Below are 71,689 nucleotides of genomic sequence, written 5' to 3'. Positions count from 1 at the left end.
CATTTAATATTGAATTAAATTTAATTAAATGCTAAAACCCATGCTAATTTCATAAAAAAATGCCAAATCATCTGGGAAAAATCTGAGAATAGTGTACCAACCTGTGATGGAGTTCCTCGCCGAATCCGAGAGCCGAAGAAATCCGGAAATCCGGCCGACGCTCGATCCGCGCCGCTTTCTTTCTCTTTTTTTCCTCTTTTGTTCTTTGTTTTTCCTCGCTGCTGAGAGAGATTGATAGGGAGATAGTGAGAGCAGTAGAGAGTGTTTGAGAGAGAGGGATAGAGAGAATGAGAGAGTGCGAGAGGGAGGGAGTGAGAGATCGAGCGAGGAAGAATGACAGAGAGGGAGTGAGCGAGGAAGAATGACAGAGAGGGAGTGGGGGGGTGACAGAGAGAGTGAGAGAGTGAGAGAGAGAGATAGAGAGAGTGTGGAAAATGGAGAATGGAAAACAGAGAGTATGGAGAGAGTGTTGCGCAGAGAGGGTGAGCGCGAGAGAGATAGAGAGGGAGCGAGAGTGATTGAGATTGAGAGGGAGTAAGAGTGAATAAGATTGAGAAGGAGTTGAGAGATGGAGAGGTAGGGAGAGAGATAGAGAGTATGAAAGTGAGAGAACGTGGGAAAAGAAAACAGAGCATGCGATGCTCTGTTTCCTTTCTCACGTTTTTTTTTTTTTTTTAAAAGAAAAAAAAAGTTGCTGTGGAGAGGGATTTTGAGGGGAGATGAGAGATAGGGAGAGAGATAGAGAGTATGAAAGTGAGAGAGAGATGAGAGTGAGAGAGAGAGGGTTGTGGGAGAGAGAGGGCTGTGGGGAGTGAGGAGAGATGAGAGATAGGATACGGTGGGGAGTAGAGATGGGTGTCATGAGAGGTGAGGGAGATGAAACAGATCGTCGGAGATAGGGTGCTGAGAGAGCTGCAGAGAGTGGGGAAGAAAAAATGGGAGACGAGATCGGCCTCCAAAAAAACCGTGCTCTCCTCCTCCTTTCAAGTTAGCTTATTATTTTCCTTTATATCCCATCTGTTGCTCTTCTCCCTCATCCAAAAACAGAGTGCCGCGAAAATTCTAAAAAAAAAAAAAACCCCTTGTGCAAGAGAATTCATTTTTCTTTCTAATAGGAAAAGAGAGACATTTTTAGAATCTTTCCTTGCAAAGGTTGCCATTTTCCCTTTCTGTAATGCACATGACCACTCATCTCGGCATCCTCCCTATACATGGTGTTATATAATTCGATTGATCTCATTAATAAAGAAAGTTTCTTTTTTGTTCTTTGTAAGTTGTTGTTATTAGCAATGGATGCCCCTTTCCCACGTGATATAACCAACAGGAAGTTGCAGAATTTGCAACTTGCCAACCAAAATCAATTCAGCCATACATATTGCCGACTACCTGCGATTTCCACAAAATACAAAGACGAATTACTACTCCTCCCTTCAACAGGAACTATTGGTAGGCCCACTTCTTTTTAACCTACTTGAGCCTAATTGATAATAGCAGCTCACTTTCAATTTGCAATTCAAAACAGCTCTTCCCAATTGGTAATCACGGCCCTTGGAAAACACTTTGCAAGATTGCATCAACCCTAACCAAACTAGTGGGTCCCACATGTGTTAACCGAATACTCTTGAAATTCATTTGGTTTCCTAAATTGTGGTGGGCCCCACCCAAGTTCTTGAAGTTAATTAATTTCAGATTTCAATGATTTTCGGTTTCTGGACATTTAAGGAATACCAATGGTCTCTAGGGTTCACCAATTTCGGCCCAGAATAGCATCCAAGGAAGGGAATCGTGCGCTCTTTCTTTGTGCAATTTAAAACTTAGGTTATAGCATCTTATTGCCTGGCATATCTCAGGATTTCCGTGGACAGTAACCTCGGAGCCAACAACATGCTATAGCTTAAATATTCAAATTGTCAAAGATCGGTTGCAATTGGGATACGATTATGGATGCACTGGCCATTTTTCCAGGGAAATCTAAAGATCCTAAGATTTCTGTTTCAATGGATTAAGGAGTTAATATGTGACAGAGTTTTAAGGTTCTTTAGAGATTTTCAGATGATTTTCAATTAATTTTGGATTTTCAATGAATTTTATCAATTTTAAACATATGAGTGATTTTACAAGTGAAACTGTTGCAAACGAATTGGAAATGAGTTGAACCTTCTACAGCAGCAAGATATGATGAGATGTAGCTTACTGGAAGATTTTTACAGATTTTTACATTAAGCTCATATGTAATTTTGATTTAACAATTAATTGATCAGATTGCAAAAATAACACAGAAACTACTAGAAATAGGAATCTAAATTAAATTAAATTTCTACAGTAATAAGATATAAGTAAAAATAGCATGCTGTAAGATTTTCGTTAATTGTAGAAACCATTTACTATCAGTTTCAGATTTTTTAATTTTTAAACAAGATTATGAATTAACAATACATCCCATATGAAACAAGATTTAAATAATTTGAAAATTTTACAGCTACTAGAAATATTGAATATAAGACTACTGTAAAAATTATGGGAATTTTATCTATGATCTGATGTCTGTAAAAATTCTCCCAAAATCTGATAATTTTCAAAGAAAGTATAAAATAATATACCAAACCAATTCCAAAAATTCTCAAAACTTCATGGTAGAATGTATCAGCATTATATGATTTTTCTACGAAATTTCATTAATTTTGGAATTTGTTTAGTATATATTTTATTTTTCTTCGTCGAAAAAATATTTTTGAAGAGTTTTCTATTTTTAAAACACGATTTTCGAGAAAATTACGATTCCGGAAAACGTCCTCCAACCTTGTTCTGATGTGATGAACACAAGAAAATTTTAAAATTCCAAAAAATAGATCATCCTGAGATGGCTATTTTTTCGAATTTCGTAATTACTCAGCCAATATTTTAAATAAAATACCACTCTTCACTCAAATTCTAAAAAACCGTTGATCCAATGTCCGATCCGATCGGATAGTTATTTTACTCTATTTAAGTAGAACATCGTATTAAATTTTGGGACGAAACGGATTTGAAACACTCATGCAGATCATGATTTTTAGCTCACACATTTAATATTGAATTAAATTTAATTAAATGCTAAAACCCATGCTAATTTCATAAAAAATGCCAAATCATCTGGGAAAAATCTGAGAATAGTGTACCAACCTGTGATGGAGTTCCTCGCCGAATCCGAGAGCCGAAGAAATCCGGAAATCCGGCCGACGCTCGATCCGCGCCGCTTTCTTTCTCTTTTTTTCCTCTTTTGTTCTTTGTTTTTCCTCGCTGCTGAGAGAGATTGATAAGGAGATAGTGAGAGCAGTAGAGAGTGTTTGAGAGAGAGGGATAGAGAGAATGAGAGTGGCTGCTAGAGAATGAGAGAGTGCGAGAGGGAGGGAGTGAGAGATCGAGCGAGGAAGAATGACAGAGAGGGAGTGAGCGAGGAAGAATGACAGAGAGGGAGTGGGGGGGTGACAGAGAGAGTGAGAGAGTGAGAGAGAGAGATAGAGAGAGTGTGGAAAATGGAGAATGGAAAACAGAGAGTATGGAGAGAGTGTTGCGCAGAGAGGGTGAGCGCGAGAGAGATAGAGAGGGAGCGAGAGTGATTGAGATTGAGAGGGAGTAAGAGTGAATAAGATTGAGAAGGAGTTGAGAGATGGAGAGGTAGGGAGAGAGATAGAGAGTATGAAAGTGAGAGAACGTGGGAAAAGAAAACAGAGCATGCGATGCTCTGTTTCCTTTCTCACGTTTTTTTTTTTTTTTTAAAAGAAAAAAAAAAGTTGCTATGGAGAGGGATTTTGAGGGGAGATGAGAGATAGGGAGAGAGATAGAGAGTATGAAAGTGAGAGAGAGATGAGAGTGAGAGAGAGAGGGTTGTGGGAGAGAGAGGGCTGTGGGGAGTGAGGAGAGATGAGAGATGGGATACGGTGGGGAGTAGAGATGGGTGTCATGAGAGGTGAGGGAGATGAAACAGATCGTCAGAGATAGGGTGCTGAGAGAGCTGCAGAGAGTGGGGAAGAAAAAATGGGAGACGAGATCGGCCTCCAAAAAAACCGTGCTCTCCTCCTCCTTTCAAGTTAGCTTATTATTTTCCTTTATATCCCATCTGTTGCTCTTCTCCCTCATCCAAAAACAGAGTGCCGCGAAAATTCTAAAAAAAAAAAAAACCCTTGTGCAAGAGAATTCATTTTTCTTTCTAATAGAAAAAGAGAGACATTTTTAGAATCTTTCCTTGCAAAGGTTGCCATTTTCCCTTTCTGTAATGCACATGACCACTCATCTCGGCATCCTCCCTATACATGGTGTTATATAATTCGATTGATCTCATTAATAAAGAAAGTTTCTTTTTTGTTCTTTGTAAGTTGTTGTTATTAGCAATGGATGCCCCTTTCCCACGTGATATAACCAACAGGAAGTTGCAGAATTTGCAACTTGCCAACCAAAATCAATTCAGCCATACATATTGCCGACTACGTGCGATTTCCACAAAATACAAAGACGAATTACTACTCCTCCCTTCAACAGGAACTATTGGTAGGCCCACTTCTTTTTAACCTACTTGAGCCTAATTGATAATAGCAGCTCACTTTCAATTTGCAATTCAAAACAGCTCTTCCCAATTGGTAATCACGGCCCTTGGAAAACACTTTGCAAGATTGCATCAACCCTAACCAAACTAGTGGGTCCCACATGTGTTAACCGAATACTCTTGAAATTCATTTGGTTTCCTAAATTATGGTGGGCCCCACCTCGAGTGAACTCTTCTTGCATTGCACTTCTTGCATTCAAATCCCCTCCATTAGATGATCTCAACCATCCAATTTATGGGTCACAACATGGATGGTCATACCCCACAAATCAACCATTGGATGAGCCAATCCGCCCAATTAGTGGGCCGCAATACCAATGGGTTGGGCCCTCAAATCATTTTTCATGGGATGATCTGAGCCAATAATTTATAAAGTTATGCCTCAAAGTTATTTCCGAGAGTTATCCGAACAATTCAACTTGATGATCGCAACAAAAGTTGTTGTCAAAATGACTTCTCTGAGACCTTGACCGTTCCTTTGATGGACATCTTTATGCATTGGATCGAAGTAGGCTCAAAACTCATTTTTCATTAAAACAATGCGCGGGCCTCCCTGCTTGATCCAAATCTAAACAAATGCTCAATGCGGGCCCACCGAACGGGTCCAAGTTCAATAAATGCTCAATGCGGGCCCACCGAATGGGTCCGAATTCTCCCCTGGCTTGGATTCTTCTGCATAACCATTCTCAACACTTAGCGAAAAGAAAAATACGGAACATTGCGGAAATGATCGGAAAGATTGAGAAAGCATAAGGGACGGACATGGGAATGGGAAACACTGAAGAAGACTAATAACAAGCAAACTAACTTCTTTGTTGATTACAGCAGAGCAAAATGGGGTGTCTACAGTACGGCAGCCCACAGAGTTGAGAGATAGCTCTGGGACCTCTGGGTCATCGGTGGGGGCCGCTCCTTCAGAATCTCTGGCTCGAGTTTCTTCTGCTCATGAGGCGGAGATTGGGGATATTCGGTTTGGCGCCGTTATTCGTCCCGGTCGGGTGGCGTGTTTCAGGAACACTTTGGGAGAAGAGGCGGCTGAGAAAATTAGGAGGGAGTTCCACATTCCCGATGATTATGGGATTAGGGTTCCTTCCTTTGTAGAGGGGGTGTGTGGAGGTACCACTGAGGAAGAGGTAGCTTTCTACGTGGAGGCTTTTCGGGCGAGGGTTAGGTTCCCGCTCTTGGGCATTATAGTGGAGGCCCTCGAGTTTTACTGGGTGGCCGCCTCCCAACTGGCGCCTAATAGTTGGCGCACTCTCTTGGCCTTTATGGTCAAGGCGAGTCTTCACAAGGTTCAGCCTACCCTTCCGCTGCTCCGGCCCTGTGTTGCCCTTAGCTCATTGGTGAAGGGGGAGGACAGCTGGCTATATCTGACCCAGCGTCCTCAGGTAAAAATGGCGGCGAACTTGCCTTCCTCCATCAATAAGTGGAAGGAGGAGTATGTGTTCATCACCCCTTCGTCGGACGCCAGCTGGGACTTTCCTCGGTCTTGGAGGCGCTCCGTTGAGTGGCGAAGGAAGTCCCTCCCCGACGAATCTGACTATAGCAAGTTTGACTTGGGGAAGCTCGCCTCTGGGGAGGCTATTGACATTTTCGAGTTTAGATGGGAGAGGAGCTTGAAGAGGCTTGGTTTGGTGGGAGCGGTGGAGAGGAGGACCCGCTGTATGGGCGAGGGGACGGGGGAGAGTTTCGCCAGCCGTCGTGGTGAGCGTCTCTCCTATTTCTCCCTCTCTGTTTCTCCCCTCTTTTTTTTCTTTTTTTTTTGTTGCTTTCCTTCGTTCTGAGCGGTTGTTGTTCTCTTATTTTTTGGCAGGAGGTATGTCTTCTTCCGGTGATGCTGGAAAGGGGAAAGGAGTTGCGGTGGTGACGAAGGGTCCGATGAGTCACAAGAAGATCCCTTCTGACTTTATGGCCGCGGCCAGGCTGGGCCGGTCGCAAGCGAAACTCGCGGCATCCGTGCCTTCTAGCCCCTCTGTTCGAGCGGTCGGAGAAAAGGGGGTGGCTGGGCGTTTTCCTTCGGAGTCGGAGCCGTCCGCCAAGAGGGCTACCCCTTTTAGCGCTCGACAGGGGGATGTTGTTCACGTGGCGCGTTCTCCTGCCTTCGCGGAGGACGTGCCAAGTCGGATGCAGGGGGCGGTTATGACCAAACTTCTTCTGGAACGGGTGGTGCTTCCTCCGCAGAGCTTCCAGGCGCGAGGAGAGCTTTTTAAGCCTAACTGGAAGATAGGCGTTAAGGATAGCGTTCTTGCGAATCCCCGGGTTGGGGTGGAGCTGGGGGTGACGACCGCTCTTCCTGGTGACGAGGCTGAGCTGGAGGGCTATGATCGTAGGGCCCTTGGGGCTCAGTATTTTCAATCAACATCTTGCGTAAGTATACCGGGTGGCCGGTTCTCTGTTTGTACGTTTCTCTCTTTGCCATTTTGAGAACTTATGTTGGAAATTTTCTGATAGGTTGCTTTTGCAGTCCCAGAGCTATGCCAGGAGGATGGTGCAATGCCTGCTCAAGGATGAGGCTGAGATAAGTGCCTTTGAGGAGCGAAACCGGCAGCTAAGCGAGGACTTGGATAAAGCCCGGGCGGAGAAAGCGACCTTTGATGATATTGTCGCTCGACTTCGGGAAGACCTCCGAACAACCATAGAGGGGAGAAGTCGTGCGGCGGACAAATTGGCGGTGGCTCGTCGAACGCATGCCCGGGAACTGGCAAAGGCGCGGGAGGAATGGCGTGATTCAGTGGAGTTCCTCAGGGCTGCGGCCGCATTTAGCGTAGATGTTGAAATTGATGCTTTCGCTGAATGCCGGCGGCGTGTTCAGGAGGTTGATCCTTCCTTTCCCCTTGACAGACTGATGCATGAGGCTGAGGTCGATCCTCCGCAGGTACCAGTAGAGGCATCGGAGCTGGTTGGAGAGGAGTTGGCTGCCCTGGCGGATCCGGTGGTCCCTGAGACCTCTGAGGGGGCTCAGTGATGCCAGGATGTATTTTGGACCTTATATTTTACTTTTTCTTGCAGGGTCTGTAATAACTTTTGAATTCTCCTTCTTTTCTTCTTCTTTTCTTCTTTCTTCTTTTTTTTATATATACGACGTGGTCCGGGTTATCCGAGCCTTTTGGAATTGAATTTCAATTTGACCGTCGAGAATATTTCTAGTGCACCCCGTGGGGTGTCTTTTTTGCGGAAGGACTATCTTCCCCTCGAGTGATCAGTTCGGGGTTAATGTGTCCCGCCTGCCCTTTAAGGGGAGGTCTTGTCATCATGGGGAGTGTTTTAGGGTATTATCGGGGGGATCGGCCCCGATGCTACCTCTGTCTCACTCCCTGTCTTCTTTCGGGTCCCTCGTTTTATTATGGGCCGGAAAGTGGAGATACGTATGGCTTTAAGTAGAAACGCTATTCCATTGATTCGTTTAAGGAGAAAATACATCTTTGCTTCTAGAGACACAAAAAGAAACAAACAAACATTCGTCATGCTTTTAAAGAAAAACATGGAACTTACCCTGTCTTTTTACTGGTAAAATTCTCGGAGGTTGTCCATGCTCCAGCTTCGAGGGACTGGGGTCCCGTCGAGGCGTTCTAGTTGGTAGGCCCCGGGGCGGAGTGCTCGAACGACCCTGTACGGTCCTTCCCATTTAGGGGCGAGTTTTCCGGTGTTGCGGGGGTCGGATACCTCCGCACGCCGTAGCACCAGGTCTCCGGGCTTTACCGAGCGTTTTTTTACCCGGGCGTTGTAGTACCGTGCCACCTTTTGCTGGTAGGAGGCAGTTCGGAGAAGAGCTTGCTCTCTTTTTCCGAGCACGAGATCGAGGGTGTTCCGGAGGAGCTCGGAATTTCCCTGTTCGTCATAATTCGTGGTGCGGAAGCTGGGGAGGCCAATTTCTAGCGAAATGACCGCTTCGGCCCCGAAGGTTAAGCTGAAATGGGATTCTCCAGTCACGGTCCGCCGCGTCGCTCGATAGGCCCAGAGGACGCTAGGGAGCGCCTCTACCCAGTTTTTTCCGGCTTCTCCTAGTCGCTTCTTGAGGCTCTGAAGCAAGATCCTGTTAGTTACCTCTACCTGCTCGTTGGCCTGCGGGTGTGCTACGGAGGCGAAACGATGTTCGATACTTAGGTTATCGCAGAATCTGCTGAATTCAGCACTAGCGAACTGGGGACCATTGTCTGTTACAAGTGTCTTTGGAATGCCGAAACGGCACACCACGTCATGATAGAAGAACTTCTCCGTCGCCTTGGAATTGGGTTTTACCATGGCTTTGACCTCAACCCATTTGGTGAAGTAGTCGATGGAGACGTACAGCATTGTATGCCCCCCGGGGGCTTTTGGGAAGGGTCCGAGTAGTTCCATGCCCCACATGGCGAAAGGCAGGGGCCCTGCTATCGCGGTGTATGGTGTGGCTGGTTGGCGGGGGGTGGTCGTGTACCTTTGGCATGGGCTGCACTTCTTGACGAACTCCTTGGCGTCCCTGAGGATCGTAGGCCAGAAGTAGCCGTGCCTCACGATTTTCTGAGCGAGAGTCCTGTCGCCTCCGTGGTCTCCACAGATCCCTTCATGTACTTCTCGTAGCGCGTAGTCTGATTCGGAGGGCACCAGGCATCGAAGGTACGGCAATGTGTATGACCGTTTGTAGAGCCTGGGCCCGTGGACCACGTAGTGGGCGGCTCTTGCAGTTAGGCGCCGGGCTTCCAGCTTATCTGTGGGCAGTATACCGTCTGTCAGGTATCGCATGATGGGGTCCATCCAGTTTGGTCCAGGTGGAATCTCCAAAACTTGCACCTCGTCGATGCTGGGGTGGGGCAGTATTTCTGTGAGCATGGTGCCGAAGTCATGGGTCTCTTCGGCGGCCATTCTTGATAATGTATCTGCTCGATTGTTCATGTCTCGCGGCACCTGGAGGATCTCTACCTCTCCCATTTTTTGCAGTTTCTCTTGGACCTTCTGGAGGTATCTCTTCATCCTGAGGCCTTTGGCTTCGTATATTCCGTTCACTTGGTTGACGACGAGCTGGGAGTCGCTATGGACTTTTAACTTTCCCGCGCCGAGCTCCGCGGCTAGATTCAGTCCTGCCAGTAAGGCTTCGTATTCGGCTTCATTGTTGGAGGCTTTGAAATCTAACCTGAGGGCGTATTCCAGCGTAAATCCTTTTGGGCCGTGGAGGACCACTCCCGCCCCGTGCCCTTTTTTGCCGGCTGAGTCGTTGACTTGTAGGGTCCAATGAACGTCGTCGCTTTGCCTGGCTGAGTCTGGTGCAACGTCGTCGCCGTAATCTCCCTTGCCGTCCTCCGTTGTTGCTGGTTCCGCGGCCAGGACCGTGGATTCCACTATAAAGTCATCGAGGGCTTGGGATTTGATAGCTGGCCTCGGGCGGACCTGTATGTCGAATTCTCCCAACTCGACGGCCCAACTGACCATTCTACCCGAGGTCTCTGGTTTTTGGAGAATCTTCCTCAGGGGTTGGTCGGTCAGAAGCACAATGGAGTGGGCCTGGAAGTAGGAGCGGAGTTTTCGGGTGGCGCTGACGACTGCGAGGGCAAACTTTTCTATGTTTAGGTACCGAATTTCTGCACCGTGGAGAGTCTTACTCACGTAGTACACCGGGTGTTCCTTTTTGTTGCTTTGCTTGGCCAACACTGCGCTCACCGCCGTGGAGCTGACGGCTAGGTATAAAAATAGCTCTTCCCCCGGCTCGAGTTTGGCGAGTACGGGTGGTGCTTGAAGGTATTGCTTCAAGGAGTCGAAAGCTGCTTGGCAGGCCGGGGTCCATTCGAATTCCCGCATGTTTTTTAACTGTTTCCTGAAGGTCAGAGATGTGCTTGGAGGCTTCGAGACTTTTTACCAGCATATCGTCGACATACACCTCTATGTTCCTACCGATCTGCGCCTGTAATAGCTTATTTACGAGCCGCTCGTAGGTGGCGCCCGCGTTTTTTAAACCGAAAGGCATAACAGTATAACAGTAGACGCCCTGATCGGTGATAAACGCTGTTTTCGGGATGTCTGGATCGTGCATTTTGACTTGATTGTAGCCTGAGAACGCATCCAAGAAGGTGAGAAGGTCGTGCCCGGATGTGGCGTCGATGAGTTGGTCTATGCGCGGGATGGGGTAGGGGTCCTTTGGGCAGGCCCGGTTTAGGTCTGTGAAGTCTATACAGGCCCGCCATCCTCCGCTAGCTTTCTTGACCATGACGACGTTTGACAGCCACTCGGGATACCGGATTTCTCTGATGAACCCAGCTTGTAGTAGTTTTTCCACTTCGGCCTTTATGTGAGTTTGACGCTCTATCGTGAAGTTCCTTTTTTTTTGCCGAACGGGTTTAAGGGTTGGGTTCACGTTTAACTTGTGAACGGCCAGTTCCTTGGGTATCCCGGGCATGTCCTTAGCGGACCATGCGAACATGTCTTTGTTCGTTCTGAGGAAGTTGATCATCTCGTCTCGCAGGGGGACTTTTAGTAGGGAACTGATCCGGACTTGTCTCTCCGGCTGATCTTGGTCTATGGGGATAGAGTCTAGCTCCTCGGCAGGCTCTCCTCTGATTGTGCGGGCCCGCTGCCGGGGATCTTCGCTATCGATGGTGAAGTTTTCGGCCGGGGCATTGGTTCCTCTCAGGCTTGCTGCGTAGCACTGGCGCGCTATCATTTGCTGTCCCCGGACCTCCCCTACTCCGGTCGGAGTGGGGAATTTCATCTTGAGGTGGGGGGTGGAGACTACTGCCCCCAAATCTCTTAGAGCAGGGCGCCCAATGATGGCGTTGTAAGTGAATGGGATATCCACAACCAAGAAGGTGGTCAGGATGGTTTTTTGGAGGGGGTATGTCCCAAAGGTCACGGGTAAGTCGATCTTGCCGTCCACCCGTACGGACGCACCAGAGAACCCGTAGATGGAATACTCCGCGGGTCCCAACCTTTCCCTGCCCAGTTTCATTTCTTCGAAAGTGTCGAGGTGTAGCACGTTGACGGAGCTTCCTGTGTCGACTAGGATTTTTCCTATGTCGAAGTTGGCGACGACTAGCCTAATGACCAGTGCGTCGTCATGCGGGACTTGTAGCCTGTCAAGGTCGTTGTTGGAGAAAGTGATGATGTGGTCCTCACGGGGAGGATCTGTTCAGGCCTTTTTGGAAGGCATATCCATGGAGAATACACATTCAGCATATGCCCGCCGACCGGCGGTTGTCGGCCCTCGCGCTGCCGGCCCACCCGTGATGATATTGATTTTTCCAATGATGGTGGGTGGCTGTTCGCGGGCCTGTGGTTGATCGGGGGGCTCTTCTTTCCGGGGGCACTGGTGGCGGTGCGCGTCGTGTCTGCTGCGGGATCGGCGTCTGCTTCGGGAGCGATGCCGGCTAGGGGATCGGTGTCGGCTTGTGGATCGGCGGCGGTTGTTGGACCGGCGTCTATTGGGTGACCGATGCCTACCTCTGGGCTCGTCGAGCGGGTGCTGGAACTCGCGCGAGCTTTCGCCAGGGCTCCTGAGATATTGATTTAGGTGCCCTTCTTCGGCCAGCTTTTCGAGCTGTCGGCGAAGGTAGAAGCAATGGTCAGTTTCGTGGCCGTGGTCCCCATGGAATTCACAGAATTTTCTGGCGGACCTCTTCTTTGGGTCTGTGGCCATTTTCTTGGGGGGGTCAGGAGACCCTGATCCCTGATAGCTAGTAGAACGTGGGAGAGGGGGAACTTCAGCAGGGCGGTTCCCAGTCTCTCGAAGACGGGGATGGGGTTCCGGCCCGCCTGCCTCTCGTCGGCACGTGGCCTTATGGCCCTTCGGCCGTCGTTTTTTCTCTCATGAGGGCGGGGCTGATTCTGCTCTCAAGTGCAGGCTTCTTCTGCTCGGACGAACTTATCAGCTTTGGATTCAAGTTCCTGCAGGTCCCATGGTGGCTTGAGGGTGAGATGCAGCTTGAGATTCGGATTGGTGGTGGCGTGCTTTAGCGTTGCGACCGCTATTTGGACGTCCATGTTAGAAAGATGGGCCAATTCGGCGTTAAATTTTAACATGAAGTCTCTTAGGGTCTCATTCCTTCCCTGCCGGAGGGCTAGGAGGGCGTCCGCTGGATCATGGCGGAGGCGGTTGTTGGCGAACCTTGTGCTGAACTTCCTTCCGAATTCGTGGAAGGATGCGATGGAGTCGGGCTCCAATCTCATGTACCAGTCGTTAGCGGTTTTCTTAGCAGAGACGCAAAGGCTCTGCACATGAATCCGTCCGACGCACCTCGCAGCGTCATTACCCTTTTGAAGGTTTGAAGGAATTCGAAAGGATCCGTGCTTCCATCGTATAGACCGAAGCGGGAGAGGTCTATGCCTGCTTCTGCTGGGGTTTTTAAGACCTCCGAGGTGAATGGGGATGCCGTCTCCCTTTCCCACTCATCGAGGATGCCATGGGCGTAGGGTTTTTTCATTTCCAGTTTTACCTCTCGGATTTGCCTTTGTAGGTCGGCTATCTGATCCATGCCGTGCGGCTGTGCTGAGGTTGCTACTTCTTCCACCCGAGCCAGGGGCGGTTCCTGGAGATGGGCTGCCTGGACAGGGGGTGCGCGGCTTAGCGTGGCCTGCCTCCCGCTGTCTCGCTGGTGTCCCCTGGATACGGGGGCAAAGGACTGTTCGTGGATGGGGACGGTGTCCGGCGAGTCGGTGCTCGCTTTCGCCAGGGATGACGCTCCCCTGGCTGTTCCTCGTTGCCTTCATCATAGGCTTCTGTCTGGTCTTGTGTTGTCAGGGGCTTCTCCGGGGCCGGAGGAGGCAAGTGCTGGAGTAGTTCTCGGCGGAGTTCGTTGAACATCTCCATGGTGGGGACCATCTGCGGCGCGCTAGAGGAGGGCTGGTGTCGGCCCGAGGACGGTGAGTTGGGTTCTCGAGAGCTTGAGGTGTTGGTTTGTGCGCGTTGAGCCTGGCTTCTGGTTATTACCCCTATCTCTTGCTGTTGGGTGTGGTTTCTCATCGCCATAAGGCGTTCAGTACTCGACGAGTCCCACGGATGGCGCCAATATGATGGCGTCTGAATCCGGGTCTGCGATCGCGCGGTCGGTAGAGGGCCTCCGTAGGTCTACAATCACAAACGAAGGGGGTCAGGGGGTCCGGGTGGGGTCCCGGACGACCACTTCGACACCCAAGTCAGATCCTTCGACCAATCAATATAAAGAACAGCGAGAAGGGAAAGGGGTTTCGATCGGGGTTACCAGGGGCAGCGTGCGGAATCTTTTCTGGGTGCGTGAGTGAGTGGGTCGGAGGGGACTAGCAGGGAGAGTAGGATTGAGTTCATAGTCTCCTCTGTTGTTGCCTCGCCTCTTTTTCCGGTGTTGCGGAGTGGAGAATGGGTGAAGTCCTTTTTTAAGTGGAAAAGCCTCCTCTCTTCTTCCTTTTCCTCCCTTTTAAAGGGAGGCGCACGGCCCCTTTCATCATTATGAAGAGAAAACCTTCTTTTGCAGGATTGGGCCGTCCCCCTGCTTCGCCGGCACGCATGGCTTTTGGCGGCCATTTCCTTCCATAATTTGTGATGATTGTGTGGTCTTTGCCGTTTTTCAACGTCTTTCTTCATGATGATTGGGCTCTGGTCGTGCATGGATGACACGTGGCGATATCTGGGAACACAGCCGTATTCGTGTCCCATCACAGCCTAGTTACACATAGGTTGTAGGAACCACCTGCATTAGCTTAGGGCTAACCTGCATTTAGTTAGGGCATATAGGGTGTCCTAAAATTCACAATCCATTGGAATTTAAATAATCACACAAGAAGCTTTAATAACTAGTCTGGTCTTTTAGGTCAAGTCTAGAATAGAGGTCTAGTTGTCTTAGGCATCATAGCTTAGAATAGGTGCGAATAACTACGTTGCTTTGATTCTCGTGGAGGCGGGGATACGTAGGCGGCTTTGGATGAATACCAGACTATCCAAACAATTGGACCAAATTGTTTAGAGTGTAGGGTTTGTTTTGTTGCGTCGTTTGTGGTATCAAGTTATATTGCATGTTTTGTTGTATTTTCTTACTTTCCTGTATAAACTTTATACCTTTAGCTGTAGCATTCATGTATTTGTCCCCCAGAACTTAGACACACACTAGGCATGTCACTCATAACCTAGCAATGCTTTGGTGACACTTCTTTTATTTATTTTGCGCGTGCTTATTATTTCATCCCTGAGTCACGCATGATTAGGTAGACGTCTTCTCCGGAATATTTTGTTCCCATTTCACATGATTTTGCCCAAAATTCTTCCGAGTTAATAAAAATGGCATAAGAGACAAAGTGCTTGCACTCGGATGAATTGGGGTGCTCTTCGGACCTTCTCCATTCATAATCAGGCACGAGCCCATATATGTTTCTGGTTTTCCATTGCACAGAGGATTTGTTTTTGGGGTTCCATTGCCTATCCATGGATGGCGACTCTGAGTTATGTTAGGTACGTCTTAGTTTCGAGCCTTTGCTCCGGATCAAGATGTATCTCATTCATTTTGTATTACCACTCGTGCTATGCTGTGAGGGTGGCACCTATTTCGAGAGTTCCTTAGTAGAGCTCTCCTTCACATGTGGAGATCTTTGAGGATTGTAGGGGACTCGTTCCTCAGCACTATTTTCCTCGGGTCGGGGTCCACAGAGATCATGCAAGATAACTTCTCATGAGATTCTCTACATAAAAATGTGAAGAAAAGATAACCCTAAACATGCTTTTCTAGTTCTTAGATAACAAAAATGAAGAAAGCCTACCATTGATCTTGAATCCTTGTCTCTAGGGCTGGTAATCTAAGATATAGGCTTCGTCCAGCCCTTTATATGCTTTAGAAAATTCGAAGACCAAAGAATATAGCCTAAATCGATATATATTGAAGATGAGAAGATATCAAAGTGTGCTTTAATGGAGGACACTTGAAAGTGATGAATTGTGGCCCAAAAAGAAGTGAGATGAATTTTCTTAAAGGGGGGAGAGTGTTGAACGAATTTTTCAGCCCTTTCCTAAGGTTGAATTGATTTGCTTTATAGAAAAAGCTAGGGTTTGCAAATAATAGGTAGTGTCCTTTGTGAGGAGTCTCAGCTTAGCTAGTTTCTTATTTCTCTTCCTTATCTTTCATTCCTTTTAGTTCCCAAATCAACTTAAATTCTAATTGTGATTACTTGCAAACCAAAGCATATATTTTGCATAACGTAGATCTTTCAAGACTCTTCTAGAAGCTCTCATACAATGGAAACAACATATATGTGAAAGATTCTCGTCCAAAAAAGACTGCCTAACGTTAGAGCTCATTTATTACCTATTTACGGGCAGAATCAAGAAACGTCGTAAACTAGAAAGTTGTACATCTTTTCGAGAAGTGCGAAACAAGTAAAATTTGTAAATTTTTGGATGAGAAGGTAAAAGGTTATGGCTGTTTTACTAGCCTGACCATACTAGCCCTTTCTAATTATAACTCTTCCTTCTTTTTGTTCTTTTTTTTTCAAAACATATCAAATATGACATCACCATCCCACCTCATCCATGTTGGGCACCTAACTAAGTGGACCACCAATGTGGGGCACCCACTTATATGGCCAACCCACATGGGTGGGTCCACTTGGGCCCCTTCCTATGTGGGCTTTGCTCAATGGGCCTTCTCACATGGGTTTTAGGTTTTTTTATAAAAATTTAATAAAATTCTTTTAAATTCAATATTTTATGGATAAACCGAACCTATGTGACCTTTATGGTGCACCCTTAACATATGGTTGAGCCATCTCACTTGGGAAAAATAAATTTTTGGACCCAAACGCTCTCATTTGGCCAATACGCACCCGAAATGGGACCAAAATGCGTTCAAATCAAGTTGCCCTTAAAGGAGGAGTTAAAAATGGAAAGTCTTTGTAAGCCAAATGGTTCCCACCTTAGCAATTCCCATCTTATTTTGATGATTCCAATACACAAGTGATTTAAGATCACTAATGAGTTTGATTGTCTAAGTTGTAGATCATGATTGCTTAAAGACAAGATTGCTTGGATTGAGGCCAAGAAGCTCTCATTGGACCACATTATGAAGGCCAAAGACATTGGAAATCCAAGACGAATGAAGACATAAAGAATCGCAATTGAAGATCGAAGTTATTTTAGAATGTATATGATCCAATCTTAGTTTAGATTTTAAGAGGCATAAATTAAGTTAATCTCACACACCCTAAATGTTTAAGAGATTGTCCTTGTGGTGTTCCAACACTTTGGAACCTTCATAACAATCCCAACTTGGTGTAAAGTTGGAAGCTCAAAAATATGAATTGAAAATCTGCTTGACATAGGCTTCTTGGAACTCCGAGAGAATTCTCGGAGCTCCGAGCTCGGAACTCCGAGAAATCCTCGGAGCTCCGAGAAATGGTCCAGTAACATTTTTCCAATTTCTGTTTGTATTCTCGGAACTCCGAGTTTCTCGGAACTCTGAGAAAATTTCTCGGAACTCCGAGAAGACTATAATGAGAAGAATTATATCCATTGGTGTTTTTGCCAGAATTACCACTGTGCCACCAAACGGTCATATTTGGGTTTTTCTATATATATGGGTATTCCCAACTTCCAAATCATCAATCCTATCACTCAAAAACTTCATTTGAACATCCAAAGAGTGATTAAAGCTTGTTTATGCCTCTCATCCTCTAAGATTAGGATTTGGATCAATAGGCTCAAATTTGTACATCTTCTACAATTTGTAAACCCTTGTGAGGGATTTTTTCTTTCCTTCTTTCTTATTCAAGAACATTGTATCCGGGCGAGTGTTCGGAGAAGCGGAGCCCACTCTCCATGGTGAGGATTGCCACCAAGGTTAAAGCATTCGGAATTGTAATCGGCACCGATCTTCGCCGAAGTTAAGAAGATCAAATAGTGAAGCCATCAACGGGTTTGGTTGGTGGAGTGGAGTAGGCCTCGCGTTTTGAGGACCGAACCACTTTAAATCTCGGGTGCATTCTCTCTTATCTCTTGCCTCTCTTTTATTTGCACTTAGGATTTAACTTGTTGTGCTTGATTTTCATATTTGATCTCTTAATCTTCAAAATTGGGTTAGAAGTTTTCAAAAGGTTAAAACTTGTTAGCAACCTAATTTTACCTCCTCATTAGTTGCCGTACTCGGGACCACCCTTGGTATTTCACTTGGTATCAGAGCCTTGGCTCTTAAAAGATTTTCTTTTCTTAAAAATCTTTGGTAAATTTTTCTTTAAAATTTCAAACAAGGGAAATATCATAAGATCTTTGGCAACTTTTATTTGTGAAATGGCAAATATAAATGGAACCGGACTTCCGGAAGGCCATTCCACAACTAGACCTCCTTACTTCAATGGGTCCAACTATGGACATTGGAAAACAAGGATGCTCATCTATCTCCTTTTGATAGATGTGGAACTTTGGCATATTATTGAAAATTGATACATTTTGCCTTCCAAGCCATTTGAAGGATGGAATGTTGAAGAGAAAAGGCATGGAAATTTAAATTACAAAGCTATAAATTCGTTATTTTACGCCTTATCTACGGAGGAGTTTAATAGAGTAGCTCTTTTTTATTCTGCCAAGCTTATTTGGGATACTCTTGCCGTCACCCATGAGGGAACATCACAAGTCAAGGATTCCAAAATAAACTTGTTAAAGAGCAAATATGAAATGTTTAGAATGGGTCAAAATGAAACTATTTCCGAAATGTATACCCGATTTTCTAAAATTTCAAATGAATTAGCTAATCTTGGTAAATCTTATCCTACTGATGAGTTTGTGAGTAAGTTGCTTAGGTCACTTCCTCCATATTGGGATCCAAAGGTCACCGCCATCCAAGAATCAAAAGATCTCAAGACGCTAACTATGGAGGAGCTTGTAGGATCTCTTATCACTCATGAGATGCTCCTCTGTAGCCGTCAAGAAGAGAAGAAGCCGAAGGAGAAAGAAAGAGAAAGTCGATCTCTAGCTCTAAAGGCCTCCAAGACGGACTCATCATCCTCAAGTGAAGCGGATAGTGATGAGGAAGAAGCGTTAAGAAAATTTAAAAGCTTATGGAGAAAGAAACATAAGAAGGATAAAAAGAAGAAGAAAGAAGAAAATGAAGTAGATGGAGGAATAAAGTGTTACAATTGCAAGAAGACGGGACACAAAAGACCAGATTGTCCACTTCTCAAGTCATCTTCCTCAAAGTACATGGGAAAGAAGGATTAGAAGAAGAACAAGGCTCTTGTAGCCGGTTGGGATGCTTCTAGCACCTCGGGAAAGAGCTCAAGTGAAGGGGAAGATAATAAAGATGACATTTGCCTCATGGCACTCTCCCATGAAGTTGAGGTAAACTCTAACTCCTCTTGTAATTCATCAAGTAGTGATAGTGGAGATATATCTTATGATGAATTGTGCATAACCTTGCATTCTCAAATTTCAAAAAATAAAGTTCAAAAAAATCTATTTCAAAATTAGAAAATGAACTTAATACTTTGAAAAATGAGTCATTTTCGTCCATATTTAAATCTCAAGCACAACTTGAAAATTTTAAACTTGAGATTGAAATCCTTAAGGGTTGTTTGGATGAGAAAACTTGCCAAATTGCTAAACTCCAAAATATGGCAAGCTCTTCCAAATCTTATGAAGATGAATTTAATGATTTTTTAAATAAAATAACACATCTTCATAATGAAAATGAAAGGTTAAGATTATGTCTCCATGGATTCCTAAATGGTGACAAAATTATTGATATAATCTTGAAGAAGAATAGTCACAAACCTAATCATGTATCTTATGATAGGACTAGTCTATCTAACCCCCATGTTAGATGCCATTATTATGGAATTAATGGTCATTACCAATTCCAATGTGCATCTAAAATTAGGGATTGTGGTGGAACCAAGAAATCTTGGGTTCTCAAAGCCCCCATATGATTCTATTCATATGTGCTTAGATTAAGGGTTTAAACTTAAAATTGAATATCTTTTTATAGTTATTTAAAATCCCCTCTTGTATTGAATTTGTTTTCCAAATATGGGGAGTTCTATGTTTGTCTTTTTTCTTGAAAAAGTGGGAGCTTAAAATTTGTAAATTTCATCACCCTTGATTTTCTTTTACCCCATCTTTTTTATAGATGCCAAAGGGGGAGAGAAATCTAGTGTAAGGAAATATAGGTTGCTTTAATTGGAAAATCTCTTGTGCTCGTCATCATCAAAAAGGGGGAGATTGTAAGCCCAATGATTCCCATCTTATTTTGATGATTCCAATACACAAGTGATTTAAGATCACTAATGAGTTTGATTGTCTAAGTTGTAGATCATGATTGCTTAAAGACAAGATTGCTTGGATTGAGGCCAAGAAGCTCTCATTGGACCACATTATGAAGCCCAAAGACATTGGAGATCCAAGACGAATGAAGACTTGAAGAATCGTAATTGAAGATCAAAGTTATTTTAGAATGTATATGATCCAATCTTAGTTTAGATTTTAAGAGGCATAAATTAAGTTAATCTCACACACCCTAAATGTTTAAGAGATTGTCCTTGTGGTGTTCCAACACTTTGGAACCCTCATAACAATCCCAACTTGGTGTAAAGTTGGAAGCCCAAAAACATGAATTGAAAATCTGCTTGACATAGGCTTCTCAGAACTCTGAGAGAATTCTCGGAGCTCCAAACTCGGAACTCCGAGAAATCCTCGGAGCTCCGAGAAATGGTCCAGTAGCATTTTTCCAATTTCTGTTTGTATTCCCAGAACTCCGAGATCAATTCTCGGAATTTCGAGAATTTCTCGGAACTCCGAGAACACTATAACGGGAAGAATTATATCCGTTGGTGTTTTTGCCAGAATTACCACTATGCCACCAAACGGTCATATTTGGGTTTTTCTATATATATGGGTATTCCCAATTTCCAAATCATCAATCCTAACACTCAAAAACTTCATTTGAACATCCAAAGAGTGATTAAAGCTTGTTTATGCCCTCTGATCCTCTAAGATTAGGATTTGGATCATTAGGCTCAAATTTGTACATCTTCTACAATTTGTAAACCCTTGTGAGGGATTTTTTGTTTCTTTCTTTCTTATTCAAGAACATTGTATTCGGGTGAGTGTTCGGAGAAGCGGAGCCCACTCTCCGTGGTAAGGATTGCCACCAAGGTTAAAGCATTCGGAATTGTAATCGGCACCGATCTTCGCCGGAGTTAAGAAGATCAAATAGTGAAGCCATCAACGGGATGGAGATGAGGTCTTCGGCGGGCTGAGTCCCCTGGGCTTCGTCTCTCAGATCGAGTAGCTCAATCTGCAGCGATTCTGACGCATGTTTGCCCTTGAGTGCCATGGCATAGCACTCCCTGGACTGTGGTTGATCTCCCCTGACTTCTCCCACGCCGTTTGGCGTTATAAACTTCATTTTCTGGTGATTTGCTGAAGCGACGGCGCGGATTAGATTCTGGCCGGGTCGTCCCAAGATAGCGTTATAGACCGAAGTGGCCCTCACTACCAGGAAGTTGACCATTGAGAAGGCTTGACAGGGCGGCTCTCTGACGAGAACTAGGAGTTCAATCTGTCCTTCCACTTTCATGACCTCCCCTTAGAAACCGAACAGATTGGAGTTCGCCGGCCTTCAGCGGTCGTCTCCTATCATCATTTTCTCGAAAGCATGATAGTACAGGATATCAGCCGAACTCCCGTTGTCGACAAGGATTTTCTTCAATTCACAGTTCGCGACGAGCATTGTTAGGACCAGCGCGTCGTCGTGAGGTAGTATTAAGTTGTCGAGATCCGCATCTGAAAAAGGAGATTTCATTCTCCGTCTTCATCTTTTTGCTGCATGTGTGCACGGCATTGACTCGGCATGCGTAGGCTTTTCGAACAGCAGATGATGTGCCCCCGGCTGCCGGCCCGCCCATAATTGTGTTGATGACCCCCTTGGGCTGGGATCGGTGCGCCTCTGGCTGTGGACTGGATGGCGGGGGAGATTGATTCCGTGCATGGGGCGGCTGCGACCGTCGGGGGCTCTGGCCCTAGAGACTCTTCTCCCTGCACTCTCTTCTGTGGCCGCCATCTTTGACATACTTTTTCAAGTACCCCCGACCAATCAGCAGCTCAATTTCTTCCTTAAGCTGCCAGCACTCGTCTGTGTCGTGCTCGTGGTCCCTGTGGAACCGACAATACTTCGACTTGTCTCTCTTATTTCCCTTGGAGATCATTCTGGTCGGCCACCTTACAAATTCTTCTCCTCGGATTGCGGCCAATATGTGTCTCCGGGAGGTGTTGAGAGGAGTAAAGTTTTCCTCCCTCCTCTGGGGGGACCTCTCTTTTCTGGGGGCTTTATCATCCCTATGCTGATTGGTAGGGTTCTTTTCTTCGGAGGTTCTCCTCCGGTTTGAGTCTAAGGCCGCTAGAGTCTCTTCCACGGCTATATATTCCTCGCCCCCTGCCATCAGATCCGCCAGTGAGTGCGGGTTCTGGCGGGCAACTAATCGGCGGAAATCGTTGGATTTGGTGTGTGCGAGGAGCGCATTCATGGCGGCTGATGGATCCAAATTCGGCACTTGAAGAGCCTCTCTATTGTAACGGCTGACGAATGTTTTCAGATGTTCATTATCCTCCTCTGCAAGGCCACCAAGGATGCTGTTGTTTTCCTTGGCCTCCGACTGCTCATAAAATGGCTGACCAGGTCATCCCCAAAGTTCTCAAAGTTGCTAATGGAGTTCGGCTTGATCCTCGAGTACCAGTCTCGGGCTGCACCGGTCAGTGTGGTCGGGAATGCCCTGCAGAGGAATCCATCAGAGGCGCCGTGGAGGAGCATCATAGTCCTGAACGTCTCCAGGTGGTCCACAGGGTCGGTGGTTCCGTCATATTGTGGAACCGTCGGCATTTTGAACCCTCTGAGTTCTGGTGCGTTCATAACATTATTGGTAAACAGAGGTTTGCTTGAGTACGTCTTCGCAGCGGGCCTGCCTTGATCCTTTGCCAACTCTTCTATGCGCTGGTCTATCTCTTCTATCCTCCGTAGCATTGGATCAGCCCTCTAGTTTGTACGGCCTAGTGATTTATTTTTCTCTACTGAGGGGCTCGCAGCAGAGCCGGAATGACTTTGCGGACTCCTTTGATGATGCCGGGATTTTTCCTGCAGCGACGGTCTTCCTTGGCTTGGTGCTTTTAAGCGGAGCGAGATCGTGACCTCCGGCGGTGGTGAGCCTCTGTATGGGCATGCCTGGTTTTGGAATGATGGACTCGCCTTGTGGAGTGGTGGGGGGTCCGGTCTCAACTACGGCGCGCTGGCTCTCCCCTTTGGGTACTCGACCTATCCTGTACAGGTCGTGGGGCCTCTGGGGGATGCCGGGGAGGTGCTTGGATCAGATGTTGGTATTGATCGACAAGAGCAGTCAACTGTTGAAAGAGGGCTTGCACTTGATCCGGAGTGGGAGTGGGATTGAGATGTTCCGAATGAGCCAGGCTCTGCTCTACTGTTGCAGAGGGAGCTACTACCTGCGAGGCGATTCGGTCACTTCAAACCCCGCGAGGTACTACAGCTCGGGTAGTTCGTGCAGTTGGTACCCGAGCACTCTTCCGCCCTGCCATTTTGTATAGGGGATTCGAACAGCTTTTAGTTCGGGTCCCACGGATGGCGCCAATCTGTTAGGCCTAAAATCGGTAACAGATACGGCAGTGACGTAAGAGCTGAGCTGGAGGATCTGAGGAGCTGAAGTAAAGGAACTGAGTCCTGCACAAGAGCGCACGAGGTCAGAAGACCAACCTGGAGTCGTTGCTCCGGACGGGCCCGTCGACACTTAAGTCAGTATGAGCAGGAGTGCAGAGCCAAAAATTTAAGAGTGGTAGCTTAGAATTCATTACCCACTACTTTGAGCCTTGAAAGGCCTTTCATAGAGGGAGGCCTGGGGTAGTTGGATTACCTACCCCAGGACAGGTGTCGGTCCTTCTGTGGGTTTAGGTTTACCTACCCTCAGGTAATTACCGGATGACCCCTGGACAGATGTCGAATTCGTGGTGGACCCTTCCGGGGCCACGTGTCGACAACTCAATAGTTGTTGTTTTTCATCCCCCATCATATCCCATATCTTTCTCACAAGATTTCCTCCAATTTATTTCCAATGTCATAAATAAAACCTTTCACAAGGTTTCATATTCCAAGAACACTATCTCAAGGTGGGTTTTCTTATTAATCTCTGTTAGTACTTCTTTTACCCAATCTCAGCTCTATTTCCTGATTATGGTATCCACATACATTTGTTTGCTTTATCTACAATTTTTCCTAGCGTTTTTTTTTCTTTCAAGTTTTGGTAAGGTTTTTCATGATTTTCAGCTGAACTTTCTCTTCATCATTTTATTTCTTACATGAATTCGTCTTCGATCCGTCTTCAACGCATCTGTTCGTTTTTTTTCCTTGCAAGCATAATCAGAGGATAAATTTTTTTTTTTTTAAAAATCCAAAAATCGGATATTACTTTAACTTGGTTAGCACCCGTAGCCTTATGATGCATGCACAATACCCTATTTTTTTAGAAATATTTAGGCCCTGTTTGATTTTTAGAACCGATTGTAACTCTAAAACTGATTATTGGAATCACATATTTGTGTTTAATTTTGAGTCCAATAATCAGCTTTTGACTCAAAATCCAAAACAAACAAGGCTTACGAAAAATTTGAGATTTTATCTGAAGCCTGATGAAGTGGTTTAGATCATCCGATAACATTGAGTTGGTGATAAATAGTTAATTTGTAACAGGTTCCCACAAGTTAAATGGATCCAATAACTATAGTTGGAACTTGGAAGGAATTTGGTTCCAAAGGCCATGTTTGTTTTGGATTTTGAAAACCAATTTGGAGTCCAAAACTGATTATTGGAGACAATTTTCTTTTATAGGTAAGCTAGGATTAAATCTCCAAACTCCAAGTTGAAGAACAAAGCCGTGCCCAATTGAGCTAGAGGCTCAATCTCTATTGCACTCAAATTTACGTTTAATTTTGAGTCCAAATAATCAGTTTTGTACACAACCGATTCTCAAAATCCAAAACATATAGAGCATAAGGCCTGTGATTTCAGGAATTGAACCAAAACAAACTGGGCTTAACGGCATGCTTGGAAACTGGGAAAAAAATTTCCTGAATTTTCATGATAAATCTGTCTCCCCAGTGGAGAAGAGGCTAAAGTCGGTAGGACTTCATTCTCCCTTGCATCATAATTTTTTTCACAATTATAGAAGTATCAGTAGCGTTTCAAAGAGTACAAGTTTGTTAAAGCTCTGTTCCTTTTGGATATTGAGAAAATTGCGTTTAATTTTTTTCACAATTATAGAAGTATCAGTAGCGTTTCAAAGAGTACAAGTTGTTAAAGCTCTGTTCTTTTTTAGGACTGAAAATTGCGTTTAATTTTTAATCCAATAATCAATTTTGGACTCAATCAAAAGCGTATCCAAAACAAATAAGGGCTTAAAGTAGAAGGATTCAAACTTATTAAATGTTTGTTATCAGTTGGTGAGCACATAAACAAGAGCTACTTGATTGTACATAGCCTTCTTAAATCAGTAGGCCCATTAAATCCTGACAAGCCCTCTTCTTTTATTTTGTTGCTTCTATCCACATAATCATGAATTCATAGACATACGAAATATTGTTATTCTTTTTCCTTTTTTTTTCCAAAGGAACAACAGGCTTACGGATTTGTCTACTTACTGTGAGCAAAGAGTTCTTTCTAACCTTTATTTTTTCTTTTTCTTCTTTCTCTCAGCCACTACAGTTTCAGCTACATTTGGCTTTCATTTTACTACCAACTCCTTTGTTAAAGAAACATTTTGGTATGATATTGAGATTTATCACTGGACGGTTGCCATGGATATAGGGCTATAGGCATTATTGTTGCGGCATTACATGGAACCAATCTATCTTATTCGTCGCCCTGTGCATCGCACGGGTCGGAAACTAGTTATCCCAATGGGGAAAAGTGCCGTCCACTGGTGGGAGGGACGAATTTGCTAACTTTCATTTTCTAAGTACAAACCCACGTGAATTTCCTAGGCAAGCACAACAGTGTCATGCTACCAAAGCCTCCCCAAATACAAAGAAACCCCAACCGTACATGTGGCACCATTAAAGCATATTTGGCAGGCAACGCTTGATCCAGTGGTCCACCATCTATTGGCTCTCAAAATCCCAAAAAAGTAGTGCTTTAGGCTGGTATTCCGCCATATCATGCAAATTGGGCATTTCATTTAACATCCAATGGGGAACGTTCCAATTGGGCAATTAGGACATCCCCAATTGTCATCTGTTCTTGAATGAACGGTTGAGATTGCCTGATTAGTACAATTTTTGGGCTGTGGCCCCATCACTAGAGCAGGAAGAAGAACCCTAAACCCAATAGGCCGATATATATATATATATATATATATATATATATATATGAGAAAAGTGTAGCTACACATACGTGTAGCTAACTTAGCTACACCAACGGCTTAAAATACAGTGGGCCCCACATTGTTTGGGTGATGCAAACCATTCATTTGATGGGCCCTCATATAGATAGGGTGTGCCCAAAAAATCAGCTCTATAGGATCATCCCAACCCTACGATTTGTGGAGGCAAAAATGGACGCGTAAAAACCTTCACAAATCTGTCCATTTTTGCCTCCACAGTTTGAAGGGTGGGATGATCCTATGGAGCTGATTTTTTGGGCACACCCTATCAATGTGAGGGTCTATCAAATGAATGGTTTGGATCACCCAAACAATGTGGGCCCACTGTATTTTAAGCCGTTGGTGTAGCTAAGTTAGCTACACGTATGTGTAGCTTCACTTAACTCTATATATATATATATATATATATATATATAAAGAGAAAACGGTTCCTACACATGTGTAGAGAGTTCTCTGCACACTAGCTTAAAATACAGTGGGCCCACATTGTGTTGGGTGATCCAAGCCATCCATTTTAAAGGCCCTCACATAGATAGGGTGTCTACAAAAAATCAGATCCATAAGATCATCCCAACCCTACGATTTGTGGAGGTAAAATGGATGTCTTTAAACCTTCATAAATTAGTTCATTTTTTGCCTCCAAACTTCGAATGGTTTGGATGATCCTATGGATCTGATTTTTTGTGGACACCCTATCTATGAGAGGGCCTTAAAAATGAATGGTTTGGATCACCCAAATAATGTGGCCCCCACTGTATTTTAAGCTAGTGTGTAGATAACTTATCTACACATGTGTGTAGGAACCGTTTTCTCATATATATATATATATATATATATATATAGAGAGAGAGAGAGAGAGAGAGAGGAAACTGTTGGTGAGGTTAAGCTCACCAAACTTATGGTGAGCTAGCTTGCCCAATCACATGGAGGCCCACTTTGTTAGGATGATCCAAAGCATTCATTTGAAAGTCCCTTACATAGATGGGGGGTGTACCAAAAATCAGCTCCATAGGATCATCCTAACCCCTCCATTTGTGGAGGACAAAAATGGAGAGACACAAATCTGCCCCATTTTTGTCCTCCACAAATGGAGGGGTTAGGATGATCTTATGGAGCTGATTTTTGGTACACCCCCTATCTATGACAAGGCCTTGTAAATGAATGGTTTGGATCACTCCCCAAAATGTGGGACCCCATGTGATTGGGCAAGCTAGCTCACCATAAGTTTGGTGACCTTAAGCTCACCAACAGTTTCCTCATACAAAGTTTATGCTAAATTGTGAATAAAGGGTAGTGATTTGAAATTTATAAAAAAGGTGTTGTCAAGTGAGAGAAGAAGGCTTTTAGGACAAATATACTCCTCCTACCTCTTTTTTCTCTCCACCTTTTTGCACTTATCCCTATGCACTTATTACCTTCTCACCTACCACCTTCTTCTTCCTCAAAACTTTTCTAACGTGAAAAACTCCATGGAAGGGTTTTGAAAGTTGCCTTTTACAACAGGGTTTGGTAATCATAAGGGTTTATTTATGATAAACTTATCGAATGAGTGTTACAAAATGCAAAGAAAATGAATTTTGAGCTCAAAACTGAATTTTGTTGTTTTCCCCATTTTCAAGATAAATCCATTTTCTTTGCATTTTTTTATTATAAAACATCAAAATCAAGCTTCAATTTATGGTTGCCTGCATGACACTAAGATCATAATGTATATCCCTACTATCCTTCGAATTTTTACTCAATTTGAAAATAAAAATCTTTGAAATTATCCCTATTCTATTGGCTTCTGTCGGAAGTCCGAACAAAACTTCGGACTTCCGAATGGAAGCCAGTATACATAACCAAAATATTGGTTCCATTCGGAAGTCAGAAAGGTTTGTTCGGACTTCCGAACAAACGTTCGGACTTCCGACGGAAGACAGTCAAACATTGTAGTTCGGTAATTCTCATATGTTAGTGCATCATTTTGGTATTTTTTTCGTAATTTTAATACTTTGCTTCCATTTTTTCGTAATTTTTCATTTAAAACTTAGCACTTCAGCCATAAATCCGTAATGATTACTATTTTTTGCAAGTAATGATTACTATTTTTTGCAATTATGCTTTTGCTAGCCACCTTTGCACCCATATTACTTCTGCATATCTTTGCATCAAAGGATGGGCCACAAGCCGAGAAGTTGCCTCGGCAAAGGTGGCTAGCAAATTCCCATACAAAAAACAGGAAATGTTATCCACACTACTGTATTTTGATGAGGGCACTCCTCATTTAATTAAAAGTACGGTATAGCCCCCCATAGGATGATCCAAAGCGTCAATTAGATGGGCCACAACCTAAATTGGTTGTGTCCCAAAAATTATTTCCATAGGTTGATCCTAACCCTCCGATCTATAGAGGGTTAGGACCAACCCTCTAACATTCTAATCAGAGGGTTAGCATAAACCTACGGAAATGCTTTTTGAAGCACAACCTATTTAGGCTGTGGCCCACTAATGGACGGTTTGGATCATCCTATGGTGCGGACCATACCGTACTTTTAATAAAGTGAGGAGTGTTGGTAGTGCGGATAACATTTCCCAAAAACATCTTAAAAAATACGGCAAAAATCCGGGTGACATGCGGGTCGACCCGGCCCGTACGGGGCCGACGTGAGAACCACATTTTGTACCCCGGAACCACTAGGGAACCAAATTTTATACCTCGGATCCACTAGGGAACCACATTTTATACCCTGGAACCACTAGGGAACCACATTTTATACCTCGGAACCACTACGGAACCACATTTTATACCTCGGAACCACTACGGAACCACATTTTATACCCCAGAACCATTACGGAACCACATTTTATACCTCGGAACCACTATGGAACCACATTTTATACCTCGGAACCACTAGGGAACCACATTTTATACCCTCGAACCACTACTGAACCACATTTTATGCCTCGGAACCACTAGAGAACCACATTTTCTACCCCGGAACCACTAGTGAAACACATTTATACCTCGGAACCACTAAAGAACCACATTTTCTACTCCGGCACCACTAGGGAACCACATTTTCTACTCTAGGACCACTAGGGAACCACATTTTCTACCTCGCAACCACTAGGGAACCACATTTTATACCCCGGAACCACTAAGGAACCACATTTTATACCTCGGAACCACTACAGAAACACATTCTATACTCCGGAACCACTACGGAACCACATTTTCTACTCCGAAACCACTAGGAAACCACATTTTATAACCCGCAACCACTACAGAACCACATTTTCTACCCCGGAACCACTAGGGAACCACATTTTATACCCTGGAACCACTAGAGAACCACAATTTATACCTCGGAACCACTAGGGAACCACATTTTATACCCCGGAACCACTAGGGAACCAGATTTTCTACGCTGGAACCACTACGGAACCACATTTTATACCTCAGAACCACTAGGGAACCACATTTTCTACCCTGGAACCACTTCGGAACTACATTTTATACCCCGGAACCACTAGATTCTAACATGTAACCAAACATGATTGTATGCATAGAGAGAGATAGAGGGAGGTCAAGATAAACATTGCAACCAAACAAAGAATCTCATAAATAGGGTGAAAAAACCAAAGAACAAAAAACATGAAAACAAGAAGAGAAGATGTTAAACCCAACCGAAGCTATGTTTAGCACCCAAATAAGCAATGGAGTTTTTTTTTTAACACTACAATGGTAATAGAGCTTGGAATCATTGGCAATGGAGCTTGAAAACGTTAGCAATAGAGTTTTTTCCAAAACTACAATGGCAATGGCAAGCTTCAAAAACCTTCCATGAAGCCTTGAGGAAGAAGAAGGTGGTAGGTAAATGGCAACCTTCAAAACCCTCTCATGGAGTTTTCCACGTTAGAAATGCCTTGAGGAAGAAGGCGGTAGGTGAGAAGGTAATAGTGTATAGGGATAGGTGAAATAGTGGAGGAAAAAAGAGGTAGGAGGGGTATATTTGTCTTCAAACACATTTTCTCTCACCTCACACCACTTATTTTATAATTTTCAAATCACTACCCTTTATTAACAATTTCCATAAAACTTTGCATTTTTTTAATCATTTGCCCTATTTTTTTTTTTTATTTTTTTTTTATTTTTTGGGTAAGCTTGGGTTAGGCAAGACCCCTACCAGATATCATAACTAAATAAGATAGGAAATTCAATAGTCCAATATTACCTTCAGTTTAAAGGAAAACGACAGCAAAACCCTCAACCCCAAAAGCAACTAAAAAACAAAAAGAAATGCAAAGCTCCGAAATACAAAAAAGAACCCAACAAAGTTCTCACAGACTAAAAACTAAAAACTAAAAACTAAAAAGACGAGATTCTCGAATCAGGTAAACTGTACTTCTTTAACTTTACAAAACATCCTCTCTCACCACAAAACCCGTGCTTTCCACCTCCATATCCAAAAACTCCCTATCGGTTTTGATAACGACACCACCCATCTCACCCTGTGTCAGCTTCTTAGCACGCAAGGCCTCACCCTCCCAATCCGTTCGCATCAATACGACAACAAGAACAGAGATAGCACAAGCCACTTGGGCCGACAAGAGCCCATACCAGAGCCCTCCAAACCCAACTTTTAGGCTAAAAGCCAAACCCACGGCCACCGGAGTGCCCACACAATAAAAGCTAACGAAGTTTATCCGGGCTCCGGTGGCCGGGCGGGCAGTCCCACGCAGAACCCCACAGCCCGTTGTTTGCGGGCAATTTCCAAGCTCGCATAAACCCATGATCGGCATGACTGCAGCCGCGAGTGAAATAACCGATTTGTCCTCGGTGAAAAGAGAGGCCCATCGTTCTCTTAGAAGTGAAGTCCATGTAACGTTCAAAATACCAATCACAAAAGCGCATCCCAATGCCACCATTGCTGCCATTTTGGCCTTATGTGGTTTTCCTGCACCCAGCTCATTCCCCACCTGAAGACAGAGAGTAAATGTATAAAGATACTGAAAAAGATGGACATATTTGAGAAAAACAGAGGAAAGTAAGAACATGATAAGTGTGACATATAAGAGTGGACAGAAAATAAATTTGATGAAAGAATGAGTTGCGTGTCATTCCTTGGTAGCAAAATACAATCAGAACAGAGAAAAATACCAAGAAGAAGAAGAAAAATAGCATTATTTGGTCTGTTTTGGATAACTTTGAAAAGAAAAATATTTCTCAAATTTACTACTTTTCTTTTAAACAGAAAAAAGAAAATAAAGTTAGAACCAACATTATACAACGTTGACTTAAAGAGTCGAACTTCAATTTATGATTGAGTTTTGTTAAGGGGGACTCCTGAGGGTGCGTTGAAAATGTAAATTTAAACATTGTTTGAGAAAAAATATTCAAAAGCCATGAAAATTTATTGTAAATTAACATTTTCAATGTAAATTTACTGTAGATTTACATTTTCAATGCACCTTAAACCCTTTAAGATAATATCACACTAAATTAGCCATAATCATATCATTTCCATATATATCTTTCCAAGAAGAGATTTTCGTCAGAGATGTTTTCCTTTCCATTACAACAATTGTCAATGATATTTCCAAGCACTTTTGTCTTTTACCAAAAATGAGTGTTATTTCAACCATCATTTTCTTCATGAAAACAAACTCATTTTCAGGAAAAGACGGAGAAAGTGGTCCAAATGATGAGAAACTGGGTTGGAATATCATTTTCCTGAAAGCAATCAAACCCAAGATACAACCCAAAAAAAGGAAAAAGATCGATTGCCTGGTGAAAATGAAATACTTAGCCACAATATGATAAATGCAAGAAATCATATAACGCTCCTAACGTATATATTATTACGAAAGAAAGTAAATCTGTTCATTTCTTGATAGCAAAATATCATTTTCCATTAATATAAAGATGAATAAAAGGTGTGGAAATGTCACATCCCTCTCTTGAAAAAGACAGAAACGGGTTTAGAAATCATGGGAAAAAAGAGGGCTGGAGATACCAATAAGCAAAAAGAATGAAATCATTTACCCTGGTAGAAACACAGTTGGCCAAGGCCATGGGCATGGTGTACATGAGGCTAGTGGTTTGAATCAAAATAGCCGTTGTAGCCACGGTCAGTCTTGGATTAGGCAAATACCCAGCCATAACGGTCATAATCTCATACCACCACCACTCCAAACAAATGCTAAAACAACTCGGAAGAGCTAATTCAAACAAAGGCCAAAGTCTCCCAAAAGCTGATCTAGACCAACCCCTCCATGTGAGCTCACAAATACGAGAGAAATAGAGATACCCAACCAAAAACAAAGCCATATTAAGATTAGTAAAAACCTGAGCCATGGCCACACCCGGTACACCAAGCTTTAAAACAAACACAAGGAAGATATTTAATGGAACATGAAAGAGAACTGCGAGGGCAGAGCAATACATCATAGGCTTTGTTACTCCTTGTGAACGGAGATAGACTCGAAGAGGTTGCAGAAAGGCGTTTGTTATCAAATCAGGTAGAGAGTAAAGGCAATAAGTTGCTGCCACTGAAGTGATTTCGAGGTCTTGGCCCATAAAAATCATGATTTTTTCAAGGTTTAACCATAGAACACTGATTGGTATGCTTGCAATTAGAAGCATTACAATTGTTCTTTGTAAAGAGATAGAGATGAGGTCCCAGTTCTTGGATCCGAAGGCCTGGCTACAGACGGGTTCGAGCCCGGAAGCGAGTCCGAGTAGGACAGAGTAACCAGTAATGTTTGTGAAACCAATAGAAAGAGCTCCTCCTGCTAGTTCTAAACTTCCGAGCCTGCCTAAACAGAGTACTGAAACCATGGCTCGTGTGTAGACTACACAGTTCATCGCGGTTATAGGTAGTGCCATGCTCCACAACTCATTCAGCTCATCAAGTACCTGAAATCAAGAATACGAAACAAAATGAAATAAAAACAGAGGAAAGGAAAAGAACCCATGAAAGGTGAGTTGATTATTTTGAGAATGAGGTTTATTTTGCTTCTACCTGAGTTAGAGATGGTGACTTTCGTGGTGATTCTAGTACTTTATCAGCCATTGATGATCGAATGAGAAGAAACAGTAGAAATTCCGGAAAAGGGCTTTTGGGTTTAGTTAAAAGGAAGAAAGATCCAATTCAAAGAGCAGCTCGTAGAAGATTTCTTGGAAAGTGGTGGCAACCCATCTTGCCTTTTGCCATTCAAATATGAAATAAATGGGAGTTTCTTGGCTTGTTAATGGAAGGGAGCGTTATTGCTTGACAGAGGGAGAGGAAACGAGGGAAATTAAAGAGCCAGGGAAGAAGAGCAAGAAGGGTTTTAAGTTTTAAAGCCCATAAATTAATAAAAAAAAGGAAAGGGTTTTAGGGTTGAGAGTGAGAGAATAAAAGATCTTTACACAACTAACTATGGTTAGGATTTAACCGCAGTAGCGCTAGAGAAGCGGCGGGTGGCTACAGGCGGCTTGACTGTCGTTTCTTTTACACATGGCACGTGCGAACCAAGGGCAAGGACACACTTGTCACATGCTTAAACGCCACTATTGGCAGGACAACGTGGTATGTTATTAATTTCTTTAGATCTTCTAAAATTTCTACGTTTTCTTGAATGCGTTTTAATTGCTGGGTTACGTTGTTTTGAATGTAATGGCATGATATTAGAAAAATTTCCACATCTAGAAGCCTTTATATAGCGGTTGATTATTGATGGGTAATAAAACAGCAGCTTATTAGCTGTCGACACGTGGCCCAAGGATGGCCCACCGCATACCCCGCGTCAGCAGGGGTAGTTTGGTAATTACAGCAGAATAGGTGAGCTCGAACCTATTGCTGGCCGACACCTGTCCTGGAGTAATAACTCCTCAACTACACCCGTTTTTCCTCTATAAAAGGGCTTCCAAAGCTCATAAACAGGGTACTAACTTCTCACCCACCACTCTAAAACTCGCTTTGCATTCCTGCTCATACTGACTTGAGTGTCGAAGGGCCTGTCCGGAGTAACACTCCGGGTTGGTCATTCTGACCTCGTTTGCTCTTTGCGCAGGGCTCAGCTACTCAGCTCCCTCCCTCACCTCGGCTTCTCGGGTCCTCCAGCTCGGCTCTTACGTCACTGTCATATCTGTTACCGATTTTCGGCCTAACAGATTGGCGCCATCCGTGGGACCACGGACTAAAGGCTGTTCGAATCCCCTATATACAAAATGGCAGGACGGAAGAGTGCCCGGGTACCGACTGCGCGGGCTACTCGAGTCACGCTACCGCGCATGACTCGTAGTGAGCGAATCGCCTCACAGGTGGTGGCTCATTCTGCTACGGCCGAACTAAGTCCGGCTCGTTTAGACCACCTCAATCCTACTCCTACTCCGGATAAAGTTCAAGCTCTTTTTCAGCAGATGACCGCTCTCGTCGGTCAGTACCAGCAGCTGATCCAAGCGCCTCCCCAACCCCCTCCAGAAGCTTCACGACCTGTCCAGGAAAGGTCAAATACCCACAGGGGAGAGTCAGCGCTCCATGGCGAGGAAAACCGGACTCACCACTCCACCAGGCGAGTCCATCATTCCAGAACAAGGCACGCCCACACAGAACCTCACCACCACCGGAGATCACGGCCCCGCTCTGCACGAAAGCATCGAGCTCAAGAAGACCACGCGTCATAGGAAAAAACTCCGACCTCATCGTAGGAGTCCGAAAAGCCAGTCCGGCGGTGAGCCACTCCGTGGAGAGAAACAGGTCACTGGACCGACCAGACCGTAGAGCTGATCCGATGCTACGGAGAATGGAAGAGATGGACCACCGAATAGAAGAGCTGGCAAAGGATCAGAGCCGGCCCGCTTCTAGGGCGTTCTCAAGCAGAACGCCGTTCACCGACGACGTCATGGGTGCCCCAGCACCCAGAGGATTTAAAATGCCAAACGTCCCGCAATACGACGGGACCACTGACCCTGTGGACCACTTGGAGACGTTCAGGATAATGATGCTCCTCCACGGTGCGTCAGACGGCTTCCTCTGCAGAGCATTCCCGACGACCCTGACTGGTGCGGCAAGGGACTGGTACTCAAGGATCAAACCGAACTCCATCAGCAACTTCGATGACTTCGAGGAAGATCTGGTTCGCCACTTCATGAACAGCCGTAGGCCAAGGAAAACAACAACATCCTTGATGGCCTTGCGATAGGAGGATAATGAACCTCTGAAAGCATTCGTCAGCCGCTTCAACAGGGAGGCGCTCCAAGTGCCAAATCTGGATCCCTCGGCCGCAATGAACGTGCTCCTCGCGGGCGCTAGATCCAACGACTTTCGCCGGTCAATAGCTCGCCAAAATCCGCACTCACTAGCAGATTTAATGGCTGGAGCAGAGGAGTATATAGCAATGGAAGAGACATTGGCGGCCCTAGACTCGAATCGGAGGAGAACCTCTGAAGATAAAAATCCTACCAAGCAGCGTAGGGATGACAAGGCCGTCAGAAGAGAAAAGTCCCCCCAGAGGAGGGAGGAGAACTTTACCCCTCTCAACACCTCTAGGAGAAGCATACTGGCCGCAATCGAGGGAGAAGAATTCGTAAGATGGCCAACCAGAATGATCTCCAAGGGAAGATGAAGACAGAGAACGAGATCTCCTTTTCAGATGCGGACCTCGACAATCTGATACTGACACGACGACGCCCTGGTCTTAACCATGCTCGTCACAAACTGGGAGTTGAAGAAAATCCTGGTCGACAATGGGAGCACGGCCGATATTTTGTACTATCACGCTTTTGAGAGAATGATGATAGGTGACGACCGCTTAAGGCCAGCGAATTCAGATTTGTTCGGTTTCTCAGGAGAGGTTGTCAAGGTGGAGGGATAGATCGAACTCCCCGTCCTCGTCGGAGAGTCGCCCTGCCAAGCTTTCGCCATGGTCAACTTCCTGGTAGTGAGGGCCACTTCGGTCTATAACGCTATCTTGGGACGGCCTGGCCAGAACCTGATCCGCGCCGTCACGTCAGCGTATCACCAGAAGATGAAGTTTATCACCCCAAACGGCGTGGGAGAAGTCCGGGGGGACCAGCCACAATCCAGGGAGTGCAATGCAATGGCACTCAAGGGCAAAAACGCAGTGGAGTCGCTGCCGATTGAGTTACTCGATCTGAGGGATGAAGCTCAGGGAACTCAGCCCGCCGAAGACCTCGGAAAATACTATCAGTAGTAGGCTACTCGGCGTGAAAGTGACTTTGTAAATATATACTGAATGTGAATGAAAGAAGCTCTTTTGCAAATCTCTTCTCGCTGCTTGGAAACCTAGTTTGCTAAAAATAGGGTACTTGATGCTTGGTTCGCCACGGCTCGTCTCCGCAAAGACCGGGAGCGCACTCCTAGTCCGGAACAAGCCCGCGCAGAAAAACCAAGGCTCCTTGGAAACCCAGTTCGCTAAAACTAGGGTACTCGCTGCTTGGTTCGCCACGGCTCGTCTCCGCAAAGATCGGGAGCGCACTCTTGGTCCAAAACCAGCTCGGATGCAAAAACCAACGCCCCTTGGAAACCCAGTTCGCTAAAACTTGGGTACTCTGGAAACCCAGTTTATTAAAACTCGGGTACTTGCTATTTGGAAACCCAATTCGCTAAAACTTGGGTACTCGCTGCTTGGTTCACCACGGCTCGTCTCCGCAAAGACCGGGAGCGCACTCTTGGTCCAGAACAAGCCTGGACGCAAAAACCGACGCCGCTTGGAAACCCAGTTCGCTAAAACTCGGGTACTTATTATTTGGAAACCCAGTTTGCTAAAACTCGGGTACTCATTATTTGGAAACCCAGTTCACTAAAACTCGGGTACTCGCTGCTTGGTTCGCCACGGCTCGTCCCCACAAAGACCGGGAGCCCACTCCTGGTCCAGAACCAGTCCGGATGCAAAAACCAAAGCTCCTTGGAAACCCAGTTCACTAAAACTAGGGTACTCGACGTTTGGTTCGCCATGGCTCGTCTCCGCAAAGACGGGGAGCGCACTCCTGGTCCAGAACCAGTCCGGATGCAAAAACCAAAGCTCCTCAGAAACCCAGTTCGCTAAAACTTGGGTACTCATCAAATTGGAAACCCAGTTCACTAAAACTAGGGTACTCGACGCTTGGTTCGCCACGGCTCGTTTCCGCAAAGACCGGGAGCGCACTCCTGGTCCGGAACCAGTCCGGATGCAAAAACCAAAGCTCCTCGGAAACCCAGTTCGCTAAAACTTGGGTATTCATCAAATTGGAAACCCAGTTCACTAAAACTAGGGTACTCGACGCTTGGTTCGCCACGGCTCGTCTCCGCAAAGACCGAGAGCACACTCCTGGTCCGGAACCAGTCCGGATGCAAAAACCAAAGCTCCTTGGAAACCCAGTTCACTAAAACTAGGGTACTCGACGCTTTGTTCGCCACGGCTCGTCTCCGCAAAGACCGGGAGTGCACTCCTGGTCGGGAACCAGTCCGGATGCAAAAACCAAAGCTCCTCGGAAACCCAGTTCGCTAAAAATTGGGTACTCATCAAATTGGAAACCCAGTTCACTAAAACTAGGATACTCGACGCTTGGTTCGCCACGGCTCGTCTCCGCAAAGACTGGGAGCGTACTCCTGGTCCGGAACCAGTCCGGATGCAAAAACCAAAGCTCCTCGGAAACCCAGTTTGCTAAAACATGGGTACTCATCAAATTGGAAACCCAGTTCACTAAAACTAGGGTACTCGACGCTTGGTTCGCCACGGCTCGTCTCCGCAAAGACCAGGAGTGCACTCCTGGTCCGGAACCAGTTCGGATGCAAAAACCAAAGGTCCTCGGGAAACCCAGTTGGCTATAACTTGGGAACTCGCCGCTTGGACACCCAGTTCGCTAAAACTCGGGTACTTGCTGCTTGGTTCGCCACGGCTCATCTCCACCAAGACCGGGAGCGCACTCCTAGTCAGGAACGGGCCTGGGCAGAAAACCAAACTCTTGCAAAAACCCAAGTTCAATAAAACATGGTCATCCTAAGCCGTTCAGAACATCTCCAGCCGGACTGAATATGACGCGTCCGCTAGACGACAAAAATCAGTCCTGTCCAAGCCAGACTGGATATGACGCGTCTCGCTGGACGACAAAAATCAGTCCGGCCCAAGTCGGATTGACTCCCAGGCCGGACTGACAAATTCCGGACTGATTCTCAAGCCGGACTGACAAATTCTGGACTAGATACCTCTCGATTCAAGGACCAGCCCGGAACCAAGAAGTACCTATAACAAAGAAGAGTCGTCATCCAAGGAAGTAGGCCCTGGATCCCATGAAATACTCTCTTGCAACGGATAACCAGAGATACAAAAGTCCGTGCCTGATGACGAATGGGGAAGGTATTAAGCGCCCCCAATTCGCCCAAGTGCAAGCACCTGGTCTCTTATGCTATTTTTAATTAATTTTGAAAAGTTTTGGGCTAAAATCATGTGAAATGGGAACGAGCACCCCCGAAGAAACGTCTATCTAAGCATGCATGACTCGGGGATGGGCAAAAGAAAATAAACATCCAAATCCTAACTCACCGCATCTACTCCTAACCCATCACATCTAGGAAAGCAATAACATCCGCATGCACAACTACAGCTAAGCAAGTAATAGCAGATATGATAAGCAGAAAAGCAGTAAATATCTACAGCTAAGCATGTGAAACTAAATGCACAAGGAATAAGCAAGCTGAAAGTAAACACACAAGGAACCAAAGACAAACACACGATAAACTAAAAGATGCGAGGGAAGAAAGGAATAAGAAAATAGACGGTATGCGCAAACCCAAAATGCCAAGGAAAAGAAAATGGGACATACGATAGACTCAGGGAGCGATTCTAAAGGAATCGAGCTCAGTGATCCTGATCTGCTAAAGATCAGACAAGTCTCGCGATCGTCATAGCCTATTGTTGGGCTCAGCGAGGACAATCCCTGTGAAGGGGCCACGCTACGTCGTCGCCCGTCCAAAAACCCGATAAAATGTCGGAAAACCGATAAAACCGGAAAACCACGATCAAAATCGGAAATGAAATGAAAGGAAGGCTCCGAGTGACCTGGCAATCATCATCCTTGCCCATTTTGATTTTTTTTGTGAAAGGTTTGAAAGATTTTTTGGATGTTTGATTGATTTTTTGAAGGGTTTAAATGATTTTATTGAAAAGTTTGACTGAACATGGGATGACGATCCCAAGCTGCCTACGTACCCTGTAGAAAGGGATCAAGCCAACGTAGTTCGAATGCTTTTCGAAATACGCTTCGAGTGTTTTGAATATTTTTTTGATGTTTTTTGGATTTTTGTTATTTGATTTTTACGTATTTTTATCCCTTTTGATCGAAAGGGGGTTTTGGCTCAAGAGGTTGCCGTCCGTCATCGCCTAACCCGACAAAGATGATGAAGTGTTCCCAAAATCGATGGGGTCCCGAAATGAAATGAATATCACAAGGAATGCGACTATGTGCGAGACAAATGAAATCGGTATAGCCTCCCAACATGGCTGTTAATAGGAAATCACATAAGATCAGTTGAAATAACATAGACTAGCTGATTACATGCAATTATCAAAACTTAGTAATGCCACCATTAAAAAAAATCCAACCATGGATAGCCACGCTAAAATATTTTGCTAATGACGATACTAACCTGGTGAGACATTTCTCCATTGGAGGCTGTACCTGCTGAAGCAAAATTTCAAGAGTTCAGATCTTTTCTCTTCTTTTTTTCTTCCTTGCTCTTTTTCTTGACAGATTGGATTTGCTTGGACCGCAGATTGGTGCCGATAATGGTGTGGATCTTGTGGAGGTGTCCGGACAAGATGAAGGCCAGAGGTCTAGATGATGGCGACGGAATCTGCAGATCTGACCGGAGGAGAGCTGGCGAAAATCATCAGAACAACAGGTTTGGCCTGAAGTAGATTGACACGGTCGGATTCGAAGAAGAGTTGCCGGGATCAAAGGAAATCCAATTCCAGAGGTGGTGGTCGCAGGGCTTGGGATTGGGTCGGATTTTTCTCCGGAATTTCAAGGAGTTGTTGCCTGATTCACAAAATTGGAGAAATGGTGGTTGGTTCTAAGGGTTACAGATGAAGAGGGTTTGAAGTGGGCGATGCTCAGATGGGGTTAAGGAAGGGTTTGATGATGGGGCTTGTGGGAAGGGAGGTGGCTGAGGCAGAGGAGAGAAGAAAATGGGAATGGGTGTGGAAATGAAATGGGTTTGGGTGGAAGTGGGTTTCGGTTTTGGAGGTGGTGGTTGGAGGAGATGAGGGTGGCGGCTAGTGGAGGTAGTGGTCGGTGGTCGGAGGTGGCATAGCGGTTGGTGGTGGCGAACGGAGCTCTCGCTCCCTCTCTCTCTCTCTCTCTCTCTCTGTTTCTCCTCTTGGTCTGAGGGTGGAGATGGGTTTCGGTTTTGAGGGTTGAGGAAGGTGAGGGTGGAGGAGGGTTTTGTGAAGGGTGGTGGTGGTGGTGGTTCGGTGGAGGTGGGTTTCGGTTTTCGGAGGTGCAGAAAATGGGTTTCGGTTTTGGGGTTTGAAGAAGGTGAAGATGAGGAGGGTTTTGTGAAGGGTGGTGGTGATGGTGGTGGTGGTTCGGTGGAGGATGGTGGAGAAAATGGGTTTCGGTTTTGGGTTTTGAAGAAGGGTTTGGGGTGGAGATGGTGGTGGGTATGGTGGAGGGTTTTGTGAAAATAAAAAAAAAGGAAAAATGGGTTTGACGGTGGCGGCTATGGAGGTGCAGAGGTGGTGGAGGGGGTTTCAATGGAGATGCAGAGGTGGTGGAGGGGGGTTTCAATGGAGGTTTGGGTGGTCGGATTTCGGCAAGCTTGCCGGAATCAATGGAGGTGGGCTTGTAGAAGGGGATACGAAGAGGGTTTTGATGATGGGAAACGGTGGAGGAGATGGTGGTGTTGTTGCCTTGGCTCCCTCTCTTCTTCTCTGCTTTTTTTTTTTTAGAAAATGGGGCTCCCCTTTTAAGCCCTAATCGACCCTCTTTAAAGGGGAAATGACATTTTTGCCCCTACTCCTTCCATGGACAGCCCCCTTCAAGTGTATTTATGACTACTCTTTTTAACTACGAGGGGTGGTCTGGGTAGAAAATGGGGGGGGGCATTTAGCTCTTATTTGCTCGGCTTCAGGGCTCGGATTTCGGGATTTATTCAATTTTTGGAAAATTTGGGTTTGGTCAAAATGGGGTATCTACAGATGCCCCTCTTTGGCAGAGGGTGCTTGTCGCACGAATGCCAAAGCTAAAAGGACGACGCATTTTGACCTGCCAACTTGGTTAAAGAAGGAAAACGTAAAGAAAATGATTTTGTAAAGATTGAATTCTTGAAGAGTCAGATGCCACAAGGGTCTTACTCAGAGTGGATGCCTCAGGGGACTTTGGAAAGAATGCTTCAGGATGGCGGATGCCGTGCCCTATGAGACGGGCTTGGATGCCGTATGAGACGGGCTTAGATGCCGTATGAGGACGGGCTTAGATGCCGTATGAGACGGGCTTAGATGCCGTAAGAGACGGGCTTAGATGCCGTACGAGACGGGTTTAGATGCCGTATGAGAACGGGCTTAGATGCCGTACGAGAACGGGCTTAGATGCCGTACGAGACGAGCTTAGATGTGTTGGAGACGGGCTTAGATGCCGTATGAGACGGGCTTAGATGCCGTATGAGAACGGGCTTAGATGCCGTACGAGACGGGCTTGGATGCCGTACGAGACGGGCTTGGATGCCGTACGAGATGGGCTTAGATGCAGTAGGAGACGGGCTTAGATGCCATACGAGAACGGGCTTGGATGTCGTATGAGATGAGCTTAGATGCCGTATGAAACGGGCTTGGATCCTCTCATAGTAACAAAAGGTGGAATTTAATTAGGCGGAACTCTCATGCACTAATCAAAAGGCAAAGCTTTGTTATGCGGAACCCTCACACAGTAACAAGCGATGGAAATTTGCTCGAGGAGTAAAATTCTTATGAAAAGATTGATACTCTCACGCTTTTGATCGATTGATTGATTTAAATTGATGGATTTGGATTGATTTCTTTGGAGATTACTTTGTCTCTTGCCGAGAAAATGGGAGTGTGAGTTCCTTGCTGAGGACCGGACTCACATGGTTTGCTGGGATTTTGGGTACTGACCCATTTTTGAAAAAATTAGATTTTTGCTGGGAATTAAACGCTTTGAGCAATTGCCAGCAGACTCTCTGGGAAATAGATGTTAGGCTCCATTGGGGATTAGCTTTGCCGATGAGCTGACTATGGAGTAGGCTTAGCCGGGGGATTTGGAGGTTTGACTCGGGATGTGCTCGTAACCTCTCTTATCTCAACTTGCTGGAGACATTGACACTGATTGCCTTTGTGTCCTGGACATCTTTTATGACGCAAGTCATAAAAGATGCCCCTGATGTATTGTGCTTCCATGACAAGAGTCTTAAGGAGGCGGAACAATGATGGTTGAAGAAAAGATGCTTCTTTCTGTGAAGGCTTGAAGTTGCATATGTTTTTTTTTTTTTTTGGATGGAGAGAGTAGGACTATCACCGTGGCGGCTGAGTCTAAGAATCTCTTTCTTGCATTGCTCACTTCTGGAGGCTTAAGGTCTCTGGTAGGTTTGAATAAGATGACTCTTGCCCCTTCTGATGCCTAAACCAGGATTTACTCTGAATTTTTTTCATTGTTTCGAGGGCGTGCTGCAGTTCTTTCAACGCCAGTGACTTTGACTTCAAAGGGAAGAGAAAATGAATAGAAAAGTAGGAATGGATTTTGAATGGACTCATCCAAAGACGACTATAACTCCAAGGATTCAACTCACTGAGGGCTGACTTTTGGATCTAATGTGTTATTTATTAAGGGTATGGCCTAGCCACTCTTAGAGTATTTCGAATACCGTGTCAAGAGGCATTAATTTTCTCTTTCGGTATTTCCCTCATGGTTAATATCTCCTTTCGGATTGCTCGCTTTCAATGCCCTAGTTTATAGGAGCGTCAAAATCAGCTTGCTGGCACTCCTTGGACTCTGAGATTTTGCTCCGGTTGAAGGTTCTTTCTTCACCTCATTGATTTGCTCATCGTGAGAAGTCACTGCCATTGACCAGATTGCCTTTCCAGGTTTTCAATCCGGCGGACCGCTTGCCCTATCTTTTGCCTGGATCGCCCTTTCGGGTTTTCGGTCCAGCGGGCTTGAGTACCTTGGCTTTTGCCTAAGCCAACTTTTTGGTTGTCAACTTAACTGGTGAATGACTCTAACTTTTGCCTAGGCCGCCCTTTCGGGTTTTCAGCCTAGCGGGACTTCAGACTCCATCGTTTTTCTCTTTTCTTTCTTTTTTTTTACTTTGAACCTCTACTTGTTGCAGTAGAAAGACTTTCTAGGTGGGTTAGGGTTCAAAAGGACGGGATTTGATTTTGGTTTTCAAGGTTTCGACCGAACCTGGACTGGCCAGGCTACCTACGTACCCCCATGTGGTGAGGATCAGGCTGAACGTAGTTCAAGAAAAAAATGCCCCTAGTTTGTTGGACGGTTGAAAGAATATTTGATTTGTTGGGGCTCAAAGGAGTTTGCAAAAGGATTTTTCGAACTTGGGATTTTTTATTTTGAAGGTTCAAATGGCCAAGGATGGCCTTCTGGTGTTCTGGCATGAAATTTTCTCAAATAATTGAGGTTCAACAGCTTTTGAATTTTTCTTTCTCTCTTTTTTTTTCTAGGAGTCTGGCGGCATTTCCTGGCAAGACTTCATCTGCACTGCGCAAGCTTGACTGATTGAATTCCCACTTTGTCTTTGGATCTTGAACTGGTACTCGAGATTCTGTGATTTTTGGTCTTCTCTGAATGCTGAAGACGATTTGAAACCGACTCCACTTCTTGGGATTCCGATATTTCTGAGGAGTTGACGTAGGGGCACGTTCCCTTCTCCTTTTTTGTTATGGAGTCCATCTTCTTTCTTTTGGATGTTCGTTTTCTTCTGATTTTTTTTTTGGATGTGGGGAATGCCCCTACACCTTGAATGCTTTAACTTGAAATTCCATCGGAATGCACGACCCAAGTATTCTGTTGGGACTCATGTTCTATGATTGTGACTTTGTTGTCAGAGAGTTTTCTCTCAATCTTTTCATTATCTTCACTTGATGTCTAATGTTCTTCCTTTGAAATTTTCGCTTCTCCGACCTGATGTCTAAAGCTGAGGGACTCTTTCATTGAATAGCACTAGGGCATGCTCCCGGTTTATCCTCGTAGGACCAAGCAGAACTACTTTGAACCCTCTTAGTAGGCTTATCAATTCTTTGCGCTCTTCGGGAGATAAATTTTTGCCAATCCGTATTTCCCGAATTTCAGATTTCGATGCCACCATCGACAGTTTCGATTTCGTCTTCAAGTAGCTTTGCTTGACGCTCTTCCTCTCGTTTGACCATCTTTCAGATCTCGAGGGGAATTTCGTCTGCATCCTCTTCCGAGAAGGGTGTCTTAGTTTGTTCAACATTAGGTCCAAGAGGAAACACAGAGGAAAACTGGCATTGAAAACACATGTTCATTTCATTGAGAAGTTTATGTAAATTGATGATACTCGACAGGCAACATTGGGCTCTACATCAGACATAACAATGGTTTGAATGCTGACTCACCATAAGAAAAGTGAGCAGGTACAAAATACTTGGACTTGATACTAACATGATTATTTGACCTACCAACTTGGACAAGAGAGTTGTTACACATACGACAAGGACGAATTTGAAAGAAATGACACTTTTTGGAGGCAATGGACTAACGCTGAAAGTTCATGACGCCGTGCCTTCATTAATGATGATAATAACTGGAGAGAGCAACCCTGGAGTTAGAATCTCAGAAGGGACGGCTTCTTTGGTTTCTGTTGACCCAGCTCAAATTGTTCTTTAGCACCTGACAATGGCAAGGCTTTTCTGGTATGATGTTTTCAAGGGGTTCAAGCTATGACATCTTTCCCTTTCCTTCCCATTCATTTTCCAGCCCAGAGGTGGTACAGGTAAAGGTGGTGAGATCTATGAAAGGTTGAAAGGGTAGAGTGGTTCCCATGGTGGGTGAAAGAGGTGCAACATGGTTAGGTGCTGAATTCTCGGAAGCATTTGAGTTCGAAAAGAGTGACGGGATCCCCATCTATCAGGTCCTGGATTTCATCGTCATTTCTCTCATTTCGGCCAGGACGAGACTCTCAGTAGACTCAACCATCTGGGCAAGGTGAGAGGTGAAATGGGTGAAGCAGAACTGCGGTTAAGCCTTGAAGCTGGGTGAGGCCAAATGGGTTTTGAAAAGGTGAATCTTTCGAGAGCTATGATTAACCAACCGAGCAAGATTCCTATCATGGACATCACAACACTAGGTTCAATGAGAAGAAATCGCATGGCAATGTAATGCGCAAATTGAAACAAAAGGTAACACAAGCACATCTCTCTCTTGGCTAAAATCCGGCAGCATAACAGCAGTACATGGAGATGTGGTAAGGTAAGTACATGGTTTATCAATAACCCTAAAGAATAATGGTTACTCTTAAGGTTTTTGGAGAAAATCCGGCAGCATAACGACTGTACAAGGAGGGTCTCGGCAACCAAGCATAAAGAATATGCCGACAAGGTCAAGATGAAACAGGGCTCTCAGCAAGAACACACACTCTGGTAGTGATAATGGCAAAGTAGACTCATAAATGGCTTGAGGGGCGATCTGATCAAGATCGATCAAAGGATCAAGCTCAGGGAAGATAGATTACGGCTATAAAGATAATGATGTGAAACCAATGATCTGATCATAATCCAAAAGACGGATGGATGGGAAAAAGGATTAGATTAGGAAAGAAAACCTAACTATAAAGGAGGCCCTAATCTATAATAAATATATATACATATATGTACATCCTAACCAGGGGCACCCGCCCTAAATATAATCCCGCAGAGTCAAGAGACTTGACTCAAGACAGACATGTGAGTGTACTAGGACCGCATTGTAGCCACTTACAGTGAACTACAATAATCTATAGACAGGACAAGGCTCTTAAATCTAGGCTCTACATGTGTAAGCAACACATGTTCGTCCATAAATGCAAACAAAAGGACCATGCAATATATAGAAGGGGTGCCGTTGCGAGGTCCACCTGGCCGGGTGCATAGTTACTTGTATACTGTGACATAGAGTCCAGTGTACGAACTATGTCCGTTTTACACACGAAGTGTCCAGGTGTTGAGTATACTACTGGTGTGGTAGAACTAGAAGGCGGGTATAGCCCTCACGGCTCCTACTCATAGTATCTCGAATAGGTCATCTGATAGTATATCCACAGCAAACCATATCAGAAAGCAACCACAAAACAGATAATATATGCATGGATGAAAGTGGTGTGTGAACCCTTGTTTTATTTACACACCTATCTGGTGCCCCTGGCATTCTAACGAAAAATGTTCCCATTTAAAATGATTTTAGTCCAAATTTCTTCAAAATTAGTAAAAATGGCATTTTCGCAGAGTTAGGCAATGTTCCAAGAAATCCCCAGCAGAGTCGCCAGCCTGTGGACCCCGATCCCGAGGACGGCTGGGCGAGGGACACGAGATCTCACGCCGGTCCTCTAAGATCTCCACAATGTGAAGGAGAGCTCTACCAAGGAACTCTCGAAATGATGCCACTCACAGCATGGGTGGCGATATAAATGAGATACCTCTCGATTCAAGGACCAGCCCGGAACCAAGGTGTACCTATAACAAAGAAGAGTCGCCATCCAAGGAAGTAGGCCCTGGATCCCATGAAATACTCTGTTGCAACGGATAACCAGAGATACAAAAGTCTGTGCCTGATGACGAATGGGGAAGGTATTAAGCCCCCCCAATTCGCTCAAGTGCAAGCACCTGGTCTCTTATGCCATTTTTAATTAATTTTGAAAAGTTTTGGGCTAAAATCATGTGAAATGGGAACGAGCACCCCCGAAGAAACGTCTATCTAAGCATGCATGACTCGGGGATGGGCAAAAGAAAATAAACATCCAAATCCTAACTCACCGCATCTACTCCTAACCCATCACATCTAGGAAAGCAATAACATCGGCATGCACAGCTACAGCTAAGCAAGTAATAGCAGATATGATAAGAAGAAAAACAGTAAATATCTACAGCTAAGCATGTGAAACTAAACGCACATGGAATAAGCAAGCTGAAAGTAAACACACAAGGAACCAAAGACAAACACACGATAAACTAAAAGATGCGAGGGAAGAAAGGAATAAGAAAATAGACGGTATGCGCAAACCCAAAATGCCAAGGAAAAGAAAATGGGACATACGATAGACTCAGGGAGCGATTCTAAAGGAATCGAGCTCAGTGATCCTGATCCGCTAAAGATCAGACAAGTCTCGCGATCGTCATAGCCTATTGTTGGGCTCAGCGAGGACAATCCCTGTGAAGGGGCCACACTACGTCGTCGCCCGTCTAAAAACCCGATAAAACGTCGGAAAACCGATAAAAACCGGAAAACCACGATCAAAATCGGAAATGAAATGAAAGGAAGGCTCCGAGTGACCTGGCAATCATCATCCTTGCCCATTTTGATTTTTGTTGTGAAAGGTTTGAAAGATTTTTTGGATGTTTGAATGATTTTTTGAAGGGTTTAAATGATTTTATTGAAAAGTTTGACTGAACGTGGGATGACGATCCCAAGCTGCCTACGTACCCTGTAGAAAGGGATCAAGCCAACGTAGTTCGAATGCTTTTCGAAATACGCTTCGAGTGTTTTGAATTATTTTTTGATGTTTTTTGGATTTTTGTTATTTGATTTTCACGTATTTTTATCCCTTTTGATCGAAAGGGGGGTTTTGGCTCAAGAGGTTGCCGTCCGTCATCGCCTAACCCGACAAAGATGATGAAGTGTTGCCAAAATCGATGGGGTCCCGAAATGAAATGAATATCACAAGGAACAGGACTATGTGCGAGACAAATGAAATCGGTATAGCCTCCCAACATGGCTGTTAATAGGAAATCACATAAGATCAGTTGAAATAACATAGACTAGCTGATTACATGCAATTATCAAAACTTAGTAATGCCACCATTAAAAAAAATCCAACCGTGGAGAGCCACGCTAAAATATTTTGCTAATGACGATACTAACCTGGTGAGATATTTCTCCATTGGAGGCTGTACCTGCTGAAACAAAATTTCAAGAGTTCAGATCTTTTCTCTTCTTTTTTCTTCCTTGCTCTTTTTCTTGACAGATTGGATTTGCTTGGTCCGCAGATTGGTGCCGATAATGGTGTGGATCTTGTGGAGGTGTCCGGACAAGATGAAGGCCAGAGGTCTAGATGATGGCGACGGAATCTGCAGATCTGACCGGAGGAGAGCTGGCGAAAATCATCAGAACAACAGGTTTGGCCTGAAGTAGATTGACACGGTCGGATTCGAAGAAGAGTTGCCGGGATCAAAGGAAATCCAATTCCAGAGGTGGTGGTCGCAGGGCTTGGGATTGGGTCGGATTTTTCTCCGGAATTTCAAGGAGTTGTTGCCTGATTCACAAAATTGGAGAAATGGTGGTTGGTTCTAAGGGTTGCAGATGAAGAGGGTTTGAAGTGGGTTTTGATTTGAAGAGGGTTGGGTTGAAATAGGGTTCGATGCTCAGATGGGGTTAAGGAAGGGTTTGATGATGGGGCTTGTGGGAAGGGAGGTGGCTGAGGCAGAGGAGAGAAGAAAATGGGAATGGGTGTGGAAATGAAATGGGTTTGGGTGGAAGTGGGTTTCGGTTTTGGAGGTGGTGGTTGGAGGAGATGAGGGTGGCGGCTAGTGGAGGTAGTGGTCGGTGGTCGGAGGTGGCACGGAGGTTGGTGGTGGCGAACGGAGCTCTCGCTCCCTCCCTCCCTCTCTCTCTCTCTCTCTCTCTCTCTCTCTCTGTTTCTCCTCATGGTCTGAGGGTGGAGATGGGTTTCGGTTTTGAGGGTTGAGGAAGGTGAGGGTGGAGGAGAGTTTTGTGAAGGGTGGTGGTGGTGGTGGTGGTTCGGTGGAGGTGGGTTTCGGTTTTCGGAGGTGCAGAAAATGGGTTTCAGTTTTGGGGTTTGAAGAAGGTGAAGATGAGGAGGGTTTTGTGAAGGGTGGTGGTGGTGGTGGTGGTGGTTCGGTGGAGGATGGTGGAGAAAATGGGTTTCGGTTTTGGGTTTTGAAGAAGGGTGTGGGGTGGAGATGGTGGTGGGTATGGTGGAGGGTTTTGTGAAAATAAAAAAAAAGGAAAAATAGGTTTGATGGTGGCGGCTATGGAGGTGCAGAGGTGGTGGAGGGGGTTTCAATGGAGATGCAGAGGTGGTGGAGGGGGGTTTCAATGAAGGTTTGGGTGGTCGGATTCCGGCAAGCTTGCCGGAATCAATGGAGGTGGGCTTGTAGAAGGGGATAACGAAGAGGGTTTTGATGATGGGAAACGGTGGAGGAGATGGTGGTGTTGTTGCCTTAGCTCCCTCTCTTCTTCTCTGCTTTTTTTTTTTAGAAAATGGGGCTCCCCTTTTAAGCCCTAATCGACCCTCTTTAAAGGGGAAATGGCATTTTTGCCCCTACTCCTTCCATGGACAGCCCCCTTCAAGTGTATTTATGACTACTCTTTTTAACTACGAGGGGTGGTCTGGGTAGAAAATGGGGGGGGGGGGACATTTAGCTCTTATTTGCTTGGCTTTGGGGCTCGGATTTCGGGATTTATTCAATTTTTGGGAAATTTGGGTCTGGTCAAAATGGGGTGTCTATAATGACGCGTCTCGCTAGACGACAAAAATCAGTCTGGCCCAAGCCGGACTGACTCCCAGGCCGGACTGACAAATTCCGGACTGATTCTTAAGCCGGACTAACAAATTCCGGACTGCCTCCCAGGCCGGACTGACAAATTTCCGGACTGACTCACAGACTGGACTGACAAATTTTCGGACTGATTCTCAGGCCGGACCGACTCCCACCGATCAGAGATATAACTCACCACACTTCCCCAAGTCATCATAATGACTTGGAGAACTGGGGGGCAACTGATGGGGTATAAAATAGCAGCCTATCAGCTGTCGACACGTGGCCCAAGGATGGCCCACCGCAGACCCCGCGTCAGCAGGGGTAGTTTGGTAACTACAGCAGAGTAGGTGAGCTCGAACCTATCGCTGGCCGACACCTGTCCTGGAGTAATAACTCCTCAACTACCCCCGTTTTCCCTCTATAAAAGGGCTTCCAAAGCTCATAAACAGGGTAATAACTTCTCACCCACCACTCTAAAACTCGCTCTGCACTCCTGCTCATACTGACTTGAGTGTTGAAGGGCCTATCCGGAGTAACACTCCGGGTTGGTCATTCTGACCTCGTTTGCTCTTTGCGCGGCTCAGCTACTCAGCTCCCTCCCTCACCTCGGCTTCTCAGGTCCCCCAGCTCGGCTCTTACGTCACTGTCATATCTGTTACCGATTTTCTGCCTAACAATTATGATGGTAAAATAGTGGACAAGAGAGCGTTTTAAGCATACAGTTAAAAAAATATGTACTCATAATCATTGTTTTAAATTTGGATCGAAATCGTAAATTTCCGAAATTTTGGATTTCGGTCAACACTGAAACTGAAATGGGCAAAACCCGAAATGGTTCTGGATGTCGGCTGAAATTTCATCCTTTTTCTTGTATGTCATCCGAAATTTCAACAAATTCAACCCCAAATTCTCAAATTTAATAATTATATAGCATTTTTCAAAAAAATTGGTATTAAATAATATATCATTTTATAATGGTGTACGGACTGAATTTTGGTTTCGGTGAGGAAAACGGTTCCGAAACCGAAATTTAAAACCATGCTCATAATAGCTTTTGAATAGAATTGTATATATAACAAGATACATGAAAATCATGTCCTTTAATTTTAAGGAGAACACTTCTAAAACGGGATTCTGTTTTGAAAATAAAGACAACAGCGGAAATGACCCTCGATTTGGTCATTACAACTGTGCTCTCGGGATTTTGTGGGATTGTAAGGATTCGTGCTCCTCTGTCTTCTTTTCTCATGTGAAACAATAGATTATCTGGTCTTTTTTCCCTCCACCGAATCCATTTTTTCTAGCCGTTTCTGTTTAAATTGCCCTCCTAAAAAGTAGAAGGGGCTTTGCTTTATATATGTTAGGAAGGATTTGACACGGAATTTAGTACAAAGCCTTTTCACGGATCACTTTTGCACTAGAGAACAGCCACACGGGCTCAGTTTGTAGCTGATTTTGTCTTATTCATTCAGTTCATTTGATGTGGCTGTTCTCTTCTGCAAAAGTGAGCCACAAATTGGCTTTCCCCGAAATCGCCTAGGAAATCCCATATTATTGACTAGTAAAGACCCGCCGTGCGATGCACAGGGCGGCATGAAAATTTATATCTTTTTCGAGTGACCCAAGAATCAATTCAAATACAAACTGAAAATGTACTGAGTATAAGACCGAAAAGAGAAAACATTGTTATACGGCTTATAGTTAAAAAAAATTAAAAAGATGGGAAATACAATAGTTAAAAAAAGCATGTTGCAAAATGCAGATAGAAGAAAGAATTTTAAACATTACAGTAGAGAAAGCCCACCAAGAAAATTTTATGTGCCATCATGTTTGACAACTTTGCAATCTCTTAATCAAATTCGGCAAGTTCTATTGAATAGCTCCGCACAACTTGAAGTGATCTAGAGAGGGAACATTTGCAGTGACATGCCTAATAAAAAAGAAGTTTAAAGAATTATTATCATTTGCAATCAGGCAACTGAGTTTTGAGGGTAATCTTGAGGGTAAGCAGTGGATGACTCATTGGCAAATTTGACATTTATTTGAACATGTAGGACGGCATCTAATGTCTTTTTGCAGGATCGGTGCTCTTTTCGTAGTAAACCTCGACATCGGTATCTAAGAATCATCCGAGTCTTCAGTCTGTTGAGATCCAAAAAGGTTTATAGATCTCACTTGGAAACATATTTATCTAATATCTAAGGAAAGAAAGTTAATGAATTGACATCCCTTCTATGTTACCCTTGGAAAAGTCAATGGAACTAAACGGGTGTAGACACCCACATTTTGCTTTACTTTAACCAACAATAACCTAATATATTGATCCATCCTCAAATTTTTTGAAAAAAACAAAATGATAAAGAGATGTACCTGGTGAGATGATTAGATCCGAAAAATTGAAAAATACCCTGATTAGTGAATTTAGTGTGTTAAATCCATGTGAGAACCCCCTCTATCATTGATTTATATGTTTTAGGTCATTAATATCTTGATCTGACTTTACGGATCATCAATCGGGACAAAATAAGCTAGGGTCATTTCATAGCCCGGACCCTGATTCCATTCCGAGACCCGATTTCCGTAAATCGTTAGATCAATGACAGATCTTGACCTGGGTCTCACCATCCAAAACCACCTAACCTCTCCTCTCATCCTAACCATCCAAACCTCACCTAACCTCACCTAACCTCTCCTCTCATCCTAACCACCCAAACCTCACCTAACCTCACCTAACCTCACCTAACCTTACCTAACCTCACCTAACCTTACCTAACCTCACCTAACCTCACCTAACCTCCTATCCCATTCTCCTATAAATACCCTCTCATCCCACCATCCAAAGAAAAAGAAGAAAAAGAATCCCTCTCTTAGAAAATTCATCCCTCTCCCTCATCTCTTCAAGGGTTCGGCCATCCTTGCCGGATCGGGTGATACGTTGGGTGATATATATCAAAAGCAGTCATTATCAAGCAAGGAATCATCTTCAAGGAATTAACATCAAAGAAAAATCAAACACAAAGTGGGTTTTCAAAGAGGTAGGCATTTATTTCAATTCTATGTAGGGTCTGTTTTCATGCATATCTTTTACTTTAAAAGAAAAACCATGTTAGGAAGCATCTAGGATCAATCTTTACTCATTCTTCTTGATGGTAGACTTTGAAGTTATACATGTTTCCCTCTTCTCTTAACCCATCTTATCTTCATTTTTATTTTTCCCTAATGGTTCACACCCTGGTTCCCCCTGGTTAGCCTCTGGTTAGACCCTGGTTGCACCCAGGTTCGTTGCTGGTTGCACCCAGGTTCGATACTGGTTCGCACCCTGGTTCCCTGCTGGTTCGCACTCTGGTTAGACCTTGGTTGCACCCAGGTTCGTTGCTGGTTGCACCCAGGTTCGATACTGGTTCGCACCCTGGTTCCCTGCTGGTTCGCACTCTGGTTAGACCTTGGTTGCACCCAGGTTCGTTGCTGGTTGCACCCAGGTTCGATACTGGTTCACACCCCGGTTCCCTGGTGGTTCGCACTCTGGTTAGACCCTGGTTGCACCCAGGTTCGCTGCTGGTTGCACCCAGGTTCCCTGCTGGTTGCACCATGGTTCCCCTGCTGGTTCGCACCCTGGTTTCCCTGCTGGTTGCACCCTGGTTCCCCTGCTGGTTCGCACCCTGGTTCCCTGCTGGTTCGCACTCTGGTTAGACCCTGGTTGCACCCAGGTTCGCTGCTGGTTGCACCTAGGTTCCCTGCTGGTTGCACCCTGGTTCCCCTGCTGGTTCGCACCCTGGTTCCCTGCTGGTTCGCACCCTGGTGCACCCTGGTCCGCACCCTGGTTTGTACCCTGCTTCCTCCTAGTTAGACCATGGCTAGTCTCGGGTTTGCTCCTAACTTAGACCCGACTCACTTGACCCTAACCATTAACCCAATCCAACCTAACCATTAACCACACCTAAACCCATACCCATAAGCCTTAAACCCTATAACCATAGCCACACATCATACACCACATGCCTTTCATTCATCCACCCAACAGTACCCTCATACACCCCTACAATAGACCCGGCCAACCCAGTTAACCCGGCCATCGGGCCCATTCGGCCCAATTAATTCATTCCCCTTAAGAGCCACTTTGCCCTATTGGTTCCTAAGATACTCCAACCACCCAAACCTCAAGCCGCACCCCAATCCACGCTCAACCAGTTCCAATCCAGTCTAAGCCAAGTCAACCCGCACTTGACCTTGACCATTAACCCAATCCAATCCAACTCAACCATTAACCCCACCTAACCTGACCCTAGCACAACTCAACCGAGTCACATCAACCCAAGCCATACCTTTGTCCACTCACTGAGGCACACCATTTATCCATAAATCTGGTTACATTAAATCTAACCCAGCCAGGCCACCTGCAGCTTAAGTCAAATCGCCCCAATACAATCCATCCAAGTGGGATCCCAACCCAGCTCAACTGAGTCAACTCTAGCCAACCTCCCAAGTCGAGTTGACCCAACTCTCTAGTCGAGTATGCTCAACCTCTTTAACCGATTGGACTCTCCCCTTAGTTGACTCAATCCAATTCCTTAATCAACCCATCCCAATGCAACCGAGTCGCATTCGACCAAGTTGCGGCCTTCCATGTCACAACCGAGTCATTCCCCTATTCTACTAATGCCCTTTTACACCTAATAGAACTTCCTCCCTTTTGCCTAACCAAGTCATATCCCAACTCAATCTGAGTCGCATGTCTGAATCCATTTGACCGAATCTCATAAGCCCGCCCATTTTGAATTCCCAAAATTCAAACCCTTGATGATTCCTATATGCTCAATTCTTTGATGCAAATTCCCAATTCCAAAATCCCATTGCTAAATCAATGTTTCTGAATCTCAAGTCCAATGCTCAAATACAAACCCGATTCCTGATCCAAATACCAATCCTGTTTTCCAAAATCCAAGCAACCTCCCCAGCGGAACTACGTGTGGCTTGATCCCCATCGCGGGGTACGTAGGCAATTTGGCACTCCCAAGTTCAGTCACACCTTTCTCTATCTTTCTCATTCCCTCACACTATTTCATCATCTCTTCCATCTTTTTTTTCACTAACCTCGAGAATTTAAATCGATTTGTCTTGTGTCTTTCGGAACCGTTGGATCACGGTTTCCGTCGTAAGGACCCTTAGAGCCCAATTTAGGAACACCGGTGTCGTGTCGTGTCCTAAGTTTTAGAGAGTCCTAGAGTTAGGAGTCCAGCCTCATCACGGACGCTTGCTATGTATAACAACCGTGCCATAGGTCTAGTTACACTAGTCACCCAATCTTTCCCTAGGACAAGCCTAGTAAACTAGGATGTAAGGCAAACCTGCATTAGTCTAAGGGACCATTTGCATTTAGATGAGAATCATATAGCATCTTAGATGAAATCCTAAGATAATAAAATCCTCAACTTGAATTAAATAACTTCTCCTAAAACTGTTGAAACAGTCAATCCCGTCTAGGTCGGTGTCTTAGTTGAGTTAGGCATATGTAACTTAGCTTAGGTGCACCGAACTACGTCGACTCTGATCCCAGTGAGGCTTGGGTACGTAGGCAGCTTGGATGTCTGACGGCATACCACCCGCGAGTCGGCACCACAACAAATTGTGGTGTTTTGAATATTAATTTTCTTGTAAATGCTTAATCAAATCATTTAGGGCTTTCCATGAAATTAGAATTCTAGGAGAACTTTCACTTAGAATGAATCCAGACAAATTAATAAATCAAGATACACATCTAGGATTCACATTGAAATTAGATCATAGGATGCATGTCACTTAGCTCGCACATTAACATAGAGTTGAATGAGCCATTTAAAATAAATTTAAAAGAGTTAGCTTTTGGAATCGAAGACCGATTATCGGGCAGGAATGGTGCATGTGGCGGATAACTCCCCATACCTTCCATTCTCGTAACCAGGTAGCGAGTCTAGATTTCTGGTTAATTTCGGGTCCTAGATCCCACATCTAGGTGGCGACTCTGTCAATCTCTTTCGTGTGGAATTCGGATTGCCTTAGTGATCCCAAGTTCACATGAAAGACGAATTCAAATCAATAATTAAATGCACACGCCAATCGCGTGGATACAGGAGACCAAGAGAGAGAGCGCGGCGGCTCGCGCCCCACCCCTCTCGCGGGATTCGGGTACCACAGTTTGGCGACTCTGCTGGGGACCACCTAACTTCATTAAAATTTCAAAAGATAATTCATTTGAATTTAATTTAATTGGCTCATAAAAACTCTATACTTGTTAGATTAGTTTGTCTTGTTTTATTTTCTCATCACACTTTACTCAAACTTAATCTAACAAAACCTGAAGGCATCATAGATTGCGCAAACATATTGCACACACTTACATCACTTGCATCTAAACTCTGCATCTCACGTGCACACACGTCCTATTTTAGGAACCCGGAGTGTTATCTAGCATGGTTGACTGGGATTTCATCACCTGGTGCCTCTGTGCTAGAGAAGCATTCCACCCTTAGCCTAGTACCATTATGGTACGTAAACGGATCTCTTGTTCACGTACTGATACGCCGGACACTGGTACAGTATATCGAACAGGGATTCGCGCTAAGGGAACTCTTGGCCTTACCCCTAGATTAACCCACACATGCATGTAGTATACGAACACATGTGCATCACGTGTGTGAGCCTAGTTTAGGATATCCTGCCTATTTGTGTCTAGATTAGGCCGTAGACCATCTTCCAATGGCTACGATCGGTCCTAGGTACACGAACAAAGTCATGAGTCGAGATCCTCTCTCCACTCCGCTTGATTAGGATTAGGGTTGATGCCTTCAGGTCACACTGTTAAAATGTGCGAGATTAAAAAAAAAAAAAAAATTTCCTTTAGGGGTTAGGATATAAATCCTATCATTTCCAAAGATCTCATAGGATTAGTCATTCTTGATCTATCCGTTGAAAGCAATCTTATGCTATCTCATCTAATCTTTCGATCGTATGCCTTTCATTCTTCTATCGTGTGATTCGATCATGTATTCATACTTTCCTTGTACTGGCAGGAACTTATCCCAATCTCGTGTTCATGTAATCCTGATCATTCTTATATCCCTTCTCTTGGCTTACGGGCACTATGTCTACTCGTACAATTCTTGATTGGATCCGTGGTACATTAAGAGAATCCCATATCTACGCCATAAGTGAACAAGAGAAAAATCTCTTCGGCTACGTGGCAACCATCAAGCTCGATTGGGGATTACTCTATGCCGCATCAGAGTGTTGGGATCCCGATCATCATGTCTTCCGTTTTGGCAACCAAGAAATGTGTCCCACCTTTGAAGAATGGTGTGCCTTATTGGAATATCCTGTGGATGGCCCTCTAGTGAAGCCATCCTGTGTTCCAGATTATCGTCCTTTGTTCCTTTGCTTGATGGATAATTCAGATGAATCCATGAACTCTTTCATGAAAGGCCAAGAAGTGTCCATGCAGCGACTGATTGACATTTACCCTCCTGTTGGATACATTGGTGCTGTTGATATTCAAAAAGCTCGACGGCGCGCTTTGAGATTCTGCTCCTTTGCTAGGTTCCTCACTGTCCAGCCTTCTCGCTTTGCGTCAGCTGTTCTTCTGGACCTCGTTGATCAAATGGATCGTGGCGCCAATCCAATTCCTACTATGCTTGCAGAAACTTTCAATGGATTGGATGATATGGCTCACCTTCGTGCCAGTTCAGGTCCAAGCTCTTATATTCGCTCTTTCGTTGGGTCTTTCTCAGGATGTCCTGCATTACTTCAAGTGTGGTTATGCCACAAGCTAAAAATTGCAGCTCCTGTCCATTTTGATCATACGTTATACACCTTCAGTGAATGGCGTCATGATGTTTCTTTCGATCATAAAAGCGATTGGGTTGAATGGTTAAATTCTCGCCAAGAAGATCAGATTTATTGGCAAATTCCCGGAATCCAAGAAGCTGTCTTCAACACCGGAGAAGCTAACTACGTTCGCCTTCTTGGTTTCAAAAAGACATCCTTTTATGTTCCTGCCAGGATTCAGCGTCAGTATGGAAGGGAGCAATCCATTGTGCCTCCCCTTCATCATTTCTATCCGCCTGAGGGTCTCAAGCCCAAGATTGTCAAAGCTGTTTCATCTGCTTGGGATGCAAGAATCATCAAACCTTTAAAGGAGTCAGTTGAGGAAGATTGTCGTCCGAAGAAGAAGTCTAAAAAGAATGCTTAGTTCCATGTTTATCTTTGAAAGATTGAACCATGTACTCAAATTTTAATGATTGATCAATAAAGTCCATCCTTCTCTTTCATTATCTTTGTCTATGTGTGCATCATCGTCTATTCTTCTCTCTGATTTTAAAATATGTCTTTCGGATATTACAGGGCAATAAACATCATAGCTAACCCTAATACTCCTTGGGTTCGGGTCTCTTCGCGGTTAGAGAGGAAATCTGTTTCTCCGCCACCTTCTCTAAGAACCCCAGCATCTCCTTCTTTCCCGTCCTCATCCTCACCAATGGCAGACAACCAAGATGGTCTTCCACCCGCTGCTATTACCGATACTCTTACTTTGATTCTCCAACAGCTTCAAGAACTCAAAGAAGAAAACCGAGTTATCAAGGCTCAGCTTTCTGAAAAGTTGGAACCGTCGTTGTCCAAGGATAAAGGGCCTATGCGCCAAGCAGCTACTCCAGTAGCACCTGCCCAAACAGTGTTCATCAATATCCCTGATAAAGTCGAAGAAGACTTAGAAAAAGAGCAGTACAGCGAGAATCACAGTAGGCCTTCTCAGTCCATGGTTGATAAGTCTGTTATGGAGAAATTAGAGACTCTTACCAGGAAAGTTCAAGACATTCAGTTTCAAGACCAGGGTGGTTTCAATCCCAGTGATCTTACTTTATTTCCCGAAATTCGCCTTCCTGCCAATTTTCAAATGCCCGATTTCGACAAATATGATGGTGTGGGTTGTCCAATCACACATTTGCAAATGTTCACCATCATGTGTCAGCCTCAAGGGTTATCTTCTGAGCAAATGGCTCAATTGTTCCCAGTTTCCCTAACCAAGGTTGCGAGGAGATGGTTCATGGTCTTGGACAAGACTCGTTACAGGACATGGAAGGATATCGGCGAGCAGTTCATCAGGCAATTCAAATATGATGATGGGACAGAAATCACCAGAAAGGATTTAGAGAGAACAAAGCAAGACTTGAGGGAATCCTTTTTGATTTTTGTGAAAAGATGGAGGAGAATAGCAGCTCAGATGATGGAGCGCCCGTCTGAGGAAGAACAAGTCCAGATAATCATGAAAAATATTTCCCCCCAGCTCCAGTATCACATGTCTTTGCAATACTATCCAGACTTCAAACACTTCATCGTGGCTGGCACCCAGATAGAGGAGGCTATGGCTCAAGGTGTATTCAACCGTAGCAACCCAAACCCCAGAGATTTCAAAAAGTCCCCTCCAGCCCAAGTCAATAGTATTTCCCGTTCCAATGCTCAATCCTCTAGGTCCCAAGAACCTTTAGTAATGGACTATGCTCAAACCGCAACCGCACCTCGGCAACAAACCCGGGTAGAATTTACCCCTCTTCCCATTCCATCTTCAGAGGTGCTTAAGCAGTGTCTTGCTTCAGGTCGCATAACCTTACCTGCCATCCGGCCTCCCCCCAATCCTCTACCTGCAAGTTGGCGAGCTGACCTACACTGTGAGTACCACAGAGGTCCTGGTCATCTTACTGACAACTGCATTGCCTTGAAATTTAGAATCCAGAAACTCATTGATGAGAAAGTCATTGCATTCCAGCCAAGACCCAATGTCACCCAAAACCCATTACCTGGTCATGCAAATCCTCCTGCTGCCGTTAATGCCATAACCATAGGAGATCCTGAGTTTGACCCTCTTACCCTCATATGTGCCTTAGAACCCATCTCTGAACCCCAAATCATATTCTGTGATGAATCACACCTAAGAGAGTCTGTACCTCCCTTGGTAATCACCTATGAGCCACAAGTCCCTCAAATTATCACTTATGATGAGCCTGAATTGGATGAAGTCAGACATGTGACAAGGGGCGGAAGAATTTTCAAACCTGTTGAATTGAGAGTCGAAAATCCAGGGGCATTGGCTCGAGGAGAGGAGCCGCAATATGTGAAAGATCCAGATGATGAAGTTGTGCAGCAGTTAAAGAAAACTCAGGCTGTTATATCTGTATGGGGATTATTGATAGCATCAAAGAAACACAGAGAGGCTGTGTTAAAAGAATTGAATACAACACAGGTATCCTCAGAGATATCTCCGGAGCAACTGGCTGAAGTTGTTGCTCTAACCCAGGCCACCAGGGCCATTAGTTTCTCAGATCAAGAGCTGCCTCCTCAAGGTCGGAATCATGCTAGAGCTCTTCATGTCACTATTGTTTGTGGAGGCAAGAAAGTACCATCTGTGTTGGTAGATAACGGATCCGCGTTGAATGTGTGTCCATTAAGAACTGCCATTACCTTGGGTTTCGGTCCCACTGATTTTGCCGAATCAACCCTTGGTATCCTCGCATATGACAATACCCGAAGAAATGTGGTCGGAGTCCTCACCACCAAGATCGTTATGGGCGGTCAAGAATTTGAGGTTGAGTTTCAAGTTATTGATATCAAAGCCTCGTTCAATATGCTTCTAGGACGTCCCTGGTTACATAAGGAAGGTGCTGTCGCTTCAACCCTTCACCAAAAATTGAAGTTCATTAAAGATGGGAAGTTGTTCACTGTCAGAGGTGATGAAGAGCCAGAAATAGGGCAAATAACAGGAGAAACTTTAATCCTTCCAGTTGCAAAAGCAGATGACTACAACTTGAATGGTTTCGCATTCGAGGTTGCTGTTATCTCTTACAAGGATGCCTCTCGGGAGGAGTTGTGTTTGCCGTTCGCCATCAGTTCTGTGGTGGCCAAGATGATGAGAAAAATGAACTACTTCCCTGGTATGAATTTGGGCCGTGATCCAAGCAAGGCATCTCACTGGCGCCCAATCAAAGCAAACCATGGAATTTTCGGTCTTGGATATGTACCTACTGAAGAGGAGGAGGAAGCCATGGAAAAATTGTTGAAATTGAAGGAAGAAATCCGCCGCACCGGAAGGGTACTCCTAATGGCTCCATATCCCTTATCAATGAATGGTCATTTTATCAAAGAAGGTGAGACGTTTCCATACTATGGGTTTTCTGAACCATGGTATGACTCAGTGACAGGGATCATGATACCCGGTTTTGAAATATTCAGTGGCCTTGCTCTCCCAGAAACAGAACCGCCGATATATTATGTTGAGAAAACTGTTGAGGACTGGTTAGTCTACCTTGAGCCAGATGTGCTGGAATCTTTGTTTGAAGAAAATGTGCCTGATGTTGATTACAATTTTGAAGAACAAGAAGAGACAGATTGTGAAGATATGCTAGTGGCAGTTATTCAGAGTAATGATACCTTTACTGAACCTCAGAGTCAGATTGCACCTGCAACAGAAAATCTTTCAAACTGGAGTTCTGATGTTTTTCCATCTTATTTTATTGCTAAGTCAAGTCTAGTCAAGTCGAGTGAATCAGTGTCAGTGCCTAGTCCAGGCGAGTCATTTTCTGAGTTTATTTACTATGTGAATCCTGAACCTGTTCAGGATGAGTCCAATGATAATGATGTAACTTCTTTCAATTCAATGAAATCTGATTCTCAGTATGTCTCTGTGTTTGCTTCTGACTTTAATAATAATGATAACACTCCCTCCTCAGATGAGGAAGGGGGGATCGACGAAACTCCCCTTGAATTGCAGCATATGCTCAAACAAGAGGAGGAGCGCCGAGCCCAGCCTCTTAAAGATGAAATCGAAATTATAAACATCGGAACAGAAGATTTAATACAGGAAATACGAATTGGAAATACTCTATCCTCTGAAGAGCGCGATGAATTAATAAACCTACTTAAGGAATATAAAGAAGTTTTTGCCTGGTCCTACAAAGATATGCCCGGGTTGAGCGAAGACATTGTTCAGCACAAGCTACCTTTATTGCCTGGGATTAAACCTAAAAAGCAGAAGCTAAGGAGAATGAAGCCTGAGTGGGTCCTGAAAGTAGAAGAAGAGGTTACTAAGCAGTTGAATGCTGGATTTCTGCAAGTGGTGGAATATCCAGAATGGCTCGCAAATATAGTACCTGTACCGAAGAAAGATGGAAAGGTGAGAATGTGTGTAGATTTCAGGGATTTGAACAAGGCAAGTCCAAAAGATGATTTCCCTCTACCACATATCGATATCTTGGTGGACAATACGGCCGGGCATGAATTACTATCTTTTATGGATGGTTTCTCGGGCTACAATCAAATTAAGATGGCACCCGAAGACATGGCTAAGACCTCGTTCATTACACAATGGGGGACATATTGCTATCGGGTAATGCCATTTGGTCTTAAGAATGCCGGTGCGACGTACCAAAGAGCAGCTACAGCCTTGCTCCATGACATGATACATAGAGAAGTCGAAGTTTATGTCGATGATATGATTGTAAAAGCCAAGGAAAGGAAAGATCATATCCCGAACCTTAAGAAGTTCTTTGAAAGAATTCTCAAATACCAGCTTCGCCTGAATCCTAGCAAGTGTGTGTTCGGGGTTACCTCCGGTAAGTTGCTTGGATTTATGGTGAGTCAAAGGGGTATAGAGGTAGATCCTCAGAAGATTAAGGCTATCCAGGAGATGCCACCGCCTAGAACCGAGAAGGAAATTCGGGGATTCCTAGGAAGGATACAGTTCCTAAGGCGATTCATCGCTCATCTGACATCAACTTGTGAACCTATCTTTAAGCTCTTAAAGAAGAACTCTTCCAAAGAATGGACAGAGGAATGTCAGCAGGCCTTTGAAAAGATAAAGCAAAGTTTGTCTGAGCCACCGATAGTAGCACCAGTGATACCGGGGCATCCATTGCTGCTTTACTTGTCAGTAACAGAAACCACAATGGGTTGTATGTTAGCACAACAAGATCCAGAAACCAAGCATGAAAAGGCTGTGTATTATCTTAGCAAGAAGATGTTGGAGTATGAACAAAAGTATACTGTCCTAGAAAAAACCTGCTTAGCCTTGGTTTGGGCCACTCAGCGACTCAGGCATTACCTTTTATCACATAAGGTCCTGCTTTTGTCGAGGATGGATCCTCTGAAGTATCTCTTTGAAAAACCAGCCCTGACAGGCAGGACTGCCAGATGGTTATTATTGTTGTCTGAATTTGACATCACTCATGTAACCCAAAAATCAGTAAAGGGCCGAGCCATTGCTGAACAATTGGCGGAAGCACCCCGAGAAGAAAGTCAGCATTTCAAGCCGATGTTCCCAGATGAAGAGATCATGATGGTTGAAGATGAGTATCCAGAAACTGGTTGGACCCTCTATTTTGATGGAGCAGCAAACCAAACAGGACAAGGAGTAGGGGCATTGCTTGTGTCGCCTCGAAATGAGCATGTCCCCGTTGCCGTTAAGTTACAATTCAATTGCACCAACAATATGGCAGAATATGAAGCATGCATTGTTGGGCTTGAGGCTGCATTGGCCTTAGGCATAGAGAATCTTGACGTATATGGAGATTCGAAGCTAATCATTTGCCAAACTCAAGGAGAGTGGAGAACCAAAGAAGAAAAGCTATTGCCATATCATGAATACTTGGATATTCTCGCTAAGCAATTTCAACGCGTCACTTTCAGTTATTTGCCAAGGTTGAAGAATAGATTCGCCGATGCCTTAGCAACGTTAGCTTCCATGATTGACATACCTCACAATATGAAGATGAGGCCCATCACGGTTCAAGAGCAATGGGCTCCTGCATATGTTGATGCTATAGAAATAGCTGCAAGATGTCCCGATGGAAAGCCATGGTATACAGACATAAAGAACTACATCTCAGGCCAGGGGCATCCCAATGAGGCGTCGAGTAAAGAAATAAGGACTTTGCAGAGATTGGCAGCTAATTTCGTCATTTGTGGAGGAGAGTTGTATCGACGGTCTTTCGATGGAATTCAACTCTTATGTGTCACTGAAGATCAGGCAGAAGAAATTCTGGCAGATATTCATGAAGGGGTGTGTGGGCCTCATATGAATGGGAAGATGTTGGCAAGGAAGATCCTACGTCTGGGGTATTATTGGCCGACATTAGAAGCAGATTGTCACACATTTGTGAAGAGATGCTATAAATGTCAGATACATGCGAATCTCATCCATGTACCACCCACCGAATTGCATTCTCTTACCTCTCCTTGGCCGTTTTCGGTATGGGGAATTGACATCATTGGCAAGATTTCTCCCAAGTCGTCTAATGGTCACGAGTACATACTCGTTGCTATTGATTACTTCACCAAGTGGGTTGAGGCCGCTTCTTATGCAAAGCTTACATCCTCATCAGTTGCTAAATTCATACGCACCAACATAATTTGCAGATATGGAATTCCCCATGAACTTATCTCAGATAATGGATCTCATTTCAAGAAGGAAGTAATCTCTCTTTGCGAAGAATTCAAGATTAAGCATCATAAATCCTCGCCTTATCGTCCGCAGACAAATGGAGCGGTAGAAGCTGCAAACAAAAATGTCAAGACTATCATTAGCAAAATGTCAGAAACTTATAAAGATTGGTCGAATAAGTTACCATACGCCTTGTGGGCTTACAGAACATCAATTAGGGCTTCAACTGGGGCAACCCCTTACTCTCTTGTTTACGGGATGGAAGCAGTGCTACCTGTTGAGATCCGTGTACCTTCGCTCCGAGTATTGACTGAAGTCAAGTTACCAGAAAATGAATGGGCAGATGCCAGGTATAAAGAGTTGAACATGCTAGACGAGAAGAGATTAAAGGCGCTTTACCATGTGCAAGGTTATCAGCGCAGAATAGCCCGTGCTTTTAATAAAAAGGTTAAGGTCAGAGATTTAGAAGAAGGCAATCTTGTTCTAAAAGAGAATCGAGCACCAATGTTTGACCCAAGGGGCAAGTTCAAACCAAATTGGTCAGGACCATACATTGTGGACCAAATCTTACCCGGAAAAGCCGTCAAGCTCCGTAATTTAAATGGAGAAATATTGCCAGAACCAACAAATCTTGATCAACTCAAGAGGTTCTATGCTTGAACATCAGAAGGCCGTCCTTTGGCCGAATAAATCCCAAATTCATAACCAAAAATCAAAAAATTTATAACCTTTTGCAAACCCTTTTGAGCCTAAATAAAATTTTCCTTCAAATCCCAATATACTAGGGGCATTCGCCCTGAACTACGCATGATCTGATTCCTACACTGGGATACGTAGGCAACCTGTTCATAGGTTCGGTCGAGACCCTTGCAAAACCTTAAGCCATTCTTTGAAAAACCCTACCTCACCTATAAAGTCCTTTTGGTGTTCAAGTAAAAAGAAAAGAAGATAAAAAAAAAATAATAAAAAAGAAAAGAAATGGAGCTTGAAGATCCGCTAGATTGAAAAACCTGAAAAGGCGATCTAGGCAAAATTTAGGATCATTCCCCTGCTAAGTTGAAAACCTGAAAGGGCGGCTTAGGCAAAAGGTAAGGGGGTGGCCCGCTGAGTCGAAAACCTGAAAAGGCGATTCAGGCAAAAGTTAAGGCCGAGCGGTCCACCAAGTTGAAAATCCAAAAAAGGAAGACTTGGTCGTGGTAAGATTGGATTCACGCCAAAAGAATTACATCGGTCTCTGAACTCGCGGTAGGTCAGGCGAAGCTAATACACAATGATTCTCGAAACTAGGGGCATTAATTTTGGAGCAATCTGAAAGTTGATAGAAAGATATATGAGGTATCACTGTATTAAAAATAAGTGAAGATGTTTATCAATGGAGAAACGTTCTTTAAAAGAGGCTAGTCTAACCCAAAAGAAAATACTGATAAGTCAGAAGCATCACGAGATTACTGGAGTAATCTTTCTTATTTTGTGTTTTTATTACAAGTGTCTGTAGTTCTATTTAAAAAAAAAAAAAAAAATTTATTTTTAGAATTGTTGTAGGGTGCAATCACTCTGAAGGCAGGTTCATTAACAGGTTCTGAGGAACTTGGAAAAAGGTGACGCTCTCACAAATGACGAAGATCTTTGAAAGAATAATCTCCGGTCAACGAATAGAAGAAGGTTAGAATGCCTCAAACTGAGGCAGATTGCTAATGAAGTGGCATCCCATATTTAAGCCCTGAAGTTCTTTTGCTGCATAGTGTTATTAAATCCTTTGCTTCTAAAGTTGTTAATTGGAAATTTCGATTTCTCTCAAAGCTCAAATCATCATATCTCTCTGAATCCATTTGGAAAAAGATATTTTCTCTCTGAACATCACACAAATATGATATCTCGCTTCCTTGGAGTCCGTACAAATACGGTATTTCACTCTCCGAGTCCATACGACTATGGTCTCTTATCCCCTTTGAACATCATACAACTATGATGTCTCATTTCCTTGGAATCCGTACAAATACGGTATTTCATTCTCTTCGAGTTCATACAACTATGGTCTCTTATCCCCTTTGAACATCATACAACTATGATGTCTCATTTCCTTGGAATCCGTACAAATACGGTATTTCATTCTCTTCGAATCCATACAACTATGGTCTCTTATACCCTTTGAACATCATACAACTATGATGTCTCATTTCCTTGGAATCCGTATAAATACGGTATTTCATCTTGCCCAAGCCCATTCAAAAATGATGCTGCATTTTCATTAAGAATCTTTCAAAAGTCATCCATTATTCTCTGAGACCATTTGAAAATGACGTCTCATTTCCTCTGAAGCTGTTCAAAAGCGATATTCCTTTCCCTCCGAAAATCCATTTGAAAATGGTATCCCATTTCTCTCGTTGCCAGCGGCACCGCAGCGGGTTTGTTTTATTGCATTCCAATTCTAGGATTTCATCTAAGGTCTTGCATTATATTAGGTTGCATTGTGTTTAGGGGGTCCTTTGTCGATTAAAGCTACGCAAAATGGTTCTGTCATTTTGACTTTGGTATTCGATGACTACGTCGTCTCTACCAAAGAGGGGCATCTGTAGACACCCACATTTTGCTTTACTTTAACCAACAATAACCTAATATATTGATCCATCCTCAAATTTTTTGAAAAAAACAAAATGATAAAGAGATGTACCTGGTGAGATGATTAGATCCGAAAAATTGAAAAATACCCTGATTAGTGAATTTAGTGTGTTAAATCCATGTGAGAACCCCCTCTATCATTGATTTATATGTTTTAGGTCATTAATATCTTGATCTGACTTTACGGATCATCAATCGGGACAAAATAAGCTAGGGTCATTTCATAGCCCGGACCCTGATTCCATTCCGAGACCCGATTTCCGTAAATCGTTAGATCAATGACAGATCTTGACCTGGGTCTCACCATCCAAAACCACCTAACCTCTCCTCTCATCCTAACCATCCAAACCTCACCTAACCTCACCTAACCTCTCCTCTCATCCTAACCACCCAAACCTCACCTAACCTCACCTAACCTCACCTAACCTTACCTAACCTCACCTAACCTTACCTAACCTCACCTAACCTCACCTAACCTCCTATCCCATTCTCCTATAAATACCCTCTCATCCCACCATCCAAAGAAAAAGAAGAAAAAGAATCCCTCTCTTAGAAAATTCATCCCTCTCCCTCATCTCTTCAAGGGTTCGGCCATCCTTGCCGGATCGGGTGATACGTTGGGTGATATATATCAAAAGCAGTCATTATCAAGCAAGGAATCATCTTCAAGGAATTAACATCAAAGAAAAATCAAACACAAAGTGGGTTTTCAAAGAGGTAGGCATTTATTTCAATTCTATGTAGGGTCTGTTTTCATGCATATCTTTTACTTTAAAAGAAAAACCATGTTAGGAAGCATCTAGGATCAATCTTTACTCATTCTTCTTGATGGTAGACTTTGAAGTTATACATGTTTCCCTCTTCTCTTAACCCATCTTATCTTCATTTTTATTTTTCCCTAATGGTTCACACCCTGGTTCCCCCTGGTTAGCCTCTGGTTAGACCCTGGTTGCACCCAGGTTCGTTGCTGGTTGCACCCAGGTTCGATACTGGTTCGCACCCTGGTTCCCTGCTGGTTCGCACTCTGGTTAGACCTTGGTTGCACCCAGGTTCGTTGCTGGTTGCACCCAGGTTCGATACTGGTTCGCACCCTGGTTCCCTGCTGGTTCGCACTCTGGTTAGACCTTGGTTGCACCCAGGTTCGTTGCTGGTTGCACCCAGGTTCGATACTGGTTCACACCCCGGTTCCCTGGTGGTTCGCACTCTGGTTAGACCCTGGTTGCACCCAGGTTCGCTGCTGGTTGCACCCAGGTTCCCTGCTGGTTGCACCATGGTTCCCCTGCTGGTTCGCACCCTGGTTTCCCTGCTGGTTGCACCCTGGTTCCCCTGCTGGTTCGCACCCTGGTTCCCTGCTGGTTCGCACTCTGGTTAGACCCTGGTTGCACCCAGGTTCGCTGCTGGTTGCACCTAGGTTCCCTGCTGGTTGCACCCTGGTTCCCCTGCTGGTTCGCACCCTGGTTCCCTGCTGGTTCGCACCCTGGTGCACCCTGGTCCGCACCCTGGTTTGTACCCTGCTTCCTCCTAGTTAGACCATGGCTAGTCTCGGGTTTGCTCCTAACTTAGACCCGACTCACTTGACCCTAACCATTAACCCAATCCAACCTAACCATTAACCACACCTAAACCCATACCCATAAGCCTTAAACCCTATAACCATAGCCACACATCATACACCACATGCCTTTCATTCATCCACCCAACAGTACCCTCATACACCCCTACAATAGACCCGGCCAACCCAGTTAACCCGGCCATCGGGCCCATTCGGCCCAATTAATTCATTCCCCTTAAGAGCCACTTTGCCCTATTGGTTCCTAAGATACTCCAACCACCCAAACCTCAAGCCGCACCCCAATCCACGCTCAACCAGTTCCAATCCAGTCTAAGCCAAGTCAACCCGCACTTGACCTTGACCATTAACCCAATCCAATCCAACTCAACCATTAACCCCACCTAACCTGACCCTAGCACAACTCAACCGAGTCACATCAACCCAAGCCATACCTTTGTCCACTCACTGAGGCACACCATTTATCCATAAATCTGGTTACATTAAATCTAACCCAGCCAGGCCACCTGCAGCTTAAGTCAAATCGCCCCAATACAATCCATCCAAGTGGGATCCCAACCCAGCTCAACTGAGTCAACTCTAGCCAACCTCCCAAGTCGAGTTGACCCAACTCTCTAGTCGAGTATGCTCAACCTCTTTAACCGATTGGACTCTCCCCTTAGTTGACTCAATCCAATTCCTTAATCAACCCATCCCAATGCAACCGAGTCGCATTCGACCAAGTTGCGGCCTTCCATGTCACAACCGAGTCATTCCCCTATTCTACTAATGCCCTTTTACACCTAATAGAACTTCCTCCCTTTTGCCTAACCAAGTCATATCCCAACTCAATCTGAGTCGCATGTCTGAATCCATTTGACCGAATCTCATAAGCCCGCCCATTTTGAATTCCCAAAATTCAAACCCTTGATGATTCCTATATGCTCAATTCTTTGATGCAAATTCCCAATTCCAAAATCCCATTGCTAAATCAATGTTTCTGAATCTCAAGTCCAATGCTCAAATACAAACCCGATTCCTGATCCAAATACCAATCCTGTTTTCCAAAATCCAAGCAACCTCCCCAGCGGAACTACGTGTGGCTTGATCCCCATCGCGGGGTACGTAGGCAATTTGGCACTCCCAAGTTCAGTCACACCTTTCTCTATCTTTCTCATTCCCTCACACTATTTCATCATCTCTTCCATCTTTTTTTTCACTAACCTCGAGAATTTAAATCGATTTGTCTTGTGTCTTTCGGAACCGTTGGATCACGGTTTCCGTCGTAAGGACCCTTAGAGCCCAATTTAGGAACACCGGTGTCGTGTCGTGTCCTAAGTTTTAGAGAGTCCTAGAGTTAGGAGTCCAGCCTCATCACGGACGCTTGCTATGTATAGCAACCGTGCCATAGGTCTAGTTACACTAGTCACCCAATCTTTCCCTAGGACAAGCCTAGTAAACTAGGATGTAAGGCAAACCTGCATTAGTCTAAGGGACCATTTGCATTTAGATGAGAATCATATAGCATCTTAGATGAAATCCTAAGATAATAAAATCCTCAACTTGAATTAAATAACTTCTCCTAAAACTGTTGAAACAGTCAATCCCGTCTAGGTCGGTGTCTTAGTTGAGTTAGGCATATGTAACTTAGCTTAGGTGCACCGAACTACGTCGACTCTGATCCCAGTGAGGCTTGGGTACGTAGGCAGCTTGGATGTCTGACGGCATACCACCCGCGAGTCGGCACCACAACAAATTGTGGTGTTTTGAATATTAATTTTCTTGTAAATGCTTAATCAAATCATTTAGGGCTTTCCATGAAATTAGAATTCTAGGAGAACTTTCACTTAGAATGAATCCAGACAAATTAATAAATCAAGATACACATCTAGGATTCACATTGAAATTAGATCATAGGATGCATGTCACTTAGCTCGCACATTAACATAGAGTTGAATGAGCCATTTAAAATAAATTTAAAAGAGTTAGCTTTTGGAATCGAAGACCGATTATCGGGCAGGAATGGTGCATGTGGCGGATAACTCCCCATACCTTCCATTCTCGTAACCAGGTAGCGAGTCTAGATTTCTGGTTAATTTCGGGTCCTAGATCCCACATCTAGGTGGCGACTCTGTCAATCTCTTTCGTGTGGAATTCGGATTGCCTTAGTGATCCCAAGTTCACATGAAAGACGAATTCAAATCAATAATTAAATGCACACGCCAATCGCGTGGATACAGGAGACCAAGAGAGAGAGCGCGGCGGCTCGCGCCCCACCCCTCTCGCGGGATTCGGGTACCACAACGGGTATCTTCGAAAAACAAATTCCTTGGGAAAACTCCCCCTGCCAATATCTAGGATTCCTAAGAAATAACCCTGAACTGAATTTAAAAAACAATAACGAATTTAGCTAGATTCATGACCCGAAGAGGCTAAATATAGAATTAAGTTGATCGAGGGAGAAAAAAGAGGTGAACAAAGGAAAGGAGAAGAAGAAAAAGATACTAAAGTCGCAGAATGACTCAACCGTGTGACTACTCAACATTAAAGGTGGTGCTTTTAATCAAAAGGAACATTCCAGACTTTCAGGAAGGATAAAAGGAAAAAGAAAGGGTATTTTGAGCTTCTAATTGGTCAAAACACTGAATGGATAATAGCAATAGGACATCTATCATGCACGTTTGTCAATGCAAAGTTCAAGAGATGCATTCTTTTCAAATATGTCCAAGGCATGCAACCTATGTTATAGTTCCTGTGAACAAAAGATGTTTTCATTGCAAAAGATGTATTAACAATAGCTCTCAGCACAAATAAACCAACAAAGGTAAGAGATGAAAGCAATTTGCTATATTTATTTTTCCAGCCACTTTTTACCATCTCCTCACTCATGCCATCCAATTTCTTTCCCTCTCCCTTTCTCAACAGTTTATCAACACTTGGTAAGGTGATATTCGGTGATGTAAAATTTCGTGGTCGGCAAATATGGCCTTAAGAGTCATCGTTTTGATGTAGAAATTGGCACTTTAGCAAAATCATCAAACAACAAAACTATAAATGAAAGCACATTGACTCTCTCAAGATGTGCTGCATTGCAAGAATCAGAGGCAATAGAAATTAACTAAATCAGAGGCAATAGAAATTAACTAAAAAAACATATACACTAAGAAAGCATCAAAACTAAGCATTATGAATTTGCACTATATGTTGTACAATGCAAAAGTAAAGCAAATCAAGCATGCTCTGTGCCTCAAGTAAATTTCATTTATCCAAGATCTCTCAATTATTGCTGTAAATAAATAACATATAAGTACGTGCTTTTAGACTGTAGAAGCAATTGAAGGTCATCATTGATGAGGCGAAACCTATATAATTGCTCGATAGAATAGCTCATCTCCAATCGAACTTCCAATAATTATTACTACAA

The 71,689-nt window shown here is 44.4% G+C and overlaps 2 protein-coding genes and 1 long non-coding RNA gene across 5 annotated transcripts; 2 read left to right on the top strand and 1 right to left on the bottom strand.

Moving 5' to 3' along the window:
* Positions 1–30,118: 30,118 nt before the first annotated feature.
* LOC143882396 (protein DETOXIFICATION 54-like) lies at positions 30,119–33,265 on the bottom strand. The gene is made up of 3 exons (XM_077385919.1): positions 32,935–33,265; positions 31,956–32,828; positions 30,119–30,889 (listed from the first exon to the last, which is right to left on the bottom strand). Exons 1-3 carry the CDS (start codon positions 32,983–32,985, stop codon positions 30,326–30,328), a joined length of 1,488 nt encoding a protein of 495 aa, XP_077242034.1. The 5' UTR covers positions 32,986–33,265; the 3' UTR covers positions 30,119–30,325.
* Positions 33,266–52,340: 19,075 nt separating this feature from the next.
* Positions 52,341–59,000, top strand: LOC143877324 (uncharacterized). 3 transcript variants are annotated; one of them, XM_077379425.1, is made up of 4 exons: positions 52,341–52,674; positions 52,889–53,141; positions 53,209–57,891; positions 58,013–59,000. In XM_077379425.1, exon 3 carries the CDS (start codon positions 56,757–56,759, stop codon positions 57,858–57,860), a length of 1,104 nt encoding a protein of 367 aa, XP_077235540.1. In that variant the 5' UTR covers positions 52,341–52,674; positions 52,889–53,141; positions 53,209–56,756; the 3' UTR covers positions 57,861–57,891; positions 58,013–59,000. The 3 variants fall into 3 exon arrangements, with proteins under 3 accessions (XP_077235540.1, XP_077235466.1, XP_077235615.1); XM_077379351.1 differs by lacking the exon at positions 58,013–59,000 and having other exon boundaries at positions 52,342–52,674; positions 53,209–58,000; XM_077379500.1 differs by lacking the exons at positions 52,889–53,141; positions 58,013–59,000 and having other exon boundaries at positions 52,342–52,674; positions 56,686–58,000.
* An 8,064-nt stretch (positions 59,001–67,064) lies between these two features.
* Positions 67,065–70,572, top strand: LOC143882385 (uncharacterized). The gene is made up of 3 exons (XR_013252228.1): positions 67,065–67,433; positions 67,648–67,900; positions 67,968–70,572. It is a non-coding gene; the product is annotated as an uncharacterized LOC143882385 (long non-coding RNA).
* Positions 70,573–71,689: the final 1,117 nt, after the last annotated feature.

This window comes from Tasmannia lanceolata, unplaced genomic scaffold (genome assembly GCF_043159265.1).
Source record: "Tasmannia lanceolata isolate RefF3 unplaced genomic scaffold, GAP_Taslan_0.1 ptg000002l, whole genome shotgun sequence".
Classification (NCBI taxonomy): domain Eukaryota; kingdom Viridiplantae; phylum Streptophyta; class Magnoliopsida; order Canellales; family Winteraceae; genus Tasmannia; species Tasmannia lanceolata.
Note: the sequence above shows the minus strand (reverse complement) of the source record. Positions and strands in the feature narration are given on the sequence as shown.

Coding starts and splice junctions, on each gene's coding strand:
- LOC143882396 (XM_077385919.1), bottom strand. CDS start 32,985: ATGGCTGATAAAGTACTAGAATCACCACGAAAGTCACCATCTCTAACT. Junction 32,829..32,934: donor AGTCACCATCTCTAACTCAG/GTAGAAGCAAAA, acceptor TCTTGATTTCAG/GTACTTGATGAGCTGAATGA. Junction 30,890..31,955: donor CCAACTGTGTTTCTACCAGG/GTAAATGATTTC, acceptor CTCTGTCTTCAG/GTGGGGAATGAGCTGGGTGC.
- LOC143877324 (XM_077379425.1), top strand. CDS start 56,757: ATGTCTACTCGTACAATTCTTGATTGGATCCGTGGTACATTAAGAGAA.